Raw genomic sequence first — 72,089 nt, 5'->3', positions numbered from 1 at the left:
GCTGGCTGACGGCTCTGGCTGGTCATGGCTGGCTGACGGCTCTGGCTGGTCATGGCTGGCTGACGGCTCTGGCTGGTCATGGCTGGCTGACGGCTCTGGCTGGTCCTGGCTGGCTGACGGCTCTGGCTGGTCCTGGCTGGCTGACGGCTCTGGCTGGTCCTGGCTGGCTGACGGCTCTGGCTGGTCCTGGCTGGCTGACGGCTCTGGCTGGTCCTGGCTGGCTGACGGCTCTGGCTGGTCCTGGCTGGCTGACGGCTCTGGCTGGTCCTGGCTGGCTGACGGCTCTGGCTGGTCCTGGCTGGACGGCTCGGGACAGACGGGCAGCTCTGACGGCTCGGGACAGACGGGCACACCTGTAGGGAGGAGACAGAGAGACAGCCTGGTGCGTGGGGCTGCCACAGGACCCACCAGGCTGGAGAGACCTACAGGAGGCTTGATGTTAAGAGGCACCTGAAGGACCGGGCTGTGGGGGAGCACTGGAGCTCTGGTGCGCAGCCTTTGCACCACTCCCCCAGGCTGGAGTACTATTCCAGCCCGTACCCTCCAGAGTGCAGGCACAGGTTGAACCGGGCTGTGGATGAGCACTGGAGATCTAGTGCCTACTACATGCACCTCTCTCTTAGGCTCCACTCCCACATTTGCCCGGTACGAGCGAAGCGTAGGCATAGGACATACTGCACCCTCCCAACGCCCCGGAGACACAGCACGCAGAGCCGGCGCAGGATACCCTGGACCGAAACTGCGTACCGGAGACCAGACGCGCTGAGCAGGCACAACACGCCCCGGCTGGATGCCCACACTCACACGACACTTTCGGGGGGCTGCCCTATAGCGCACCGGGCTATGGGCACGCACTGGCGACACCGTGCGCTTAACCACATAACACGGTGCCTGACCAGTGACGCGTTGCTTATAATAAGCACGAGGAGTGCGCTCAGGTCTGCTACCTGGCTTAGCCACACTCCTTTCTAGCCCCCCCCCCAAAAAAAATTATGGGGCTGCCTCTCGTACCTGTCGCGCTGCCTTGCTGCCTCCTCATATCGCCGCCGCTCAGCTTTGGGGCAGCGATACTCCCCAGCCTGTGCCCAGGGTCCTTCTCCGTTCAAGATCTCCTCCCATGTCCATGAATCCTGGGATTCCTGTGGTTGCTGTCGCTGCCCTTTTCCCTGCTGCTTGATCCTAGTTGGGTGGGTGATTCTGTAACGATTGTCTATTTCTTCCTCCTCCTCAGACGAGGAGAGGAGAGAGGGATCGGAAGACCAATGTGCAGCAAGGTATGTAGACATAATGAATTTATTAGACACGAACTATACTTGAAATATTACAAAATAACAAACAACGTAGACTGACCTGAACATGCAAACTACATATAACGAAGCACGCAATGAACAGGAAAAACGAACGAGACGAGACAGTACCTTGTGGTGCAATAAACACAGACACAGCGACAATCACCCACAAACAAACAGTGAGAACAACCTACCTTAATATGACTCTCAATCAGAGGAAACGCCAAACACCTGCCTCTAATTGAGAGCCATACCAGGCAACCCATTAACCCAACATAGAAACACAACACATAGAAAATGCCCACCCAGCTCACGTCCTGACCAACAAAACAAAGGATTAACACAATAACTAGGGTCAGAACGTGACAAATATTACAATTTTGTAAACTTTCTCCCCAAGCATAAGACAAATGCTTACAAATGAATGTGTGTGAACGCTCAACAAAATGTGATGATGGCAAAGCTTTTTACATTCTTTTATTTATTTTATTCAAGTCAGCAGTCCTGAATATACTTTACCTATTACATGATTAATACACTGGAGTCATTTCAAAATTAAAGTAAGTTTATGTAAATTATTTATAAAATGTATTCGGAGTGATGTGTATCTTTTACCTGGAAATGTATTTTCTTACCATTGCACCAAATAAATACTGTATATGGAATAAAAAAAAAAATGCAACTGATCTTTTCCTAAGGTTCTAACAATGGGATCCTACGGTTCTAACAATGAACTTAAGATGTCTAAGGGAGACCGGGCCTTGGTCTCTTCTGGTCTTCATGTTTACACTGATCACAGCACAGACCATCCCCAGCAGATCACAGCGCAGCAGTGTAGAGTACACTGCATAGAAAGTTGAGTCAACGCCAAAAGGGTTCCTCCAGAAAGAGTCTTAGGGACTGACACACGCACACCTTGTCATAGAAGTCAGCACACCAGTACATAGCCGTGGGAAGTAGGGGTGTTGGGGGGAGGATGCAGCACTCCCTGAAAATGTTTAATAAAATAAAGTAAAGTTCTCACAAAACTAGTGCACTGGGCTTTTACTAGTCCTGTATTAGCGGACTGGATTTATAGCCGTCTGTAGCGTGGGCAAAATAAAAATCTCCCCACCCCCAAACATCTTCAAGCAGCTATGTACCAGTACGCCACACTGTCCAGTGAGGTTGGAGAGGACTAGAAAGGAGCGAGTTGTAATTGTTTGGCCATCCATGTCTTTGGGCATTGCTGAGCAGTCTGTCTGTACACCACACAACCCTGTCAAACTTGGTGAGATCATAGTTACAGCTGAGAACAACCTCATCTCCCGCTGAGAAGAACTTGGACCAGGTGAAAGCCAGCCTAATGAGCTTACACCATATTTTTCCAGTTAGTGCAGATGAAGGGCACCTACATTTATGTTCATAGAGTGAAGCTTGGAATTGGGTAGCCTACTCTGTTACTGGTTCAGTATTTAGGTGCCTTGGAATCAAAATTGATGTTTTTGCGAATCCCAAAGGCCCAAAATGGTGTAGAAAATGACAGGAGATAATGTCTTCTATTGATGGGTTGTGTTGCACCAACACTAGCCCAGCTTAATAACACTAGAAAGTTCAACTTTAATGTGAATAAAGCCATTGCGTGCGGTTTCTTGGCAAACAAGGGTTAGTCTATGTTGAATCCAGTCATGAAGCTTTGTTTCCAAGTCACCAGACTGATGAATTCAAGCCAGAAGCCGCGTTCAAAACAACTGGGGATTGGGAACTCGGAAATCTTCAACTTCCGACATCAGTGCTTTCAAGACAACTTTGAAATCATAAAAAAAACAAGCTCCGACTAGAAAAATATATTTTGAAAGGATATCCAACTCGGAACTCTAAGTCGGAAACTCGAGCATCTTTCTAAAGCTCAGACTTTCCGACCTGAATATCACTGATGTCATGATTTGACCTAGTTTTTTCCCCAGAATTCCTAGTTTTCTTGAAAGCACAAGGGCTGCATTCCAAACACTTAAAAGACACACCCTCTCCCCTCAACTTAAGTGGACACTTCTGATGTCGTATCATGACGTCTGACGAGCTTACACTTGCAGGGAAAGGGGCGAGGGAGGAAGGAATTTATTTTAAATGGACCACCCTTGCCCGGAAATTTGTCACTCGCTTGTCCCGAGACAATTGTGTTTTCAGCCACCTGTAGCTTGTGGGTGCTTTATATGCGCTACAGTCAATTATGATTGTATGTCTACTTATATTAACTATATAATTATTAATATACGTCTACTGTATGATAGCTAGCAAATTAATTTGCTAACTAACGTTAGCCTGCCTAGCTGGAACTTCTGAAGAAGGAAAATTAATTTATTTTTACAATTTCCAAAAAATAACCAAACAAAAACATTACTGTTACTAGACGTTTGTGTCGTCGTGCATTAGTAGTACAATTTCTAACTTATTTACATTCGTTTTTACATACACTTGTATGTTGACTTCTCCATATTGACGTTGAGGTTTTAAGTCTTAGCGTATGTACAATCATCACGAATTGAATTATGGGGCGTTTCAGGCCCCGAAGTGAACATAATTGTACACTCATAAACTCGTACAAAAACGAGGGCTTCGGGGCTTACGTTGCGAACTTCCCTTGCTTGGCTAATTATTTGGACCGACGACAAAGATGGCCATGGGAATTCCCTCAAGGGCATAAGGCGAGGGTAAGTGGAGGAGGGTGTGTCTTTTATGAGTTTGAAATGGGCCGGGTGCCTGCAGGCTGACCCCAGATGATATTTGAAAGGTGTTTCCTCCAACACATTGGCTGCATTCCAAATACTTAATACACCATATCCCCTTAGCCCTCAAATTAAGTGGATACTTCTGATGATGTATCATGACGTCTGACGAGTATACACTTGCAGGGCGAGGGAGGAAGGAATGATTTTTAAATGGGCCGCCTTTACCCGGATATTCTTCACTCGTTCATCCTGCGATGATTGTGTTTTCAGCCACCGGTAGCTTGTGGGTGCTTTATATGCGCTACAGTCAGTTATGATTGCATGTTAACTTATATTAACTACATAATTATTAATTATTATTATATATTTTTTTTAAACATAATTATTCATATATGCCTACTGTATGATAGCTAGAAAAGTAATTTCTTTTACGAGATGTTTGTGCATTAGTAGCACCATTTCTAACGTATTTACATTAATTTTTACTTACACTTGTATGTTGACTCTGTCACAATGATGACGCTGGAGAGACGAAGCAGGTACGGGGAGTAACATTTAATAAATAACGGACATGGAACGAGACATAAACAGCGTTAGCAAACAGAAAACAATCAATGCAGAAGCGGGGAACAGAGCTGGGGAACTGACACATATAGGGGAGAAAATGAACAGGTGATAAGAGAGTCCAGGTGAGTCCAATAACGCTGATGCGCGTGACGAGGAAAGGCAGGTGTACGTGATGGATGGCAGGAGTGAGTGATGCAAGGCATTCTGGCGCCCTCAAGCGCCAGGGGGGGGGGGGGGAAGAGCGGGAGCAGACGTGACAGTACCCCCCCTCTAGGGGCGCCACCCGGCGTCCCACCTGGGCGAACCGGCCGAGACATGGGCGCTGGGCAAGCCGGTTGAGGCGTGGAAGCCCGACGAACCGGCAGGAGCGTGAGAGCCTGGCGAGCCGGCTGAGGCATGGGAGCCTGACGATCCGGCTGAGTCAAGACGCCTGTCGATCCCGCTGAGGAAACCCGATGATCCGGTGAAGTGTGACGTGGGATGGGAAGCCACCGAGCCAACCGAGGCAATGAAACCTCTCGAGCCAGCCAGGGCATGAAAGCTCGACGGGCTGGCTTAGGCACCCCCGGTTCCATCGGCGGCAGAATCCACCCCCGACGTCACCGACAAAACAAAAAACAAACAAACAAAAAAAACTCCTGGACCGGCTGGGCAGACAAGAACTGACGATCCAGCTGAGGCCCGACGTGGGATGGGCGCCATCCGAGCCAACCGGGGCAAGGAAACCTCTCGAGCCTGCTAGGGCGTGGAAGCCCGACGAGCAGGCTAGGCACCCCCGGTTCCATCGGTGGTGACCCAGAGCCGATGCCACTAAACCAACCAGAACGCCAGTACTCCCCGATGCTTCGTGTGATGGCTTCTGCATTCTGTCACAATGATGACGCTGGAGAGACGAAGCAGGTACGGGGAGTAACATTTAATAAATAACGGACATGGAACGAGACATAAACAGCGTTAGCAAACAGAAAACAATCAATGCAGAAGCGGGGAACAGAGCTGGGGAACTGACACATATAGGGGAGAAAATGAACAGGTGATAAGAGAGTCCAGGTGAGTCCAATAACGCTGATGCGCGTGACGAGGAAAGGCAGGTGTACGTGATGGATGGCAGGAGTGAGTGATGCAAGGCATTCTGGCGCCCTCAAGCGCCAGGGGGGGGGGGGAAGAGCGGGAGCAGACGTGACAGACTCCATATTGACGTTCACGTCAGAAAAGCTGAGTACAGGCTGAACCAATTAATAAGACATGCTCACTGCTTTCTCAGTGTGACCCACCACACTCAATCCATAGGCAGAACCAATGATTCGTGGGCAGACGATAGAATATAGGCCCACTATTCTGCCTCAGCAGAAAAATGATGCCTCAATATTTCCTCAACTTTAGTGACCGGTCTAATAGTCAAGTCACACTACTATTTCCCAGCACAATGACACACTGGTGGCAGTCTAGACATTCCCTGTTGTATTGACAGAGTCAAACAAACGTCATGTTACACGTGTCTACTCTCTCTCTTCTGTCAAAAAAGAGTGGATCAAATGGGAACACAACCCATTAGTCCTGCAACCTTTTCTTAGCTCAAGTTCTGCCCTGAGTACAGAACGAGCTAGAGAGTTAGACGCAGTGGCGTGCCGTGGGCCTGGTCCTTCAGTGAGGTACTACACAGTCCCACCCGAATTAATCCACCTCTTATTACCATCATTATGATGCCATGGCTCTAGACACTATACATTTAGACAGAAACGCAGTATAACCAGGTGTTGCGTCACCTTGAAATTGACAAATTGACATTTTTGGGTAAACAGTGTTTACCCAAAAACATGACACAATCAATGAGTCTTTTCAATATTTCCCTTCACCTTTTCATTGTGCAGCTGCGTTGCCCTGCGCGCTTGTTCGTTGAGCTGTAGATCCACTCCGGTGTCCCCAAAAGTTTTCAAAAGCATCATTGCTTGTAAGTGCCCAGCCGTACTTTGGTGTCTCGTTGCTGCCTTGGTTAGACAACTCAAGTTTGCAAAGCCAGTGTGGCTCCAAACACCAAATCGATCACTTGCAAATAATAGGCATTCCCAGCAGTACAGTTTGCAGTGCTTTTCGGAGCCATAGCGCTCGTAGTTGGAACTTTGAAAGTGGCGAGCGAACGAACCCCTTTCCCGCCTGTGACAGGCTTTGTAGCGTCGGCGTCGGGCGACCTCTCCTTACAATGTCTAACTTTTCTTGAAAAGTTCGTCTTGAGAATGGCGTTATAATTATATCCTCGACCAAATCGATATCTTCTCCTCCTTCCGCCATTGTGGGTTGAAAAAACAGCTTAGTAGTACGCGAATTAATTCGTTTATCAAATTCAGTTTCCTAGATCTGCATAGACCTGCCCATAGGACCTGCCTCTCAATATTGGTAATCCAATCAAAAGACGTGCACGCACTACGCCTGCTAGCTGGCTCCTGTGTAACACTGGAGCCAGCCAGCAGGCGTACAATAGCCAACTCCAAAGCTGATTGGTTGACACTAAATTTTCATTTCCATTCACTATAAGCTACAAGCGCCCGCACTGTTGATTCTGTAACCGGACGTTAGGACCTTAGGACGTAACATCGCTCTGCTCAAGTCGGCAAGGCAGTCGGGTCTCGTCGAAAGAGCACACACATCACTGACACGCTTGGCTGTAGTCAAGGCAAGCAACAGTGCCGTCTTCAGAGACAACATCTTGAGGGGAATTTGATTCAATGGTTCGAACGGCGTCTCACAGAGCGCCTCGAGTGCCAACGTTAAATCCCACTGTGATAGGGTGGCTCGCGTCCCCAATAGAAACTGTTTCACTAAAGGGTGACTGAAAACAGTGTCCCTGCCAAACCCCTCATGACAAGCTGAAATTGCTGCCGCAAACATCCTAATGGTGGCGGGTGAGAAGAAGCGCGGTCATGTTTCGGAGGATGCATGACTCGACCTACGCCTCCTGAGCCTGTTGGGGAGTGGCAGCAATGAGACCATATCGAAATTGGGGAGAAAAAGGGAGTAAAAAATATATGTTTTTACTATTACTGAATGTAGAAAACACCTGGGCACCTCATTCACAAATGCTGGTGAATGCAACCAAATTAGCTTGCCCTATAGCCATCAATTGACTATTAATCAATTATAGTTAACTACTATAAGGGACCTTATTTGATTGACATCAATCTCAGCAAGTGGCAACAACAATAGTCTACATCTCTCAAACTCAACTCTGGACCTCAAAGCCAGTTCCACTGTTTTTTTCCTCATTGGAGTCATTAAAACTCGTTTTTTAACCACCACAAATTTCTTGTTAACAAACTATAGTTTCTTTGTGCATGACACAAGTCATTTTTCCAACAATTGTTTACAGACAGATTATTTCCCTTATAATTCACTGTATCACAATTCCAGTGGTTCAGACATTTACATACACTAAGTTGACTGTGCCTTTAAACAGCTTGAAAATTCAAGAAAATTATGTCATGGCTTTAGAAGCTTCTGATAGGCTAATTGACATAATTTGAGTCAATTGGAGGTGCACCTGTGGATGTATTTCAAGGCCTACCTTCAAACTCAGTGCCTCTTTGCTTGACATCATGGGAAAATCAAAAGAAATCAGCCAAGACAACAAGCCAAATGCTTTGTAATTTTCTTTTGCAATATTACTTTAGTGAATGTTTTTAAAATATTTTTATTCTGTATAGGCTTCCTTTTCACTCTGTCAATTAGGTTAGTATTGTGGAGTAACTACCACGTTGTTGCTCCATCCTCAGTTTTCTATCACAGCCATTAAACTTTATGGACACATTCAATCTCTCCCTATCCCAGTCTGCAGTCCCCACTTGCTTCAAGATGTCTACAATTGTTCCTGTACCCAAGAAAGGTAACTGAACTAAATGACTATTGCACTAACTTCTGTCATGAAGTGCTTTGAGTGTCTAGTTAAGGATCATATCACCTCTAACTTACCTGACACCTTAGACCCACTTCAATTTGCTTACCACCCCAATAGATCCACAGACGATGCAATTGCCTGCACACTGCTCTATCCTATCTGGACAAGAGGTATACCAATGTAAGAATGCTGTTCATTGACTATAGCTCAGCATTCAACACCATAGTACCCTCCAAGCTCATCATTAATCTCAGTGCCCTGGGTCTGAACCCCGCCCTGTGCAACTGGGTCCTGGACTTCCTGGCGGGCTGCCCCTAGGTGGTGATGGTTGGAAACAACACCTCCACTTTGCTGATCTTCAACACTGGAGCCTCACAAGGGTGCGTTCTGAGCCCTCTCCTGTACTCCCTGTTCACCCACGACTGCGTGGCCATGCACGCCTCCAACTCAATCATCAAGTTTGCGGACGACACTACAGTGGTAGGCTTGATTACCAACAACGACGAGACGGCCTACATGGAGGTGAGGGCCCTCGGAGTGTGGTGTCAGGAAAATAACCTCACACTCAACGTCAACAAAACAAAGGAGATGATTGTGGACTTCAGGAAACAGCAGAGGGAGCACCCCCCTATCCACATCGACGGGACAGTAGTGGAGAAGGTGGAAAGTTTTAAGTTCCTCGGTGTACACATCACGGACAAACTGAATTGGTCCACCCACACAGACAGCGTTGTGAAGAAGGCGCAGCAGCGCCTCTTCAACCTCAGGAGGCTGAAGAAATTCGGCTTGTCACCAAAAGCACTCACAAACTTCGACAGATGCACAATCGAGAGCATCCTGTTGGGCTGTATCACCGCCTGGTACGGCAACTGCTCCGCCCACAACCGTAAGGCTCTCCAGAGGGTAGTGAGGTCTGCACAACGCATCACCGGGGGCAAACTACCTGCCCTCCAGGACACCTACACCACCCGATGTCACAGGAAGGCCATAAAGATCATCAATGACAACAACCACCCGAGCCTGTTCACCCCACTATCATCCAGAAGGCGAGGTCAGTACAGGTGCATCAAAGCAGGGGCCGAGAGACTGAAAAACAGCTTCTATCTCAAGGCCATCAGACTGTTAAACAGCCACCACTAACATTTAGTGGCCGCTGCCAACATACTGACTCAACTCCAGCCACTTTAATAATGGGAATTGATGGAAATTATGTAAAAATGTATCACTAGCCACTTTAAACAATGCCACTTAATATAATGTTTACATACCCTACATTACTCATCTCATATGTATATGTATATACTGTACTCTATATCATCTACTGCATCTTGCCATCTTTATGTAATACATGTATCACTAGCCACTTTAAACTATGCCACTTTATGTTTATATACCCTACATTACTCACCTCATATGTATATACTGTACTCTATACCATCTACTGCATCTTGCCTATGCCATTGTGTACCATCACTCATTCATATATCTTTATGTACATATTCTTTATCCCTTTACACTTGTGTGTATAAGGTAGTAGTTGTGGAATTGTCAGGTTAGATTGCTTGTTGGTTATTACTGCATTGTCAGAACTAGAAGCACAAGCATTTCGCTACACTCGCATTAACATCTGCTAACCATGTGTATGTGACAAATCAAATTTGATTTGATTTTCGTACTTCTTGAGAAGAAAGAAGGAAGGAAGTGTCAATACAGAGCTATATGGAGCCCTCTGCATTGTCAATAATGGAAAAAATACCCAAATGTCATACTTGAGTAAAAGTATAGATACCTTAATATAAAGTCACTACTTGAGTAAAATTATTTGATTTTAAATATACTTATGTATCAAAAGTAAATTTGATGGATAAAATATATTTAAGTATCAAAAATTCCTTATATTAAGCAAACCAGATGGCACCATTTTCTTGTTTAACATACATCTTGTTAAAATGTATTTTATAGCCAGGGTCACATTCCAACACTCAGACAATATTTACAAAAGATGTGTTTAGTGAATTTGTGTTTTAGTGAATCCGCCAACACATAGGTAGTAGGGATGACCACGTGTTCTCTTGATAAGTGCGTGAATTTCAACATTTTCCTGGTCTGCTAAGCATTCAAAACCTAACGACTACTTTTGGGTGTCAGGGAAAATGTATGGAGTAAAAATTACAAGATTTTCTTTAGAAATGTAGTGAAGTAAAAGTAGTCAAAAATATAAATAGTACAGATACCGCCCAAAACGACTTAAGTAAAAATAATTTAAAGTACTAATTAAGTACTTTACACTACTGCGCATTGTTACAAAATTTGGGAGGTGCATAGCGATGTGATACAGAGCGCGATTTGGCCTCCGCACAGAACCTTTGGATTGCATTGCCAGAGCAATGATAAATTGGCTTTAATTAGGCCTATTTGAACGAGAAGCAGCCATTCTGGAACCAACAAATCCCGGACTCCCTCAACTGGTTAAGCGAAGCCGGAAATGTTAAACCCTCTTTCTGGAATACCCACCAGAGGGGTATCCTACGAAGCAAGCGAGATATACGCAGGGTTTTCTAACGTTAACCAGCTTCAGTTAGCTTCACATTCCAGCTCAGGCTTCATCCGTACCATTACGGTGGATATTGCTCGTCCACCTGCCGCTAATTCTAGCAGGCGTAAGAATAAGAAACAAAAAAAGGGCTGTAAACTGCTGTTACATGTGCTGACATGATTAAAAGGGAAGTAAACCGTACCTTCCATGTTGTAGTTTATATTATAAGCTCATAGAAAGGGTAACAAATTTGGAGGAACCGCTGAGATTTATTTTCATGTGAGCACCGGCCCATATTCCTGGAACGAACAACGAGCGAGAGACATTGGGAGAGTAGCTAGCTAGCTAACGTTAGCAGGCTAACCACCAAACAGATTATAGCTATCTTGCCATTGCCTGCATTGTCGCTGTTGCCACGTTAGTAGGACAATATGAGTCGAGAGAGGGAAACGTTGTTGGATGAAATCGAGCAGAGTTTAACTGAGGACAATTTATGGCACATGTATGTAACGTTACGTTGTGGAATAGGAGGTGTAGATGACTGAAGTAAAAGGAAAGAGCCATCGCGCTTTGCGGCGCAAGTTGATGGAAGATTACTGTGAGAAGGAGGATTTAATGGAATCAGAGGACGAGGGAATGTCTTGGCTGATTCAACTGAAAGACGAAATCAAAGGAATATCGGACTCTGAGGATAATGTGAAAAGTCTGCCTACAAGTCCCAGCCAGTCGGCGCCAATGATGCAAGTGGACAGCGGAGAGATGGGAGCTGCAGCAGAACGAAAAGAAGAGGGAGGGGCTCCTCAGCCCAGCAGAGAAGTGGTCTCAGCTCCAGAAAGGCATCCACCACAGAGAGAATGGAGTGAGTATGTCCAGTTATAAAGACTTTAAAATCCATGGACAGATAGGAGATCAGAATCAGAAAGATAAGCTCAGCTCAGCTTCAGCAGCCTAGAACATCAGATTGAAAATGGACAGAGAAAAGGGTACCATGAATTAGAAATCATACAAGCAGTAACCAGAGCTGTGAGCCCAGGGCTTAAAATGAGGAGTTATCTGGAGGGAAAAACAGACATGACACTACACACTAAGGCAAATCTTGAGGACACATTATGCAGAGAAGGATGCTACTGAACTGTATCGCAAGTTGACTAAAGCAACACAAGAGCCGGGAGAGTCTGCCTGGGACTTCCTAGTCCGAGTCTTTGACCTGAGACAGAAAGTGTTATCAGCCTCAGCTCGTGCCCAATCAGGACTGAAATATGGCACGGATTTAGTCAAGAGTCAATGCCTGCAGGCCATTGTTACAGGATTAACAAATGATAATGTCAGGGCAGAGATGAGAGTGCATCTCCAGAATATTAACACCAGTGATGAACTGTTGCTTGAGGAAATGCTAATTGCCCAGGGCAATGAAAGCGAACGCATGCAAAAGGCCAGGATTTCATGTAAGTTCACACCCACACGAGTGAACGCAGTACTGAGTGAGGATAACGGGGATAGCAGAGAGGAATGTGCACAGGCAGAGCCCTCATGGACCACAGTCCAAAAACAAAAGAAATACAATCCTCTACTGAGTAAAATTGATGCGACCAATGAAGCAATCAAAGAACTGACCTGTCAGGTAGCCTCATTAGTACAGTCAGTGCAGGGCCAGGGTGACGGTTCAGTTAGGAATCGCTCCAACAGAAAACCAAGTCCTACCAACAGGGAGAAAAGAAAATGCAAAAGTTGTTATGAGACTGATCAACAGACTTTCCATCATTGCTACAAATGTGGCAATGATAGCCATTGGGTAGTAGGATGTAGGATCAGGGGCAACGCATATCCCCGATCGGGAAACGCCTGGGGGTCACAACCATGGAACGGGGAATGACCTCAGATACATCTAGCTCCATCCAGTGTTGCAGCGGCTGCAGTGCAAAGGTAGAGAGAACCTCAGAGTAAGTTGTGTTCATTGTGTCATAAAGCTGCCTATTGTTCCAAAGTGTGCCAACAGGATCATTGGAAACAGCACCAACCTACAAGGTTTGTCCCCTTGTCCCATGACACAGAGAGAGTTGGGGCCAACTACCCAAGCTACCACAGGACATTGTAATATAGCACAGCTCATTGGTAAAAAATGTCAAGTGTGGTGTTATATGGAGGGTGTAAAGACACAGGGGCTCAGGTATCCATCATAAGTGAGGAATGGAGAAAACGTAATTTGCCACGCACACAAATTAGACCACCGGCAGAAATCATGGGCAATACAGAGAAACTGGATCTGAGGGCAGCCAATGGCACTGAAATTCCCTTTCTGGTTTGGATGGACATTTTGTTTTAGTTTGCTTGATCCCAAAGCTGAGGTCATTGTAGGAAAACAGTTGAGGGTTCTGATATTAGTCACAAATGAAAGACTGAAGAAACCAATCATTGGGTTTAATGTAATTGAAGAAATAGTTCAAACAAAAAGTAACAAGGAGCCCTCAGAGCTGATGTATACAGTAAATACACAGAGGAATGCTTGCTTACAGCAGGCAGACGTGATGTTGTCATTCCAGGTGAACAAACAAAATGGATTCATCCCTGTATCCCTAGAGAGGCCCCCTTCAATGATGGAATTGTGTTATTTGAACCGGACGTGAGAGGGATCTGTGGCCTGGACTTACAAAGTCAGGTCGTGAAAACATCAAAACGGCCATCTCGAAAAGTTGACATTGCAGTAGTGAATACTACCAAACATGACATTACCTTACCAAGACAAACAGTGATAGGGACATTACAGAGAGTAGTAGCGTGTCACCCGGTTCCTGTGCCCAGTGGAGAAAAGGTTACTGTAGCACAGGTTCAGGACAGATCCCCACCGGAGCCTGGCACTGACAACAGTCACACAGAGTGGTGGGAGCCACCTGTAGATGTTCAGCACTTGAGCCAAGAACAACAATAATTAATCAAACAGATGCTCAGAGAGAAATCAGCTGTTTTCACCAAAGATGACATGGACATAGGGTGTATTGAAAATCTCAGAATGGAGATAACATTGACTGATAACATACCAGTGGCAAAGAGATACAACGGTGTGCCACGCCCCTTGTATGCTGAGGTGAAAAGCCACCATCAGGAAGTCAACTTCATCATACGCATCACCTCTGGTCTGTGTACGGAAAAAGGATGGGAGTTTAAGACTTTGTGTTGATTACAGGGGATTGAACAAGAAGACTGTTCTGGACAGGCATCCCGTACCCCGTATACAGGAAATACTTTATGGTTTGGGAGGAAACTCATGGTTTACAGTTTTAGATCAAGGAAAGGCTTTGCGGGAGAGGAGTCCAGAGAATACACTGCCTTCAGCAGCCCTTGGGCCTTATATGAATGGAATAGAATTCCCTTTGGCTTATCAAACAGTCCCTCTGCCTTCCAACAAAGCATGGAGGAAAGTTTAGAGGGTATAAGAGATCTGTGTACCATATTTGGGTGATGTTCTTATTTTTAGTCATCATTTGAACAACATGTGGAAGATGTCCCTCAGGTACTCAGGCAGCAAAATAAATGGGGTATTAAACTCAGGGCTGATAAGTGTGACCTATTCAAGAATGAGGTCCGTTATTTAGGAAAAATAATTTCTGCTGAGGGTTACAGAATGGATGTTAAAGAAATTGTAGCAGTGCAAGAACTGGTAAACAGGCCACCAACAAACGTGAGAGCTGAGGAAACTACTGGGGTTTCTAGGGTACTATATGGGTTATGTACAGAACTTCTCACAACATGCATGATGTCTCCATGACTTACTAGCAGTGAAGTCAGAGACCCCAGCATCCGGGAAGCGAAGGACCAAGGTAGCTATGCAGTCAGGACAGGCTCTGCCCCACCAGAAAGTTATATAGGAGGATGCTCACCAGAGAGCATTATTTTATTTATTTTTATTTCACCTTTATTTAACCAGGTAGGCCAGAGTTACACAACACAGAGTTACACATAAACAAACGTACAGTCAATAACACAAAATAAAAGAAAAATATAAAAATCTATATACAGTGTGTGCAAATGTAGAAGAATAGGGGGGAAGGCAAAAAATAGGCTCTAGGGGCGAAAATATTTACAATTTAGCATTAACACTGGAGTGATAGATGTGCAGATGATGATGTGCAAAAGAGCAAGAGGGTAAGTAATAATATGGGGATGAGGAAGTCGGGTGTGCTATTTACAGATTGGCTGTGTACAGGTACAGTGATCGGTAAGCTGCTCAGACAGCTGATGCTTAAAGTTAGAGAGGGAGATATGACTCCAGCTTCAGAGATTTTGCAAATTCGTTCCAGTCATTGGCAGCAGAGAACTGGAAGGAAAGGCGGCCAAAGAAAATGTTGGCTTTGGGGATGACCAGTGCAATATACCTGCTGGAGCGTGTGCTACGGGTTGGTGTTGCTATGGTGACCAGATAAGACGGGGCTTTACCTAGCAAAAACGTATACAGTTGAAGTCGGAAGTTTACATACACCTCAGCCAAATACGTTTAAACTCAGTTTTTCAGAATTCCTGTTATTTAATTGGAGTATAAAAATTCCCTGTCTTAGGTCAGTTAGGATCACCACTTTATTTTAAGAATGTGAAATGTCAGAATAATAGTGGAGAGAATGATGTATTTCAGCTTTTATATCTTTCATCACATTCCCAGTGGGTTAGTAGTTTACATACACTCAATTAGTATTTGGTAGCATTGCCTTTCGGGTAGCCTTCCACAAGCTTCCCACAATAAGTTGGGTGAATTTTGGCCCATTTCTCCCGACAGAGCTGGTGTAATGGAGTCGGGTTTCTAGGCCTCCTTTCTTTTTTTTTCTTTTTTTTCTTAAAAAAAATTATTATTATTATTTACTACAAAAAACACAAGGGGTAACATTAAAGTATTAGAACATGATGGACAAACAATACAGCATCAAGACACTATCAAACATGTATCAGTCTTTCCGCAACAGAGCCATCGGTATGTGTGAGGGTGCGTGTGCATGATAGTGATATAAAATATGTCATAGTTTCCTTTTTCATGATCACAATCTTGTGAAGCCCGAACCCTCCAAGATCCCCCCACAGTTCCCCAATAGCTGTCCCTCAACCATTCGAGACCCCTCCCACAGTCCCCCCCCCCCCCCCCCCAGGGAAAAAAAAAAAATACAATGAATTAAATTCCATAGGATTGAGGTCAGGGCTTTGTGATTGGCCACTCCAATACCTTGACGTTGTTGTCCTTAAGCCATTTTGTCACAACTTTGGAAGTATGCTTGGGGTCATTGTCCATTTGGAAGACCCATTTGCGACCAAGCTTCAACTTCGTGACTGATGTCTTGAGATGTTGCTTCAATATATCCACATACTTTTCCTACCTGTAAACATCCGACTTCAACTGTAGATGACCTGGAGCCAGTGGGTTTTTCAACGGATATGTAGTGAGGGCCAGCCAACGAGAGCATACAGATCGCAGTGGTGGGTCGTACAGTTGAAGTCGGAAGTTTACATACAGTTAGGTTTGAGTCATTAAAACTCATTTTTCAACTACTCCACAAATTTCTTGTTAACAAACTATAGTTTTTGCAAGTACTAACTGACCCAAGACAGGGCATTTTTACTAGTACTAAATGTCAGGAATTGTGAAAAACTGAGTTTAAATATATTTTTTACTGGTCTTTTTATTTTATTTTATTGGTCTTCATCTCGTGGCTCAGTCATTTCATTCGCGATAAATGGAGTTAACCGTGAGTTATGCCGCGTTCAAAACAACTGGCACTGGGGAAAAAATGAAATCGGAATTCCAAGTCGGAAACTCAGGCATCTTTCTAGAGCTGACTTCCCGACCTGAAGTTCACTGACGTCATGATTTAAACTCGTTCCCAGTTGTCTTGAAAGTACCATTAGCATTCCCCGGAGCAGGTTAGATATGAATGCACCTGGCTAAAAGGTGAGCCACTTTCGTATGACCGGTTTTCCCAAGTTGAACTCAGTTGGCCAAAGTTACCTCGCTAACTCTTCAAACCTGCTTCGTACGTAAAAAAATATATAACATTGTTTTGCAAGATCCATGTAAAACACTGACTTTTCTCTGGGTTTTCAGTTGCTAGGTACCAGTAAGTAGGAACAGCTGAAGAGAGGGCTGCAGAAATAAAAAGACAATTGTTTAGAAGAGGTGGACATTGGAGGATGAGATGAGAACCTTCAGCAAGAAGAAAGCAGATACTGCTCTGTGGCCACTCCTTCAACACCACTGCCAACCACAAAATGGACAAACACTGCAAACGGTAAGAGACATTCATTATAAATGTAATCACATTAATCTGTCATCCCTTCAATCCTAATTCACTTTCCACACTCAACTTTATTTCTTCACCCTCAATTTCCATACCTGCTTAGAGATTGACAACCATACATGAGGATTATATATTGTGTCCTGTGAGTGTTTATAACCGAACGATGTATAGTTTCATCAAAGTAAAAATATTCTGAGTGCTGTCTATTAATTTGACAGTGGTTACAATTCCCTAGGACCGTTCCTAGCTCTATACCAAAACAATTGGTGGGGACCACATATTATTGTTTTCGTAACAGAATGGAGCTTTAATATGGCATCTAAGGATACTAACCAAAATCGAAACAGATGCTCCAGAAACCTCAAGTGAGAATTTTTTGGGACAAATATAAACTTTAGATTTCACTGTAAATAAATCAAAACTATTGATTAAAAAAAGCAGAGCTGATGAAATTAATTTATACATTACCAGCTTGTTTACTCATTTGACTCTTACTAATTTGGAACCAATATTAAGGTCTTTAGGCCATTTATTAAATAAATAAAATGTTTCCTTTTAATACTAGAAAAGCCTGGCCTCTTTGGGATCCCCATTCAGGCCAATGAGGGATAATTTTGAATCAACATTCAGTCTAATAAATACATTTTCAGTTTAATAAATACATTTTCAAAATACTACTTTGGTTGTGTTTATGAAGGTCTTGGGTAACATTATAATAAAAAAAAATATTATTTCCAAGAACACAAATACATTTTCATTAGTTTGTTACTGGAGGCTGTCTGTTGCTGGCATGCTCAAGTGTGGAGCGCATGGAACAGTGGTTATTCTTGGAAAAAGTACTATTTTGAGCTCATCGATTCAATTTTGAGACTGATTTGGCAATGGTAAGTGTTTTGGAAACCTAAGAATCTGCTGTTTCTGATACTGTATAGAAATGAAATCGAAACATCTTATCTGCATGTGACTCTGTAGGAGGATTTGAAAAAGTCCCTTTTTGGCGCTCAGAAAAAAATGACCTCTTAACTGCTTATAACACAAATTCTGTTAGTGATATTGAAATCCTAACAACTTATGACTAATTAAGGAAAAGTTAAGGATGGACGGGGGAATTACTTAAAAAATGTCAGAGATATTATCCCCTTGACCTTTGTGTTAAACACATTTGAGTCTGAAAAAAGTGATGTAACTGTGAACCCAGAATATCTACATTATTTTTGACTACCTATCATAAAAGTAATTTTGGAACATTAAAGTCAATGTCTTGAAGTACTCAACACACGATTTTACTTGTTTTAAACACACATTTATTTTCTCTAACCCAAATGATTGATACATTTTTTTCTACTTTACTCAGTCTCTTGAAAGGTTCATGAGAAGAAATGATGAATGGACAAAAGACCCATAGACATTAAAACCAGTAGATGGTGATAGCGCTGACGTCATCCACGTATTCCTATGGAAAACTCTCGATGGCTGTGCATCATCAGAGATACTTTTGAGGATATGAGAAACCAGAGACACTTTTGAGGAGATGGCAATCTCATATTAACTCCCATTGTTGCCCATGCGTCGTATTGGCTGAGCGGTACATTCAGGGCGATTCTAGGACAAGTAGAACTCTCCGTCAAGGAGTGAAATGGAGTCAATTGGGCGCTAGCTCAAAAACCCAACATTAGCATGAATTTTGTAAACAAGACATTGCAAATCTTTTCTGAGATGTAAGATAAATAACTTGTTCTCTGTAATATTGTACAGTTTTGGAATCGTAACATTACGTACTTTAACGGAAAATAGGCAGTTTTCTCGACTCACCCTGACTTTGAGAAGGGATTGGGTGATTAGTTTAGCAGCCACGTGATGCTGCATAACAATGAGAACGCGATTGGTCGACGGTGCTGTGTGGACGTTATATATTGAATTATTCATTGCCTAATGTGATTCCTTTCTCTACTATCTCAGGCGTCATGTTGCTAAATGGCACAAAAAAAAAAGCTAAGAATCATGGTGAAAGTGGCCGTAACAAGCAAGGGATCATGGTCGATGTAGTCATTTTCATCCTGCCTGAGAGTCAACCTTAATGGTTGTTTAGCAATACAACCGACGCCTAAGCAACTATGGGGAAAAACAGACTGGGTTGGCAGTTGGCTTAGATTGTTGAATATGGAAAGCCATTTGTCTCTTTGCGTGTCAAAAACCCCCCATGTCAAATAACACTATTTGATGAGTCAATTAAGGTTTTAATTTTACATGTCAAATAAAAAAGTTGTATTGTTGTGTGCCTAATTTGCAAGTGCAAAGCCAAGCGCCAACATTACGATCAGTAGCACTGTCAAAGCTGCTGTAAAAGATTGCAAACAAGCACACTCCTTGGCCACGATGTAGTTACAATACTGCGTTGGTAATAAGTCATTATTTTTTTGACTGAATAGGACAACGTCTGTGTTAGCATTTGAAATAAGATCAGGATCAAACGAGCAGGATCAAAAATGTTAGCAAATATATTTTGATGCAGATGTTATTAGCAACTTTTGGGGTAGTTAGCTTTAGCTTGGTACCTAGCGAGCACCAATGCAACCAGCCTGTAAACAATGACCAGATGAAACTGAAGCCATTTTCAATATTCTTAGTATTGATTTAGGAATCCATGTGACTAAATATTAGCTAGGCAACCACTTGTTGTTGTCCTATTGAAATCGAACTTCAGTTCAGTAAAATAACTAGCTAGCTAGATAACGAACTAAACAAGCTAGCCAGCTATTTAATCTTGTTGCCCCAAGTTAACGTTATAAGCAGCTAGCTGGCTTCATCTGGCTAGTGCCGCTTGACCGGACCGGGTTATGTGTTGTGGAATTTGCGGTTCGCTCTTTAAATAAAAGTCCCTCTGAAAGTGATGTAAATGGATACAAATAGTGGAATCATGCCATATTTAGACTAGATAATGCGAAACAAGGTTGGAGTGTTGGAATGTGGAGCAATGAAATGGGGTATCAGTCTACTCAGTACCGAAGTTCTCCTCAGAGTTTTCAGACTCCAAAACATCCATGTTGTATTGTTTTTCCTCTGGAATAGTGTTCAACAAACACATAATAGCTTGACAGGTACAATAAATGTGGATCATTTCACAGTTGTTTCAGAGTCCCGCAATATGAGCTACAATACAAATATTTGTGTAATCTCTTTGCAGTTGTTTTCTGTGGGTTTCCATTAGTAGACTGATATCCCATTTTATTGATCCACAATGTACAGTGCAATATGAATGTCAATACGCACAATAAGCTGACTTCCCACAGTCAAAGTCACGCAATAAGAGCTACAATGCTAATATTTGTTTATACTCTTCACAGTTGTGTTCTGTGGGTGTCACTGAGTAAATTGATACCCCATGTCATTGATCCACAATTCATAGGTAATGCTGTACAGTAGGGATGCACGATATATCGGTGAACATATCGGAATCGGACGTTATTAGCTAAAAATGCCAACATCGGTATCGGCCCGATGTGTAGTTTAACGCCTATGTGCAAAACCGATGTCAAAGCTGACACACATGCCTATATAACGTAAGCACATGATGTAATGATGCCATGTAAAATTTGGCGCTACACGTGCAACACAGCATTCCTATCCTAGCCCACAATGTCAGCTGTGTAGATCGAACAGTCAAAAAGTCGAGCAGTCATTTGAAAGAGTAAGAACATTTCAGGGAGACAACTCAAAGGTGAAATCCATTAACACCAAGTTAATTTAATTCATTGACCTTGACAATCAACCGTTCTCTGTCGTGGGTGATGTTGGCTTTCGCGACTGGTCGAACACCGGTACATACTACCAAGTGCTCTATTTTTCAGATGTTGCCCTACCGGAGTTACACAGTAACAGCGTCACTGCTATTAGCTTCACAACATAAACACCGTTTGGGTCTTTGCCTGTCAAAAAAGATACACGTCAAAAAACACAATTTGACAATAACACAATTTGGCTTTAAATAAGCTTTTAATTTGACACGTCAAATAACACAGTTCTATTATAGAATGTTGTGTGTTCTGAATTTGCACGTGCAAGCCAAGCGTCACCACTACTATCAGTAGCAATGTCAAAGCTGGCAAACAAGCAAATACTGGCCACGAACGATGTGTTTACAATACTGCATTGGTAATAAAGCAGTATTTTTTCGCCCGCTACTTCTGGGGTATCTAGCTAGCTTTAGCTTGGTACCTAGCTAGCACCAATACAACCAGCCTGAAAACAATGACCAGTATTTCTGCAGTCATTTTCTTTATTCTTAGCAATGATTCAGGAATCCTTGTGAGTAAGTATTAGCTAGGTAGCCAGTTGTTGTTCGCATAATGAAATTAAACTTCAGTTCATGAAAATAAATAGCTAGGCAGCTACTTAACACTGTTGCCCAAAGCTAGCGTCATCTGGCTAGTGATGCTCAACCGGACCTGGTTATATGCTGTGAAGCTAGCCACAATAAGGATTAGGCACAATAGTGTAATTTGAGGTTTACCTTCAAAATAAAAGTACCTCTTTGAAAGTGATGCAGAAGGTAACAATTGGTGGATTCTGCCATATTTAGATGAGATAATGTTAAACAAGGTTGGAATGTGAAGCAATGCAATGGGGTATCAGTTTTCTCGGTTACACCCACAGAACACAACTCTGAAGAGTTTATGCAAATACACTACCGGTCAAAAGTTTTAGAACACCTACTCATTCAAGGGTTTTTCTTTATTTTTAAAAATATTTTCTACATTGTAGAATAATAGTGAAGACATCACAACTATGAAATAACACACATGGAATAATGTAGTAACCATAAAATGTTAAACAAATCAAAATATATTTCTTTAAAAAGCCACTTATTGTGGCTTTGATGACAGCTTTGCACACTTGGCATTCTCTCAACCAGCTTCATGAAGTAGTCTCCTGGAATGCATTTCAATTAACAGGTGTGCTTTCTTAAAAGTAAATTTGTGGAATTTCTTTCTTTCCTTAATGCATTTGAGCCAATCAGTTGTGTTCTGACAAGGTAGGTGGGGTATACAGAAGATAGCCCTATTTGGTAAAAGACCAAGTACATATTATGGCAATAACAGCTCAAATAAGCAAAGAGAAACGACAGTCCATGATTTTTTAAAGACATGAAGGTCAGTCAATACTGAACATTTCAAGAAGTTTCTTCAAGTGCAGTTGCAAAAAGCATCAAGCGCTGGGGCGGCAGGTAGTACATGAAACTGGGGCGGCAGGTAGCCTAGTGGTTAGAGCGTTGGACTAACCGAAAGGTTGCAAGATCGAATCCCTGAGCTGACAAGGTAAAAATCTGTCGTTCTGCCCCTGAACAAGGCAGTTAACCCACTGTTCTTAGGCCGTCATTGAAAATAAGAATTTGTTCTTAACTGACTTGCCTAGTAAAATAAAAATGGGCTCTCATGAGGACTGCCACAGGAATGGAAGACCAAGAGTTACCTCTGCTGCAGAGGATATGTTCATTAGAGTTACCAGCCTCAGAAATTGCAGCCCAAATAAATGCTTCACAGAGTTCAAGTAACAGACACATCTCAACATTAACAGATGAGACTCTGTGAATCAGGCCTTCATGGTCAAATTGCTGCAATGAAACGACGGCTAAAGGACACCAATAAGGAGAAGAGACCTGCTTGGGCCAAGAAACATGAGCAGTGGACATTAGACTGGTGGAAATTTGTCCTTTGGTCTGGAGTCCAAATTGGAGATGTTTGGTTCCAACTGCCGTGTCTTTGTGAGACGCGGTGTGGGTGAACAGATTATCTGTGTGTATTTCCCACCGTAAAGCATGAATGAGGTGTTATGGTTACACTGTCTGTGATTTATTTAGAATTCAGGAAAACATCATTTCTAATTTGGGTCCAGGCTGAAAAAGTTTAAGAACCCCTATTATCAACGTTATTTTAAAAATTATTTTGTATGAATTAAACTAGGTAAAAAAGTAATGCACGTGTTAAATGAATATGTGACGTACAGTCATATCCAGGTCCTGATTGGGAAGAAAGCTTATTTGTTGCATTAAATAGTGTTGACTTGTATGTTTTTTGATACGCAAAGGTCGAAACGGCGTTCTATTTATCCAGGTCCTGGTTGGTCAACAAGCTTATTTGACGCATAAAATAGTGTGTGTATCTTTTTTGACACGCAAAGAACCAAACTGCATTCCATAGTTGACAATATGTGAACTCTTATTTATTCTCCAATGTTTATTTAAAACATAAATACGTTTGCACAATGAGCACTTGTCTCTCAAAACATCGTTACAGTTGTTTAGCTAGCTAGTCAATCGTAGACATATTAACGTTACATTGACATGACATCCGTTAAAACACCTGAAAACAAGACATGGTATCAATAACAAGCTGAAACAAGTCACGTACGATTCCCCACATGACAGTTTCTTGTCGTTGTTGGTACAATCACAACAATTTTGGCCGTTCAGGCGATTGTAATGGCACCGCTTGGTTGCTACGCAGTAGCGGATCAGCAGAGCTTGTGACTTCACGTTCCAGACCGGACACTGGGGGCCTGCAAAGACCACCTAGATCAGTCAGAATACTTGACTATTGTAGTCATATTTTATCTCTAACGCAAGAGGGCGCCAAATTATCAGGTTCTGGTTAGTTATTGTTCAACATATAGGCCCGGTCCAAATACTTTGAAAATGCAGTCTTATATTTCTGAATAGGTGAAAGCTAACATTACAAGTTTTCCAATAGCCATTATGTACCATTATGTGGAGTGTGGAGCTTGCAATGCCAGTGTCGGTTCCCTCTGGAGTCCTCCACACAAAAATCTATGCATGCTCTACTGTGGTTCGCTTTCAATAAAAGCATCTACAAAATTATAATATAAACTAAGCATGTACTGTTCAAATCAAATGTATTTATATAGCCCTTCTTACATCAGCTGATATCTCAAAGTGCTGTACAGAAACCCAGCCTAAAACCCCAAACAGCAAGCAATGCAGGTGTAGAAGCACGGTGGCTAGGGAAAAACTCCCTAGAAAGGCCAAAACCTAGGAAGAAACCTAGAGAGGAACCAGGCTATGAGGGGTGGCCAGTCCTCTTCTGGCTGTGCCGGGTGGAGATTATAACAGAACATGGTCAAGATGTTCAAATGTTCATAAATTACCAGCATGATCAAATAATAATAATCACAGTAGTTGTCGAGGGTGCAGCAAGTCAGCATCTTTCATGTCATACCATGGCATTTACACATAAAACAAGGAGGATGTTCCTTATCGTGGATGTAATGGCATGTTCAATAGAACATATTCAATGAAACTAGAACACCTTTCAGCGTCATAGTAGAAGTCAGGGAAATGTCAGGGAGTGAGTCAACTCTTAAATTAACTTGCCATCTTATATTATGAAATCTAATGACAAACCAAACCAGTTTTAAATCAACCAGTACTGTTTAGGGTGTGTCTAGTTATTTATTGGCGGTTGGCAATGCCTAAGACAACAATAAATAATCAAACTTGAAATCACATTTCACATATCCAAATAGTGTTGTGTAAGGGTAAGTTGTACAATTCACATCTGATAAATACAAGTTATGATTTGTTATGATTGGGTCACTGCAAATCGTTAGTTGGGATGTGTGCAAAAAAAAAATATATATCATTGGTGAAAACACTGACACACTGACTGGGGATGTTGCTCTTCGCAAGATGACAAGTTTTCTCTAAATGAATACATTTCTACCTGTACATGTGTTTTGTTTACTGTCGCAAGTAGCCATCCTATAAGCAGGAAGGAGTTCTATAGAAATAATCCACTTCACAGAGGTTTAACGGCATGCACCAGGCAAATTTTTATAGTACGATAGTATAAATAAAGGTTGTAAATACACCTGGCTGGCTAAGTTTTAGGAAATATCCTGTACATATCCAATATTTGTATTCATTCTGACTCTAATTCTGGTTAGGCTAAAGTTGTAAAAACAATAAAGGGCTTTTTACATTGCTGAGACAAACAGAGCCAAGCTCTACTGAGCTGTCATCCACTAGTTGCTGGAACCATGCTGGAAAGGACAATGTTACAAGAAAATATCCAAGCCAGCACTGTATGGTTCAATAGTGTGAAAGAGTATACGTTAACACAGCAACTTACCTCACCACCTTGATTAAGTGGTAGACAATTCTTATGAATCATCTTAAAGTGGCTTAGCAATGAATTGATCAATGAAACACTGCATTTTACAATGCCTCACCAGCCTGGAAAGCTTTCAACACTAATATGTTCTGGGTTTGTCATCAACATATTTCACACATTCTACGTCATATGCAGAGGTGTCTCTACATGTCTGGGTGTTATGTGTAATTAAGACAGTCAGACAGACGCACACCAGAATAGAAAGGGCGGTTATTTAGGAACATTCCAACTCAAGGTGTCTTTAAAAAAAGGCACTCCCTTCCCCAACGTCAAAATATCTTCACAAGACCCTCCCCTTGTATTGTAAAAAAAATTGCACACCCTCCGTCCTCATAGAATTAACTCAAAATAATTTTTAACGATAACTAGCTAGCGACCCTGTGTTTATCAACATGGATATCAACTTTGGCACTGATACCCCAGCATGTTTTTGTGGCACAGTAGATGCCATGCAGGGCTATGGGCCAGAAGGTTGAGGGTTCGCCGACCACCACGGACTCTACTAACTCATACAAATGAACATTTCTCATCCATAGTTACAGTCAAGTTCACTCAAAGAACACTTACACAATATTAGTGCCTTTATAGAAAGAGTAAACATACTGATCATCTGGTTTTACAAAACTTGCTTTCTAGGATAAAAAATTAAAAAAAAGAATTCAAAATATTCGAATGAACACCCTTATTTTAAATACCGGTACTGGGGTGGGGAGGTCATCCAAAATACGGGAGGGTTGTCCAACTTTTTTGTTTATTTTTGCTTTTGGGAGGGTTGTGTGTTTTTTTTATTGGGAAAAGGGGAGGGTAGTGCATTTGTCCCCCCCCTGGTTTACATTCGCTTTTTTGCAGGATTAACTATATAATGTCTTCTATCTTAGCCACATTTCCTCAGCTGCTTGCATACCCCTCCCCTATATCAAGGTGTTTTGGTACTTCCCTTAAGCACTACACTTTTCCTCATGCTAACTTTTACTATACCACTGGTCAGTATAGCCTACCAGTATATCCTGCCCTACATCCACATGAATCCACAATAAGAAATATGAATAGCTGATAGGCAGCAGAGAGGCCAGTTGCATCATTGCGCATGAAAGAACAGTGAAGACATGAAACACGCAGCTCAAAAAGTTCCCCTATTGATCATGTTTAGGGACAATATCCTACCTAGACTAGCCTACAACACCTCAATGCAATGAATAATTGCATTATTGTTTTCAACTGAGTACAAAATTCTACTCTAGGCTGCTTTGAAAATGTCATTTGAATAACGGCGCAAAAGCCCTGTTTCATTTAATTTGGATCAGTTGTAGGTCTACTCTCGACGGTGTAGAAGTTCTAGAAAAATAGAGTAGCAGGCCAGTCTGGCTTTTTATTTCTGATACTGAGATGTGGTCTGTTGCTGATCATCATTCTGCCAAGTCTTTGTACAATAATGTGGCCACATGCTCCCGGCAGGCCCAGTTATTCAGGAAAGCTTAACATGAGCTCTGCTTAGTCTTCAATCCGAGAGGCTATTCCTCGCACACCTAGAACCTAACGTATCAATATAGCCTAAATATTGGTCATTTAACTTTGAAAAGGTATTACCTTTATGTGCCATGAACACAACCAGTCACAGTGTTTTAATCTGATTAGGCTACTTCAAAAGTCTCCTGTAGGCATGTGCATGGTCGTCCAAAATATCATTCCAGCATTTTAAAATGGCTTCACATTAACCAGGTTTCCATCCAAATCAAATCTAATTGTATTTGTCACATGCGCCGAATAGTGAAATGCTTACTTACATGCCCTTAACCAACAATGCAGTTTTAAGAAAAATAAATGTTAAGTAAAAAATAGATAAAAATAACAAATAGTTCAAGAGCAGCAGTAAAATAACAGTAGCGAGGCTATATACAGGGGGTACCGCTACAGAGTCAATGTATGGGGGCACAGGTTAATTGAGGTAATATGTACATGTAGGTAGAGTTAAAGTGACTATGCACAGATAATAACCAGAGAGTAGCAGCAGTGTAAAACGGGGGGAGGGGGATATAGAGGTCTGGTATAGAGGTCCTGGATGGCAGGAAGCTTGGCCCTAGTGATGTACTGGGCCGTACACACTACCCTCTGTAATGATGCAACCAGTCAGGATGCTCTCGATGGCGCAGCTGTAGAACTTTTTGAGGATCTGTTGACCCATGGGGGAATAGTCTTTGTCGTGCCCTCTTCATGACTGTCTTGGTGTGTTTGGACAATGATAGATTGTTGGTGATGTGGACACCAAGGAAATTGAAGCGCTCAACCTGCTCCACTACAGCCCCGTTGATGAGAATGGGGGCGTGTTCGGTCCTCCTTTTCCTGTAGTCCACAGTCATCTCCTTTGTCTTGAACACTTTGATGGAGAGGTTGTTATCCTGGCACCACAGGAACAGGTCTCTGACCTCCTCCCTATAGGCTGTCTCATCATTGTCGGTGATCAGGCCTACAACTGTTGTGTCATCAGCAAAATTAATGATGGTGTTGGAGTCGTGCCTGGCTATGCAGTGATGACTGAACAGGGAGTCCAGGAGGGGACTGATCACACACCCCTGAGGGGCCCACATGTTGAGGATCAGCATGGCAGATGTATTGTTACCTACTCTTACCACCTGGGGGCCGCCCATCAGGAAGTCCAGGATCCAGTTGCAGAGGGAGGTGTTTAGTCCCAGGGTCCTATGGTATTGAACGCTGAGTTGTAGTCAATGAATAGCATTCTCACGTAGGTGTTCCTTTTGTCCAGGTGGGAAAGAGCAGTGGGGAATGCAATAGAGATTGCATCATCTGTGGATCTGTTGGGGCGGTATGCAAATTGGAGTGGGTCTAGGATTTCTGGGATAATGGTGTTGATGTGAGCCATGACCAGCCTTCCAAAGCACGTCATGGCTACAGACATGAGTGCTATGGGTCGGTAGTCATTTAGGAAGGTTATGTTAGTGTTCTTGGGCACAGGGACTATAGTTGTCTGCTTGAAACATGTTGGTATTAGAGACTCAGTCAGGAACCGTTTGAAAATGTCAGTAAAGACACTTGCCAGTAGGTCAGCGCATGCTCAGACTACACGTCCTGGTAATCCGTCTGGCCCTGCAGCCTTGTGATTGTTGACCTGTTTAAAGGTCTTACTCACATCGGCTACGGAGAGAGATCACACAGTCGTCCGGAACAGCTGAAGCTAATATGCATGCTTCAGTGGTGCTTGCCTCGAAGTGAGCATAGAAGTAATTTAGCTCGTCTGTTAGGCTCGTGTCACTGGGCAGCTCGCGGCTGTGCGAGCTGTGCTTCCCTTTTTATGAGAATAAAGTACGTTAAAAAAAATGTCAGGACAGGCCTGATGATAACTTACCAAATGTCGACAAAATAAAATAGGCTGGACAAGGTGGGATATTTTTGTGTCGGTCAAATTAATAATGCGAGAAATGTTGGTGGAAAATGCGAGTAAAGTAAACTTGGATTCATGTGATGATATGTTGTGTGGTTCTCCCAATACAACTCGGGAAAGCATGCAGTTTATTAGGCTACAAATTAAATAAGTTATGATGAACTTCAGTGTGGTGAAAGTGATGATTGATGCTGCAGTTGGACCTCGAAGCCAGCGCCACTGCATTTTTTCATTGTTCCCCTCTAATCAGGGACTGATTTAGGGACACCAGGTGTGTGCACTTAATTATCAGGTAGAACAGAAAACCAGCAGGCTCTGGACCTCGTAAAGTAAAAGTTGAATACACCTGATGTAGGCTATACCCACAATGTATCTGCTAGCTGTTAGCTAGAGCACACGTGCCAATACCAGAGTGGGCACATTCGCTACACAGTGCATTCGGAAAGTATTCAGACCCCTCGACTTTTTCCACATTTTGTTACGTTACAGACTTCTAAAATGTATTTAATTATTTTTTCCCCTCATCAATCTACACAATCTACCCATAATGACAAAGCAAAAACAGGTTTTTAGAACTTTTTGCTAATTTATAAAAAATAAAAAACACATTTACACAAGTATTCAGACCCTTTACTCAGTACTTTGTTAAAGCATCTTTGGCGATTACAGCCTCAAGTCTTCTTGAATATGGTTCTACAAGCTTGGCACATTTGTATTTGGGGAGTTTCTCCCATTCTTTTCTAAGTGCCCAGTTCCCAGTTGTTTTGAATGTGGAAATAGTGACGGCGTCAGCATCACTGGCTACTGACCTATTAAAAATGAGTGTGTTCTTCAAGCATGTCAGGAAACTGTCTTATATGGGACACCGAATGAAGGGATGACGACTAACGTCTACCACCAGAAATAAATGCTAATAGGTACTGTATCTGTATTGGTTTGAAAGACAATTATAATATTTGCACATTGTTGTATTAGCAGAACAATAAGGGTGGTTTATTCTACATGGAACCGTTGCACTTGAAAGTTATCAAAACACTTTGTTTAGAATATCTACATAAATTCAGCAATTTGCATTTTTCTCTTATTACTTTGTAGGCTACTGCTGGACCCATGGCTTGAGGGAAACTCTGTCATATCCAGTGTCATATCCAGGATGAAGTGTCATGCACTCCACCCCTCCTGCCACCTGACTGCACCTGTACGTACAAGACAGAACCTCACCCAGAGACCTGTGAATGTCGTTATGTGGTTAGACAGCCAAATCCTTAGAAAATACCATAGAAATAGAATTGAATGCCATGCTATTTCTGGGACAGCTGAAGAACAAGGAGCATACAAATCTATCTGTTGTTCTCCTCTACACACAACTTATTTGTATTGTTGCTAGGTAAAGTGTAGGCATACTGTCTTTATAAGCACATCAATATTACAGCAGAAAATGTTTTGTCTTTACATGAAATTACAAAACCTCAAGTTGCAAGCTACTTTCATAGCAAGGTGTTGTAGAACGAGTGTCTCATGAAACACATTGCAGACAATGGTAAAACATGTGTATACTTTAAATGCATACATTCAACAGCTGATGATACCAAAATGAACAAATGGCCTGGAAATCACGCATTAGATGCCTTCGCAGTATGAATAAACTTAGTATGTTGATATTCATTGCTTACTGCATATGTTTTACTAAACAGTATGTTCTAAATAATATGTAGTACGATTAGTACACAGAAGTATGTACTTTTAGTAAGTAGTAGGCAATACAGATATTGGACACGGATGCCTCGGGATTTAATGAATGTGAAATGTCAATGAATATAAATATATTCTTTCCCAGCACTGTCTCTAAGTAGGTTGGTATACAATGAGTCTTAAATCTGGTCACACCCTAAAAAGTCACACCCTCGAATATAAACGTACTCTCTAAAACTTGTTGTGTTTGCACCTAGCAAGTACAATGGAAATGCACAGACATTACATCCATATAAACAGTCCTTATTAGTCAAGAAGGCTCTGATAGTAACAATTAGACATGTTGAGTCAGGCATCACTCTCAGGGTTGTACAGGTTCAAAAGTGATACTCACATGTTGAAAGAAACTCGCCCAAATTGCTTATCTAAATATTTTGGGTAACACTTTGTGAATGTTAAAGGTGCCATAACAACCTAATATTTAAAAATAATTCAAACGATACCAGAATAAGTAATTTTTTTATTACAGTATTTAGTAGCAGTATTGTTGCTGGTGTTGCTGACAGGATTAGTCCTGTGCACCACAAGGCTGTATTAGACTCTGCTGAGCTAAAGCCAAGGCATAAGCTTCTGGCTCAATGGGTGTTAGGCCGGGTATCTGTAAAGCACCTCCTGATCACCTCTGATGTAAAAAGGGCTTTATAAAATAAACAATTGCTCTGACCTGAGTTCAAATAGTATTGAGTCTGTCTGGAGTGGAGTGCCAGAAAGATGTGGTTTGCTCTTTTGGGACTATTACAGTGGTCCCATTGTTCCAGGCAAGCTCAATCATCGACCACAGCTAGTTAGAGTATTTAGAATATACTATTTATCCAGGTCTGGTTCCAACCCCTTCTGCCACTGTGTCCTTGAGCAAGGCACATAAACCCCTGAACTGCTACCTGGGTACTGCTCTGAGGCTTACCTGATGCTCCCAGACTGTTGCGTGAATAGTATGTCAGAGGGTTGGGTACTGTGACAGATGGAATACACATTTTCGTTGTACTGATAAACAAGGCAACATTAAACATGTCCTCCAACTAATAAATGTAAGATATTGTGTGTGACCGCATTTTATACAATATATTGACCAGATACTCAAGTGGCCGCTTTAACAATGAAAATAAATGTGTTCAAAATAGACGGCAGTTAGCCTGGGTACCAGTCCAGGGCTTGACATTCAGGTAATTTCACTTGTGAGTGATTTTCATGTTTCATTTGCATAATAAAATCACATAATAAAATCATGTGATTTTTACAGTGTTTATAAATACAGGGTAATTGTGTGAATTTTACAGAGTAGAGGCCTAATGTTTATGTATTAAAATGGCCAACGTGCTTCCCTTGGTTACTTTTTTATTGTCATGCCAGATACTCAAGGTTGTGACCCGGTCCGTGTACATCTTAGACAATGGTGTTCTGATGTAAAACGGAAACGTCAGCAACGTGAAAAAGGCACGTTTTTCTTTCTTTTTCAATCTTTTCTTTTCTTTTTTACATAAAACACATTGGTTGTTGTTATCTCGCTTTTTGCAGATGAACAAAAAAGTTGAGATGCCGAGATGCAGCAGTGTGTATGAAGACTTTCCGGTGACAGTGTCCGAGGGGTTGGCTGAGAGAGGTTTTAAGGTGACTGTGGAGAGGGCCAGAGCGGAGAGCAACCCTTATACTGCATGCACACAGCCATGGAGCTATTGAGAACACTCCCTGTGGTACAGCCGTTACTGGTAAGACGGGGAGAAAGAAGGGATGAGGGAGGAGATGTGTGTAGGTGGTGAGGAGGCGGAACATGTCGTACTCTCTGTCCTGAAGAGGTTAGTGTGCGAGGGCGCTAACCTGCTACTCTCCCTCTGCTCCCTCTGAGGAAGAACATCCCGGAAAACATTACCTTCCTCTCCTTTTTGTGTGTTGTGTGTGTGTGTCCAGTTGTTTTAGTCTACTCATAAAAGTGTGTTTGTCTTTCAAGAAATTCCACAAATTAACTTTTAACAAGGCACACCTACCTCATGAAGCTGGTTGAGAGAATGCCAAGAGTGTGCAAAGCTGTCATCAAGGCAAAGGGCGGATACTTTGAAGAATCTCAAGTATAAAGTATATTTAGATTTGTTTAACACTTTTTTGGTTACTACGTGATTCCATATGTGTTTTTTCATAGTTTTGATGTCTTCACTATTATTCTACAATGTAAAACATTGTAAAAATAAAGTAAAACCCTTGAATGAGTAGGTGTCTCCAAACTTTAGACCGGTACTGAATGTGTATGTATGTACGTATGTACAATATATGTCTATATACAGTGCATTTGGAAGGTATTCAGACCCCTCAACTTTTTCTATATTTTGTTACGTTACAGCCTTATTCTAAAATTGATTAAATAGTTGTTTCCCTCATCAATCTACACACAATACCCCATAATGACAAAGCAAAAATACATTTTTAGAAATTTTATAAAACCCCCAAAATTGACACATTTACATAAGTATTCAGATCCTTCACTCGGTACTTTATTGAAGCACCTTTTGCAGTGATTCCAGCCTCGAGTCGTCTTGGGTATGATACTACAAACTTGGCACACCTGTATTTGGGGAGTTTCTCCCATTCTTCTCTGCAGATCCTCTCAAGCTCTGTTAGGTTGGATGGGGTGCGTTGCTGCACAGCTATTTTCAGGTCTCCAGAGATGTTTGATCGGGTTCAAGTCCGGGCTCTGGCTGGGCCACTCAAGGACATTCAGAGACTTGTCCCGAAGCCACTCCTGCGTTGTCTTGGCTGTGTGCTTAGGTGATCTTTTGCCCCAGTCTGAGGTCCTGTTTGATCTGGAGCAGGTTTTCATCAAGGATCTCTCTATAAGTCTCTCTATAAGTTCCTGTTGAACACATCTTATTGAACGCGGAATGAGGGAGAGCTTGGTTTGTTGTTTTGAAAGTGTATTGGAAAGTTTCTTAGTAGCTAGCTAACTTTTTAGTTTGTATCATTAGATATTGCTGTACTGCCGGAACTAGAAGCACAAGCATTTCGCTAAACTCGCAATAACATCTGCTAACCATGTGTATGTGACCAAGAACATTTGATTTGATTTGATTTTTTACTGTTAGAGTTCAGTGCAGCCTTTGATATTGTAACCTGTTGTTGAAAACATTTATCTGTGGCTTTTCAACCCTTGCCATATCATGGATTCAGAGCTATCTATCTAATAGATCTCAATGGGTTTTCTTTAATGTAAGCTTCTCTAATGTCAAACATGTGAAGTGTGGTGTACCGCAGGGCAGCTCTCTAGAACCTCTACTCTTTTCTATTTTTACCAATGACCTGCCACTGGCATTAAACAAAGCATGTGTGTCCATGTATGCTGATGATTCAACCATATACTATTCAGAAACCACAACTAATGAAGTCACTGAAACCCTTAGCAAAGAGTTGCAGTCTGTTTTGGAATGGGTGGCCAGTAATAAACTGGTGCTGAACATCTCTAAAAATATGAGCATTGTAATTGGTACAAATCATTCCTTAAGTTCTAGACTTCAGCTGAATCTAGTAATGAATGGGGTGGCAGTTGAACATGTTGAGGTGACTAAATTACTTGGTGTTACATTTAGATTGTAAACTGTCATGGTCAAAACATATAGATTCAATGGTTGTAAATATGGGGAGAGATCTGTCCATAATAAAGAGATGCTCTGCATTTTTGACACCACACTCCAAAAAGCAAGTTCTGCAGGCTAGTTTTGTCTTATCTTGATTATTGTCCAGTCGTGTGTTCGAGTGCTGCAAGGAAAGACCTAGTTAAGCTGCAGCCGGCCCAGAACAGAGCGACAAGTCTTGCTCTTCATTGTAATCAGAAAGTCTGATATAAATACTATGCATGCCAGTCTCTCTTGGCTAAGAGTTAAGGAGAGACAGACTACATCACTTCTTTTTATAAGAAATATTAGTCCCAAATTGTTTGCATAGTCAACTTGCACACAGCTCTGACACACACACTTACCCCACCAGACATGCCACCAGTGGTCTTTTCACAGTCCCCAAATAAAGAACAAATTCAAGAAAGTGTACAGTATTATAAAGAGCCATTATTGCATGGAACTTCATTCCATCTCATATTGCACAAGTGAACAGCAAACCAGGTTTAGAAAAACAGATAACGCAACACCTCACAGCACAACGCCTCTCCCCTATTTGACCTCGATAGTTAGTGTGTATGTATTGGTATTGATATGTAGGCTATGTGTGCCTTTTTACATTATAAAAAAATTAATGTAGTTCTGTCCTTGACCTGTTCTTGTCTATTAATGTTCTATATTATGTCATGTTTTGTGTGGACCCCAAGAAGAGTAGCTGCGGCTTTTGCAACAGCTAAAGGGAATCCTAATGAAATACCAAAATACTTTGCTCTGTTCATCTTTCCCTCGATCCTGACTAGTCTCTCAGTCCCTGCCGCTGAATAACATCCCCACAGCATGATGCTGCCACCACCATGCTACACCGTAGGGATGGTGCCAGGTTTCCTTGAGACGTGACACTTGGTATTCAGGCCAAATAGTTACAGTTTGGTTTCATCAGACCAGATAATCTTGTTTCCCATGGTCTGAGAGTCCTTTAGGTGTCTTTTGGCAAACTCCAAGCGGGCTGTCATGTGCCTTTTACTGAGGAGTGGCTTCCGTCTGGCCACTCTACAATAAAGGCCTGATTGGTGGAGTGCTGCAGAGATGATTGTCCTTCTGGAAGGTTCTCCCATCTCCACAGAGGAACTCTGGAGCTCTGGAACCATCGGGTTCCTGGTCACCTCCCTGATCAAGGCCCTTCTCCCCTTATTGCTCAGTTTGGCTGGGTGGCCAGCTCTAGGAAAAGTCTTAGTGGTTCCAAACTTCTTCCATTTAAGAAAGATGGAGGACACTGTGTTCTTGAGGACCTTCAATGCTGCAGAAATGTTTTGGTACCCTTCCTCAGATCTGTGCCTCGACTAAATCATGTCATGGAGCTCTACAAACAATTCATTTGAACTCATGGCTTGGTTTTTGCTCTGACATGCACTGTCAACTGTGGGACCTTATAGACAAGTGTGTGCCTTTCCAAATCATGTCCAATCAATTGAATTTATCAGAGGTGGACTCCAATCAAGTTGTAGAAACATCTCAAGGATGATCAAGTTCGAGTCTAATAGCAAAGGGTCTGAATACTTAAAAAACTGTTTTCGCCTTGTCATTATGGGGTATTGTGTGTAGATTGATGAGGATTTTTTTATTTAATCCATTTTAGAATAAAGCTTTAACATAACATAATGTGAAAAAAGTCAAGGGGTCTGACTACTTTCCTAATGCATTGTATACATTCTGAACAAAATGATAAATGCAACATGTAAAGTGTTGGTACCATGTTTAAATTGAATGAGCTGCAATTAAAGATCCCAGAAATGTTCTATACACACAAAGCTTATTTCACTCAAATTTTGTTCACAAATTTGTTTACTTACCTTTTAGTGAGCATTTCTCCTTCGCCAAGATAATCCATCCACCTGACAGGTGTGGCATATCAAGAAGCTGATTAAACAGACTGATCATTATCACAGGTGCACCTTGTGCTGGGGGAAATTAAAGGCCACTCTAAAATATGCAGTAGTGTCACACAACACAATGCCACAGATGTCAAGTTTTGAGGGAGCGTGCAATTGGCATGCTGACTGCAGGAACATCCACCAGAACTGTTTCCAGAGAATTTAATGTTCATTTCTCTACCTTAAGCCACCTCCACCATCGTTTTAGAGTTTGCATACTCACCAGACATGTTACCCATCGAGCTTGTTTGTGATGCTCTGGATCGTCGTGTACGACAGCGTCTTCCAGTTCCCGTCAGTATCCAGCTACTTCACACTGCCATTGAATAGAAGTGGGACAACATTCCACAGGCCACAAGCAACAGCCTGTTCAACTCTATGTGAAGGAGATGTATTGCGCAAATGGTGGTCACACCAGATACTGACTGGTTTTCTGATCCACACCGCTACCTTTTTTTAAGGTATCTGTGGCCAACAGATGCATATCTGTATTCACAGTCATGTGAAATCCATAGATTAGGGCCTAATGATTTTATTTCAATGAACTGATTTCCTTATATGAACTGTGTAACTCAGTAAAATATTTGAAATTGTTGCATGTTGCGTTTATATTTTTGTACAGTGTATATTATTCTATTAACACAAGTTCAACTCACTATAAAATTAGAAATCTGTTCTAGTTCACCATGTGGGGTCATTGTGACCCTCAATCATAGTTAGCAGCTGATTACAAAATACCTTGACATCTCTTTTGTTAGAGATTCATAAACTGAATCTACCTTCAAAAGAAACAGCTACATTATGTTAGTTCAAATATATTGGAATTTGCAGGTATGTGAGTGTAGGACTGTTAAATAAAACAGGCTGAGTGATCACATTCGGCCACTGACCAAATAAAATGAATGGCTCAAAAGTTAAGTAAATTAAGTGTAATTAAGCAAGTTTTGGGCTATAGAAAATCTTGAAAAATGTTTGTCACCTGACCAGTTTTCAATACAAGAAGGTCAGTAACTGGGGAACTAACTATTGTAATTATACTCTCAAAGAGATTCACCTACTCATCTTTTGTCGCTCCCTTTTCACATTATCTTTTGACCCTCCCACAAGTTTTCTTCAGAAAACCTAGCCAGTTTTCTTTCACCTGATCGGTGAAACGCCAGTATCTTTGGGAAAAAACAAAAGCAATATTATCTATATACTGTATATTATTATATAACAAAGCAGTCACCCCACCACTTTAGTAAAAAGCTGGGGAATGAGGCTGAATAAATGTAACCACTCTCAAATTCATGGATGCAAGGAATGACCAACGATGAGGTAAAAATGATGAGGACCAAGGCAGTCTTCAAAATATTGAAATGCCTTTATTGTAGTGTCGTTTCATGTTCAATAGAACAAATAAAAAAAATACTTGGAACACCATCATTATAGCATTTGTCAGGCAGAGATACAAGTCTTTAAATAAACATGCAATCTTCTGATATGTAATATTATAACAAACCAAACCAGTGTTCAATCAACCATGATTATAAAGGCTTTGGCTAGTCACAGAATTAGTAATCTGTGGACAGCAACACTGTTAAGAGAATTTTGTTCTCAATGTTCATAAACTGAACTTCAGTTTGCTGTGCATATACAAAAACGTTCCTTTTATAATATTCTCTTAACCTACGCACATACATACACACTAATATTCAAAGTTTATTACCACTCAGCTGACCGTTCCAGTCCCCCCCAGATACGGGAAATCTGGAGGGGCTCTCCCTGTCCTATCTTATCTCCCCAGAGTTATAGCCGGGTCGGTTCAAACATAGTTTAATGATCCACTTTGATTTCTTTAGGCACACACATACATTCCTCTCTTCTCATGTACATGCTACATAACCTCTTTATTATGAACTAACATTATTTATCAATATAGAAAAACAGGGTAAATTCAGTTAGTTATAGTTCTACGTTAAATGTATACATCATTTAGTCATTATTCATAAAAATCAGAACAAACACCTAAGACAACAGTAAATGATCAGAAACATGAAATCACAGTTCACATATCCAAATAGTGCTAGGAGTAAGTGGAAGAGTAGGTTGTACAATTCACATCTGATAAATATAAATTGTTGTGGATTGTTACAATTGGGGTTCCTGCAATATGTTTGGTTCGGAGTTCAACATAGGGTGGCGGTCTCAAAATGGTCTCTCAATAGCCATGTTGTAGGACTCACATGTCACGTTCCTGACCTTATTTCTTTTGTTCAGTCTTTGTTTAGTTGGTCAGGACGTGAGCTGGGTGGGCATTCTATGTTATGTGTTTCTATGTTTGGTTTAGGGTTGTCTGATTTGCCTGATATGGTTCTCAATCAGAGGCAGGTGTTTTACGTTGTCTCTGATTGGGAACCATATTTAGGTAGGCTGTGCTCACTGTTTGTTTGTGGGTGATTGTTCCTGTTCGTGCGTTCATTGTTTTTTCATTGTTCACTTGTTCAGGACTGTAGCGTCGTTGGTTTCGTTTTGTTTATTGTTTTGTTCGTCTAGAAAAGTATTCTAATAAATATGGATACATACCACGCTGCGTTTTGGTCCTCCTCTCCTTCAACCAACGACGAGAGTCGTTACATCACAACCCTAGGTTGTCCCCTGTCCTGGGGAAATGTAACCACTCAAATTCATAGACTGTTATGGATGCAATAATTTATATTTACCAATCCCGGATTGTCCATTTAAAGACTCTGCCCAATCACTTTTTTAATACATATTTTTATATTATACTCGCAAACAGATTTACCTGCCCATATTTTGTCCCTCCCAAATTCTTTTGTCAGAACACCTAACCAGTTTTCTTTCACCTGACCAGTTTTCAATACCACGTCAGTATCTTGGGAAAAAACAATAACAGTATTATCCACAAGACCTTTCACATGCATTCACCCGCCCATCCATTGTCCCTCCCTTTTTTCATAATCTTTATCTTATATTTTGTGCCTCCCAAAATATTTACGTCACTTGAAAGGTGAAGAATTTGTGGCATCATAACAGCCCGAGAGTAATATAAATAGAAACTAGAAATACATTGGCATGACAGTATACAAATGAACAGTTGAATTGTAAGCTTGAAATGGCAAACACAACTACACGCATAATAACATTTTAGAGCGGATAGAAGCTAGATATTGTGATTGTTTATTGTTATTGACCAATTCATTCCTCAATTGATATTTGGAGAAATTACAGAAATAAGGAGACTGGCAGTAAAGTGTTTTCTGTAGGTAAGTAATGACCTTTACTGTATAATGTAATCTATACATGGAAAAGCTTTGATTTGTTAACATATTTTATTTGCACACAGTAAAAAAAATTAATAGAAAATATAACACAAGGTATGTCACATGAGGAAGAGAAACCCAAAATGGGCTTTTAAGAAAGGATACAAGTCCTAAATGGATAATGTAAATAAAAAACATGGAAACTATGAAGATGATGGGTATTATGTATGTGTTATATATGAAAACCCATCCACTTTTGATGAACGACAACTATTACTGTCACAGAATATATATAGGATTCAGAATTTCTGGCAGACCGTTTGGAAACTTTTCCTCTTTTATGAAGTAACGGTTACATGATTTAAGTGATATACATTCATCAGTATAATGGATGGATGTGGATTCCTTTCAAAATAACGAAGTAAGCTTACAGTATTGTTATGTGTGAGAGGATATTAAGCATAATTATTTATCCTCCTGTCTTCTTTATACGAATACAATAACATGTAGCCAAGTCCTGTGCTGTCATAATGAATGACACAAACATGTCTCCCATCTAAATCTACCACCTTTCCTTTTGAAGAATATAGACATTGGATTTATGAGCTTCATGATAGCCAAGTTTAAATACATATGTTTTTTAAGCAGTAAAAGGCTGATTTCTCTTGACAAAATGCAACCCTAATGTAGATTTCACTGTATTATTTGATGTATTATGTGTTATATTTGGGAAAACACTCCACTTTTGATGAACTGCACCTATTACTGTATCAGAATATGTATTGGTTTCAGAGTGAATTGCTGGGTGCTGGTAGACTGTTTGAAAACTAGAAATGTATTTTCTTCTTTTATGAAGTAACATGATTGACGTGCTGCAGTAAAAGGCAGATTTCTCATAGAACAAATACAACACAAATTTAGATTTTCCTATAAAATTTCACTAGGGTGTATGAATCCATTTTTACAGCAGCCTACTATACAAAAATTATAGAAAACTTTTTGAGATCTTTATACCTCTTGATCTGGCACACCTAAATGAGTTCAAGTGCACACGTTTCCTTACCAAGTTACACATTAAGTTTAACTTGAATGGAGTCCACCATTGCACATTAATAGTGGTTTATAAGAACAGTCAATAAAATGTATATTTTTCTTTCTGTTCAGAAAACAACTGCATCAACTGGGTTCAAAATGAAGGCACAGAAAGTGACAGCTACTTTCACCATGGGTATGTAGTACACTGAATTTCATTCTGTAGTCATGTTTCCAACTAATGTTTTACTAAATGCTAACTTCATGTCAACTAGTGTATTAATCCGAAATCAAAATGTAAATTATCAAAAAGGCAGGATGGTGACATAAAATGTAATTATAATAATGAGCAAAGATGTATTTTTTTTTGCATATGATGTTACAATGCATATGATTTTTTTCAAAATATGTGTCTATTTTGACATTTAGTGTGGGAAATTTTAAATATTGTCTAATCTACTGTCAAATGTCACACCTCGATTTAAATACATGCATATTTAAAGGGAAAATTACTAAAGTGTAAGAGGTAAACATAATCACACTGCTACATATTACTTCAATTATATTAACACACTACTTACTGTAATGAAAAATGTGATATCTTGTCAACAAACAAAAAATACAACTCAAGTGTGTTAATCTCAGTAAGGTATTATACAGTGCCTTCAGAAAGTATTCACACCCTTTCACTTTTTCCATATGTTGTTGAATTCCACCCTGAATTTAGAATGGATTTTTATGTCACTGGCCTACACTCAATACCCGATAATGTCAAAGTGGAGTCATGTTTTTCAATTTTTTTAAACAAATTAATAAAAAATGAAAAACTGAAATGTCATGAGTTCATAAGTATTCAACGCCTTTCGCTATGGCAAGCCTAAATAAGTTCAGGAGTAAACATGTAATTTACAAGTCACATAATAAGTTGCAAGGACTCACTCTGTGTGCAATAATAGTGTTTAACATGATTTTTGAGTGACTAAGTCATCTCTGTACCCCACACATACAATTATCTGTAAGTTCTCAAGCAGTGAATTTCAAACACAGATTCAACCACAAAGACCAGGAAGGTTTTCAAATGCCTCACAAAAAAAGGCAGACATTGAATATCCCTTTGAGCATGGTGAAGTTATTAATTCAACATTAGAAGGTGTATCAATACACCCAGTCACTACAAAGACACAGGCATCCTTCCTAATTAAGTTGCCGGAGAGGAAGGAAAACTCAGGGATTTCACCATCAGGCCAATGGTAACTTTGAAACAGTTTAATGGCTGTGATAGGAGAAAACTGAGGATGGATCAACAATATTGTAATTAATCCACAATACTAACCTAATTGACAGAGTGAAAAGACAGAAACCTATACAGAATATGCAATTCACTTTTTGTTCTGAATACGAAGTGTTATGTTTGGAGCAAATCCAATACAACACATTACTGAGTACCACTCCTTATTTTCAATCATAGTGGTAGATGCATAATGTTATGGGTATGGTTATAATCTGGACTGGGGAGTTTATAAGGATAAAAAAGAACTGGAATGGAGCTAAGCGCAGGCGAAATCCTAGAGGAGGATCCTAGAGGAGTCTGCTTTCCACCAGACACTGGGAGATGAATTCACATTTCAGCAGGACAATAACCGAAAAAGGAAGGCCACATCTACACTGGAGTTCATAATCAAGAAGACAGTGTGAATGTTCCAGTTTTGACTTGAATCTACTTGAAAATCTATGTAAATGGTTGTCTAGCAATGATCAACAACCGATTTGACACAGCTTGAAGAATTTTGAAAAGAATAATGAGCAAATGTTGCACAATCCAGGTGTGGAAAGCTCTTAGACTGACAAAAGGTGTTTCTACAAAGTATTGACTCGGTTGTGAACACTTATGTAAATGAGATATTTTTGTGTTTTATTTTCAATACATTTGCAAAAATGTTCTTAACATGTTTTCACTTTGTCATTATGGCTTATTCTGTGTAGATGGGTAAGATATATTTGTAATACATTTTGAATTCAGGCTGTAACTCAACAAAATGTGGAATAAGTCAAGGGGTATGAATACTTTCTTAAGTTATTGTAGGTAATATCCTTAACAATCATTTACTCATTATTTTTACATTTTCACATCATTATTTATTTTCTGAAAAATATAAGGAGTGTGGCTACAAATTATAATTATTTATTCTATATGAAAATGAGCAGAATATTTAAAAACTGCACCTTCCAGATGAAGAGTAAACTTGGAAATATTGATATTGTGCGCAATAAACAATTTAACCTTTCATCTCACAAACCACAGTGTTCTTATGTTGGATTATCCATGGAGTTTCTTCCACAACCGCATCTTCCACAACTGCATCTCCTACAACTGCAGATCTTATTACGACAACAACAACTGCAGCTCCTACAACTGCAGATCTTATTACGACAACAACAACTGCAGCTCCTACGGCAACAACTGCAGCTCCTACGGCAACAACTGTAGCTCCAACGACAACTGCAGCTCCAACGACAACTGCAGCTCCAACGACAACTACAACTGCAGTACCTAATACAACAACCACAACTGCAGTTCCTAATACAACTGTAGCTCCTATGACCACTACAACAGTAGCACCTACAACGACAACTGTAGCTCCTACAGCAACAAATGTAGCTCCTACTACTACTACAACTACAGACCCTACTACGACTGTAGCTCCTGCGGACACTACAAAGGTAACACCTACAATTACCACTGTATCTCCCACGACACCTGCAGCTCCTACGACAACTGAAGCTCTAACGACAACAACTGCAGCTCCTATGACCACAACAACTCTAGAACCTACTACGACAGAACCTACTGCTACGACTGCAGAACCTACCACAACAACTGCAGCTCCTATGACCACAACAACTCCAGAACCTACTACGACAGAACCTACTGCTACGACTGCAGAACCAACTACAACAACTGCTGCTCCTACGACAACTACAACTCCAGAACCTACTACGACAACCGGTGCAGGTCCTTCTACAACAACTGCTGTTCTTACGACCACAACGACTGCAGCACCTTCTACAACAACTACAACTTCAGCTCCTACTACAACCACAACAGCAACACCTACAACAACTGTAGCTCCCACGACAACTGCAGCTCCTACAACAACTTTAGCATCTACTTCAACCACAGCAGCTGCCCCTACGACAACCACTGCAGCCCTAACTACAACAACTGCTGCTCCTACGACCACTACAACTCCAGAACCTACTACGACAACCAGTGCAGCTCCTACTCCAACAACTGCTGTTCTTACGACCACAACGACTGCAGCACCTTCTACAACAACTACAACTTCAGCTCCTACGACAACCACAACAGCAACACCTACAACAACTGTAGCTCCCACGACAACTGCAGCTCCTACAACAACTTTAGCATCTACTTCAACCACAGCAGCTACCCCTACGACAACCACTGCAGCCCTAACTACAACTGCTGCTCCTACGACCACTACAACTCCAGAACCTACTACGACAACCAGTGCTGCTCCTACTACAACAACTGCTGTTCTTACGACCACAACGACTGCAGCACCTTCTACAACAACTACAACTTCAGCTCCTACAACAACTTTAGCATCTACTTCAACCACAGCAGCTGCCCCTACGACAACCACAGCAGCTGCCCCTACGACAACCACTGCAGCCCTAACTACAACAACTTCTGCTCCTACGACCACTACAACTCCAGAACCTACTACGACAACCAGTGCAGCTCCTACTACAACAACTGCTGTTCTTACGACCACAACGACTGCAGCACCTTCTACAACAACTACAACTTCAGCTCCTACTACAACCACAACAGCAACACCTACAACAACTGTAGCTCCCACGACAACTGCAGCTCCTACAACAACTTTAGCATCTACTTCAACCACAGCAGCTACCCCTACGACAACCACTGCAGCCCTAACTACAACAACTGCTGCTCCTACGACCACTACAACTCCAGAACCTACTACGACAACCAATGCAGCTCCTACTACAACAACTGCTGTTCTTACGACCACAACGACTGCAGCACCTTCTACAACAACTACAACTTCAGCTCCTACTACAACCACAACAGCAACACCTACAACAACTGTAGCTCCCACGACAACTGCAGCTCCTACAACAACTTTAGCATCTACTTCAACCACAGCAGCTGCCCCTACGACAACCACTGCAGCCCTAACTACAACAACTGCTGCTCCTACGACCACTACAACTCCAGAACCTACTACGACAACCAGTGCAGCTCCTACTCCAACAACTGCTGTTCTTACGACCACAACGACTGCAGCACCTTCTACAACAACTACAACTTCAGCTCCTACGACAACCACAACAGCAACACCTACAACAACTGTAGCTCCCACGACAACTGCAGCTCCTACAACAACTTTAGCATCTACTTCAACCACAGCATCTTCCCCTACGACAACCACTGCAGCCCTAACTACAACTGCTGCTCCTACGACCACTACAACTCCAGAACCTACTACGACAACCAGTGCTGCTCCTACTACAACAACTGCTGTTCTTACGACCACAACGACTGCAGCACCTTCTACAACAACTACAACTTCAGCTCCTACGACAACCACAACAGCAACACCTACAACAACTGTAGCTCCCACGACAACTGCAGCTCCTACAACAACTTCAGCATCTACTTCAACCACAGCAGCTGCCCCTACGACAACCACAGCAGCTGCCCCTACGACAACCACTGCAGCCCTAACTACAACAACTTCTGCTCCTACGACCACTACAACTCCAGAACCTACTACGACAACCAGTGCAGCTCCTACTACAACAACTGCTGTTCTTACGACCACAACGACTGCAGCACCTTCTACAACAACTACAACTTCAGCTCCTACTACAACCACAACAGCAACACCTACAACAACTGTAGCTCCCACGACAACTGCAGCTCCTACAACAACTTTAGCATCTACTTCAACCACAGCAGCTACCCCTACGACAACCACTGCAGCCCTAACTACAACAACTGCTGCTCCTACGACCACTACAACTCCAGAACCTACTACGACAACCAATGCAGCTCCTACTACAACAACTGCTGTTCTTACGACCACAACGACTGCAGCACCTTCTACAACAACTACAACTTCAGCTCCTACGACAACCACAACACCTACAACAACTGTAGCTCCCACGACAACTGCAGCTCCTACAACAACTTAGCATCTACTTCAACCACAGCAGCTGCCCCTACGCCAACCACTGCAGCCCTACTACAACACTGCTGCTCCTACGACACCTACACTCCAGAACCTACTACGACAACCGTGCAGGTCCTTCCACAACTGCTGTTCTTACGACCACAACGACTGCAGCACCTTCTACAACAACTACAACTTCAGCTCCTACACAACCACAACAGCAACACCTACAACAACTGTAGCTCCCACGACAACTGCAGCTCCTACAACAACTTTAGCATCTACTTCAACCACAGCAGCTAGCCCCTACGACAACCACTGCAGCCCTAACTACAACACTGCTGCTCCTACGACCACTACAACTCCAGAACCTACTACGACAACCAGTGCGCTCCTACTCAACAACTGCTGTTCTTACGACCCACAACGACTGCAGCACCTTCTACAACAACTACAACTTCAGCTCCTACGACAACCACAACAGCAACACCTACAACAACTGTAGCTCCCACGACAACTGCAGCTCCTACAACAACTTTAGCATCTACTTCAACCACAGCAGCTCCCTACGACAACCACTGCACGCCTGCACCTAACTACAACCTGCTGCTCCTAACGACCACTACAACTCCAGAACCTACTACGACAACCAGTGCCTCTCCTACTACAACAACTGCTGTTCTTACGACCACAACGACTGCAGCACCTTCTACAACAACTACAACTTCAGCTCCTACTACAACACACACACAACCCTACAACACTGTAGCTCCACGACACTGCAGCTCCTACAACAACTTAGCATCTACTTCAACCACAGCACTACCCCTACGACAACCACTGCAGCCCTAACTACACAACTGACTCTGCTCCTACGACCACTACAACTCCAGAACCTACTACGACAACCATGCAGCTCCTACTACAACAACTGCTGTTCTTACGACCACACGCTGCAGCACCTTCTACAACAGCTACAACTTCAGCTCCTACGACAAGCACAACAGCAACACCTACAACTGTAGCTCCCACGACAACTGCAGCTCCTACAACAACTTTAGCATCTACTTCAACACAGCAGCTGCCCCCTACACAACCACTGCAGCCCTAACTACAACAACTGCTGCTCCTACGACCACTACAACTCCAGAACCTACTACGACAACCGTGCGCTCCTACTCCAACACACTGCTGTTCTTACGACCACAACGACTGCAGCACCTTCTAACAACAACTACAACTTCAGCTCCTACTACAACCACAACAGCAACACCTACAACAACTGTACTCCCACGACAACTGCAGCTCCTACAACACTTTAGCATCTACTTCAACCACAGCACTCCCCTACGACAACCATCAGCCCTAACTACAACTGCTGCTCACACAGACCACTACAACTCCAGAACCTACTAGACAACCACTGCAGCTCCTACTACAACAACTGCTGTTCCTACGACCACAACGACTGCAGCACCTTCTACACACTACAACTTCAGCTCCTACGACAACCACAACAGCAACACCTACAACAACTGTAGCCCCACGACAACTGCAGCTCCTACAACAACTTAGCATCTACTTCAACCACCAGCTCCCCTACGACAACCACTGCAGCCCTAACTAAACAACTCTGCTCCTACGACCACTACACTCCAGAACCTACTACGACAACCATGCAGCTCCTACTACAACAACTGCTGTTCTTACGACCACAACGACTGCAGCACCTTCTACAACAACTACAACTTCAGCTCCTACTACAACCACAACAGCCACACCTACAACAACTGTAGCTCCCACGACAACTGCAGCTCCTACAACAACTTTAGCATCTACTTCAACCACAGCAGCTGCCCCTACGACAACCACTGCAGCCCTAACTACAACACTGCTGCTCCTACGACCACTACAACTCCAGAACTACTACGACAACCAGTGCAGCTCCTACTACCAACAACTGCTGTTCTTACGACCACAACCACTGCAGCACCTTCTACAACAACTACAACTTCAGCTCCTACGACAACCACAACAGCAACACCTACAACAACTGTAGCTCCCACAACCTGCAGCTCCTACAACAATTAGCATCTACTTCAACCACAGCAGTCTACCCCTACAACACCACTGCAGCCCTAACTACAACAACTTCTGCTCCTACGACCACTACAACTCCAGAACCTACTACGACAACCATGCGCTCCTACTACAACAACTGCTGTTCTACGACCACACGACGAGCAGCACCTTCTACAACAACTACAACTTCAGCTCCTACTACAACCACAACAGCAACACCTACACAACTGTAGCTCCCACGACAACTGCAGCTCCTACACAACAACTTTAGCATCTACTTAACCACAGCAGCTGCCCTACGACAACCACTGCAGCCCTAACTACAACAACTGCTGCTCCTACGACCACTACAACTCCAGAACCTACTACGACAACCAGTGCAGCTCCTACTCACAAACTGCTGTTCTTACGACCACAACGACTGCAGCACCTTCTACAACAACTACAACTTCAGCTCCTACGACAACCACAACAGCAACACCTAAAACAACTGTAGCTCCCACGACAACTGCAGCTCCTACAACAACTTTAGCATCTACTTCCAACCACAGCAGCTCCCCTACGACAACCACTGCAGCCCTAACTCAACATGCTGCTCCTACGACCACTCAACTCCAGAACCTACTACGACACCAATGCTGCTCCTACTACAACAACTGCTGTTCTTACGACCACAACGACTGCAGCACCTTCTACAACAACTACAACTTCAGCTCCTACACAACCACAACAGCAACACCTACAACAACTGTAGCTCCCACGACAACTGCAGCTCTACACAACACTTTAGCATCTACTTCAACCACAGCAGCTGCCCCTACGACAACCACTGCAGCCCTAACTACAACAACTTCTGCTCCTACGACCACTACAACTCCAAGAACCTACTACGAAACCAAGTGCTGCTCCTACTAAACAACTGCTGTTCTTTACGACCACAACGACTGCAGCACCTTCTACAACAACTACAACTTCAGCTCCTACTACAACCACAACAGCAACACCTACAACAACTGTAGCTCCCACGACAACTGCAGCTCCTACAACAACTTTAGCATCTACTTCAACCACAGCCTGCCCCTACGACAACCCACTGCAGCCCTAACTACAACAACTGCTGCTCCTACGACCACTACAACTCCAGAACCTACTACGACAACCAGTGCAGCTCCTACCCAACAACTGCTGTTCTTACGACCACAACGACTGCAGCACCTTCTACAACAACTACAACTTCAGCTCCTACGACAACCACAACAGCAACACCTACAACAACTGTACTCCCCACGACAACTGCAGCTCCTACAACACCTTTAGCATCTACTTCAACCACAGCAGCTACCCCTACGACAACCACGTCAGCCCTAACTACAAACTGCTCTCCTACGACCACTACAACTCCAGAACCTACTACGACAACCAGTGCTGCTCCTACTACAACACTGCTGTTCTTACGACCACAACGACTGCAGCACCTTCTACAACAACTACAACTTCAGCTCCTACAACCACAACAGCAAACCTACAACAACTGTAGCTCCCACGACAACTGAGCTCCTACAACAACTTAGCATCTACTTCAACCACAGCAGCCTACCACACGCACTGCCCCTACGACAACCATGCAGCCCTAACTACAACAACTGCTGCTCCTACGACCACTACAACTCCAGAACCTACTACGACAACCAGTGCAGCTCCTACTACAACAACGGCTGTTCTTAACGACCACAACGACTGCAGCACCTTCTACAACAACTACAACTTCAGCTCCTACTACAACCAAACAGCAACACCTACAACAACTGTAGCTCCCACGACAACTGCAGCTCCTACAACAACTTTAGCATCTACTTCAACCACAGCAGCTACCCCTACGACAACCACTGCAGCCCTAACTGCAACAACTGCTGCTCCTACGACCACTACAACTCCAGAACCTACTACGACAACCACTGCAGCTCCTACTACAACAACTGCTGTTCTTACAACAACAATGGCTGCAGCACCTTCTACAACAACTACAACTTCAGCTCCTACGACAACCACAACAGCAACACCTACAACAACTGTAGCTCCCACGACAACTGCAACTCCTACACACAACTTTAGCATCTACTTTCAACCACAGCAGCTGCCCACTACGACAACCACTGCAGCCCTAACTACAACAACTGCTGCTCCTACGACCACTACAACTCCAGAACCTACTACGACAACCAGTGCAGCTCCTACTCAACAACTGCTGTTCTTTACGACCACAACGACTGCAGCACCTTCTACAACAACTACACTTCAGCTCCTACACAACCACAACAGCAACACCTACAACAACTGTAGCTCCCACGACAACTGCGCTCCTACAACAACTTTAGCATCTACTTCAACCACAGCAGCTGACCCCTACGACAACCACTGCAGCCCTAACTACAACTGCTGCTCCTACGACAACTCAACTCCAGAACCACTACGACAACCATGCAGCTCCTACTACAACAACTGCTGTTCTTACGACCACAACGACTGCAGCACCTTCTACAAAACTACAACTTCAGCTCCTACACAACCACAACAGCAACACCTACAACACTGTAGCTCCCACGACAACTGCAGCTCCTACAACAACTTCAGCATCTACTTCAACCACAGCAGCTTACCCCTACGACAACCACTGCAGCCCTAACTACACAACTTGCTGCTCCTACGACCACTACAACTCCAGAACCTACTACGACAACCAGTGCGCTCCTACTACAACAACTGCTGTTCTTACGACCACAACGACTGCAGCACCTTCTACAACAACTACACTCAGCTCCTACTACAACCACAACAGCAACACCTACAACAACTGTAGCTCCCACGACAACTGCAGCTCCTACAACAACTTTAGCATCTACTTCAACCACAGCAGCTACCCCTACGACAACCACTGCAGCCCTAACTACAACAACTGCTGCTCCTACAACTCCAGAACCTACTACTACAACCAATGCAGCTCCTACTACAACAACTGCTGTTCTTACGACCACAACGACTGCAGCACCACCTTCTACCACAACTACAACTTCAGCTCCTACACAACCACAACAGCAACACCTACAACAACTGTAGCTCCCACGACAACTGCAGCTCCTACAACAACTTTAGCATCTACTTCAACACAGCGTACCCCTACGACAACCACTGCAGCCCTAACTAAACAACTCTGCTCCTACGACCACTACAACTCCAGAACCTACTACGACAACCATGCAGCTCCTACTACAACAACTGCTGTTCTTACGACCACAACGACTGCAGCACCTTCTACAACACTACACCTTCAGCTCCTACTACAACCACAACAGCAACACCTACACAAATGTAGCTCCCACGAAACTGCAGCTCCTACAACAATTTTAGCATCTACTTAACCACAGCAGCTTGCCCTACGAATCAACCTCACCCTGCAGCCCTAACTACAACAACTGCTGCTCTTTACGACCACTACAACTCCAGACACCTACTACGACACACCAGTGCAGCTCCTACAACAACAACTGCTGTTCTTACGACCACAACGACTGCAGCACCTTCTACAACAACTACAAACTTCAGCTCCTACGAGCAACCACAACAGCAACACCTACAACAACTGTAGCTCCCACCGACAACTGCAGCTCCTACAACAACTTAGCATCTACTTCAACCACAGCACTGCCTACCCCCACACTCTACAACCACTGCAGCCCTAACTACAACAACTCTGCTCCTACGACCACTACAACTCCAGAACCTACTACGACACCACATGCGCTCTACTACAACAACTGCTGTTCTTCACACACCACAACGACTGCAGCACCTTCTACAACACTACAACTTCAGCTCCTACTACAACCACAACAGCAACACTACAACAACTGTACTCCCACGACAACTGCAGCCTCCTACAACAACTTTAGCATCTACTTACCACAGCAGCTGCCCCTACGACAACCACTGCAGCCCTAACTACAACAACTGCTGCTCCTACGACCACTACAACTCCAGAACCTACTACGACAACCATGCGCTCCTACTACAACAACTGCTGTTCTTACGACCACAACGACTGCAGCACCTTCTACAACAACTACAACTTCACTCACTCCTACAACAACCACAACAGCCTACCTAGTCACACACACAACTGCAGCTCCTACAACAACAACTTAGCATCTACTTCAACCACAGCAGCTGCCCTACGACAACCACTGCAGCCCTCTAACTCCACAAAGCTGCTCCTACGACACACTGACAACTCCAGCTCACCTACTGACGACAACCATCAGCTGCTCTCGACTACAACAGCCTGCTAGCTCGTATCGACACCACAACGACTGCAGCACCTTCTACAACAACTACAACTTCAGCTCCTCACAACCACACAGCAACACCTACAACAACTGAGCTCCCACACACTGCAGCTCCTACAACAACTAGCTCTTTAGTGCATAACTTTGCTAACCAACTGCTGGCCCTGCTAACAACCTGATACAAGTCGTCTACCTACTACACCAAGACCCTCTTACGACATGACATCCAACCGCCTGCCTACGCACACCCTTCTAATCGCAAACAACCGAGAACACAACGTCAGCTCCACTACACATACCAGTCCGCCCACACATACAACTAGCTCCACGCGCGCTCCTACCGAACACTATACGAACATCTATCTTACACTGAGAAGCACCACACCACAACTCTTACTCCTGTCTGTCCCAGATGTGTACCAGCAGCTCCAGCGACAACCACACTACACACCGTTGCTGCTGCTTCCTGTGCGTACTAGCTGCACCTTACAACTCGACCGGTTCAACAACGACACCTTTAACAACTACAACGTCAGCGCCTAACGACAACCCAACAGCAACACCTACAACAACGTAGCCCCACGACAACCAGCGCCTACAACAACTTAGCACTACTTCAACCACAGCAGCTGCCCCTACGCAACCACGACTACGACACACTGCAGCCTAACACAACAACTTCTGCTCCTACGACCACTACAACTCCAGAACCTACTACGACAACCATGCTGCTCTACTACAACAACTGCGTGTTCTACGACCACAACGACTGCAGCACCTTCACAACAACTACAACTTCAGCTCCTACTACAACCACAAACAGCAACACCTACAACAACTGTAGCTCCCACGACACTGCAGCTCCTACAACAACTTTAGCATACTTTAACCACAGCAGCTGCCCTACGACAACCACTGCAGCCCTAACTACAACAACTGCTGCTCCTACGACCACTACAACTCCAGAACCTACTACGACAACCAGTGCCGCTCCTACTACAACAACTGCTGTTCTTACGACCACAACGACTGCAGCACCTTCTACAACAACTACAACTTCAGCTCACTACACCCACACAGCAACACTATAACAACTGTAGCTCCCACGACAACTGCAGCTCCTACAACAACTCAGCATCTACTTCAACCACAGCAGCTGCCCCTACGACAACCACTGCAGCCCTAACTCACAACTTGCTGCTCCTACGACCACTCAACTCCAGAACCTACTACGACAACCAGTGCGCTCCTACTACAACAACTGCTGTTCTTACGACCACAACGACTGCAGCACCTTCTACAACAACTACAACTTCAGCTCCTACTAACACCACAACAGCAACACCTACAACAACTGTAGCTCCCACCAACTGCAGCTCCTACAACAACTTTAGCATTATTTTAACCAAGCACTGCCCTACGACAACCACTGCAGCCCTACTACAACACTGCTGCTACTACGACACTACAACTCCAGAACCTACTACACAACCAGTGCAGCTCCTACTCAACACTGCTGTTCTTACGACCACAACGACTGCAGCAGCACTTCTACAACAACTACAACTTCAGTCCTACGACAACCACAACAGCAACACCTACAACAACTGTAGCTCCACGACAACTGCAGCTCCTACAACAACTTAGCATCTACTTCAACCACAGCAGCTCCCTACGACAACCACTGCAGCCCTAACTACAACAACTTGTCTCCTACGACCACACACTCCAGAACCTACTACGACAACCATGCTGCTCCTACTACAACAACTGCTGTTCTTACGACCACAACGACTGCAGCACACCTTCTACAACAACTACAACTTCAGCTCCTACTACACCACAACAGCAACACCTCACAACAACTGTAGCTCCACACAACTGCAGCTCCTACAAACACTTTAGCATCTACTTCAACCACGCAGCTACCCCTACGACAACCACTGCATCCCTAACTACAACAACTGCTGCTCCTACGACCAACTACAACTCCAGAACCTACTACAGACAACCAATGCAGCTCCACTACAACAACTGCTGTTCTTACGACCACAACGACTGCAGCACCTTCTACAACAACTACAACTTCAGCTCCTACGACAACCACAACAGCAACACCTCCAACAACTGTAGCTCCCACGACAACTGCAGCTCCTAAAACAACTTTAGCATCTACTTCAACCACAGCAGCTGCCCCTACGACAACCACTGCAGCCCTAACTACAACAACTGCTCCTACAACACTACAACTCCAGAACCTACTACGACACCAGTGCAGGCTCCTACTACAACAACTGCTGTTCTTACGACCACAACGACTGCAGCACCTTCTACAACAACTACAACTTCGCTCCTACTACACAACCACACAGCAACACCTACAACAACTGTAGCTCCCACGACAACTGCAGCTCCTACAACAACTTTAGCATCTACTTCAACCACAGCAGCTGCCCCTACGACAACCACTGCGCCCTAACTACAACAACTGCTGCTCCTACGACCACTACACTCCCAGAACCTACTACGACAACACATGCACTCTACTACAACAACTGCTGTTCTTACACCACAACGACTGCAGCACCTTCTACAACAACTACAACTTCAGCTCCTACGACAACACAACAGCAACACCTACAACTGTAGCTCCCACGACAACTGCAGCTCCTACAACAACTTTGCATCTACTTCAACCACAGCAGCGCCCCTACGCAAACCACTGCAGCCCTAACTACAACAACTGCTGCTCCTACGACCACTACAACTCCAGAACCTACTACACAACAATGCAGCTCCTACTCAACAAACTGCTGTTCTTACGACCACAACGACTGCAGCACCTTCTACAACAACTACAACTTCAGCTCCTACGACAACCACAACAGCAACACCTACACAACAACTGTAGCTCCCAGACAACTGCAGCTCTTACAACAACTTTAGCATCTACTTCAACCACAGCAGCTGCCCCTACGACAACCACTGCAGCCCTAACTACAACAACTGCTGCTCCTACGACCACTACAACTCCAAACCTACAACTACAACCATGCAGCTCCTACTACACAACTGCTGTTCTTCACCACAAGACTGCAGCACCTTCTACAACAACTACACTTCAGCTCCTACGACAACCACAACAGCAACAACTACAACAACTGTAGCTCCCACGACCTGCAGCTCCTACAACAACTTCAGCATCTCTTAACCACGTTACACAACCACAGCATGCTGCCCCTACGACAACCACTGCAGCCTAACTACAACAACTTCTGCTCCTACGACCACTACAACTCCAGAACCTACTACGACAACCAGTGCTGCTCCTACTACAACAACTGCTGTTCTTACGACCACAACGACTGCAGCACCTTCTACAACAACTACAACTTCAGCTCCTACACAACCACAACAGCAACACCTACCACAACTTAGCTCCCACGACAACTGCGCTCCTACAACAACTTTAGCATCTACTTCAACCACAGCAGCTGCCCCTACGACAACCACTGCAGCCCTAACTACACACAACTGTGCTAACTAACTACACGAACTCTATGCAGTGTTAACTGTTCTTTCTACTAACACATGTGCTTGACAACTTAAACATGTTTACTCTTCACTTACGACTACCCTAAACTGTTACTAACTAATAAACTGTAACTGTTACAGACACTGCGTACTAACAACTGATCAACTGCTACAACTGAAAAAACTTCCAACTTCTTCTTTACCACTGCTTCCTACGGACTACTACCAACTGAACAGACTTCTCTAAACTAACAACTTGTGATTACAAACTGTGTTCAACACAACTGACTTGTCTAAAACTGTAACCATGTTCTAACTAACTGCTGCACTAACACTGCAACTGTTAACTGAACTAACTGCGTTTACACTATATGCTGCTTAAAAACTCTGACTGTAGACAACGAACTGACTAAACTTGTTAACCAACAAACATGGAACTTGCAACATTCTTACTGCTGCTGCTCCTACGACCACTACAACTCCAGAACCTACTACGACAACCAGTGCAGCTCCTACTACAACAACTGCTGTTCTTACGACCACAACGACTGCAGCACCTTCTACAACAACTACAACTTCAGCTCCTACGACAACCACAACACCTACAACAACTGTAGCTCCCACGACAACTGCAGCTCCTACAACAACTTTAGCATCTACTTCAACCACAGCAGCTGCCCCTACGACAACCACTGCAGCCCTAACTACAACAATTGCTGCTCTTACGACCACTACAACTCCAGAACCTACTACGACACCAGTGCAGCCTACTCAAACAACTCTGTTCTTACGACCACAACGACTGCAGCACCTTCTACAACAACTACAACTTCAGCTCCTACGACAACCACAACAGCAACACCTATAACACTGTAGCCCCACGACAACTGCAGCTCCTAAAACACTTTAGCATCTACTTCAACCACCAGCAATCCCTACGACAACCACTGCAGCCCTAACTACAACAACTGCTGCTCCTACGACCACTACAACTCCAGAACCTACTACGACAAACCTGCGCTCCTACTACAACAACTGCTGTTCTTACGACCACAACGACTGCAGCACCTTCTACAACAACTACACTTCAGCTCCTACGACAACCACAACAGCAACACCTAAACAACTGTAGCTCCCACGACAACATGCAGCTCCTAAACAACTTTAGCATCTACTTCAACCACAGCAGCTGCCCCTACGACAACCACTGCAGCCCTAACTACAAACTGCTCTCCTACGACCACTACAACTCCAACCTACTACGACAACCAGTGCAGCTCCTACTACAACAACTGCTGTTCTTACGACCACAACGATGCAGCACCTCTACAACAACTACAACTTCAGCTCCTACGACAACCACAACAGCAACACCTATAACAACTGTAGCTCCACGACACTGCAGCTCCTACAAACCTTTTGACATCTACTTCAACCACAGCAGCGCTCCTACGACAACAACTGCAGCTCTAACTACAACACTGCTGCTCCTACGACCACTACAACTCCAGAACCTACTACGACAACCAGTGCAGCTCCTACTACAACAACTGTTGTTCTTACGACCACAACGACTGCAGCACCTTCTACAACAACTACACTTCAGCTCCTACGACAACCACAACAGCAACACCTAAACAACTGTAGCTCCCCGACAACTGCAGCTCCTAAACAACTTTAGAATCTACTTCAACCACAGCAGCTGCCCCTACGACAACCACTGCAGCCCTAACTGCAACACGCTGCTCCTACGACCACTACAACTCCAGAACCTACTACGACAACCAGTGCAGCTCCTACTACAACAACTGCTGTTCTTCACACCACACGACTGCAGCACCTTCTACAACAACTACAACTTCAGCTCCTACGACAACCACAACAGCAACACCTACAACAACTGTAGCTCCCACGACAACTGCAGCTCCTACAACAACTTTAGCATCTACTTCAACACAGAGCAGCTGCCCCTACGACAACCACTGCAGCCCTACTACACTACACAACGCTACTCCAACGACCACTCACAACTCCAGAACCTACTACGACAACCAGTGCAGCTCCTACTACAACAACTGCTGTTCTTACGACCAAACGACTGCAGCACCTTCTACAACAACTACAACTTCACTCCTACGACAACCACAACAGCAACACCTACAACAACTGTAGCTCCCACGAACAAGCGCTCCCAACAACTTTAGCATCTACTTCAACCACAGCAGCTGCCCTACGACAACCACTGCAGCTCTAACTACAACAACTGCTGCTCCAACGACCACTACAACTCCAGAACCTATTACGACAACCACTGCAGCTCCTGCTACAACAACTGCTATTCTTACAACCACTGAGACTGCAGCACCTTCTACAACAACTACAACTTCAGCTCCTACGACAAGCACAACAGCAACACCTACAACTGTAGCTCCCACGACAACTGCAGCTCCTACAACAACTTTAGCATCTACTTCAACCACAGCAGCTTCCCCTACGACAACCACTGCAGCTCTAACTACAACAACTGCTGCTCCTACACCACTACAACTCCAGAACCTCTACGACAACCGTGCAGCTCCACCTACACAACTGCTGTTCTTACACACCACACGACTGCAGCACCTTCTACAACAACTACACTTCAGCTCCTACGACAACACAACAGCAACACCTACTAACAACTGTATCTCCCAACGACAACTGCAGCTCCTATAACAACTTTAGCATCTACTTCAACCACAGCAGCTGCCCTACGACAACCACTGCAGCCTAACTACAACAACTGCTGCTCCTACGACCACTACAACTCCAGAACCTATACGACAACCACGTGCAGCTCCTACTAAAACAACTGATGTCTTACGAACCACAACGACTGCAGCACCTTCTACAACAACTACAACTTCAGCTCCTACGACAACCACAACACCTACAACAACTGTAGCTCCCACGACAACTGCAGCTCCTACAACAACTTTAGCATCTACTTCAACACAGCAGCTTCCCCTACGACACACGGCAGCCCTAACTACAACACTGCTGCTCCTACGACAACTACAACTCCAGAACCTACTACACAACCAGTGCAGCTCCTACTACAACAACTGCTGTTCTTACGACCACACACTGCAGCACTTACAACAACTCAACTTCACTCCTACGACAACCAAACAACAGACTATCAACACTGCACAACTGTCTCCCACACCCTCACCTGCTGTACTTTCTACAACAATCAAAACTACACTCCTGCTACAACAACTGTAGCTTCTACAACAACCACTTCATGCATCCTGCTACAACAACTGCTTTCAACAATCACTGCACTGCAGCCCTCTACAACAACTTCACTCAGCTCATACGACACCAACACAGCTCTAACACACTCAGTTCTACAACTGTCGCTCACAACTTCACCTGCACTTTCACAACAATCATAACTACAGCTCCTGCTACAACAACTTTAGCATCTACTTCAACCACAGCAGCTGCCCCTACGACAACCACTGCAGCCCTAACTACAACAACTGCTGCTCCTACGAACTACACTCCAAACCTGTACGACAACCAATGATCTCTACTACAACAACTGCTTGTTCTTACTACCACACGACTGCAGCACCTTCTACAACAACTACAACTTCCTCCTACGACACACACAACCAGCAACACCTACAACAACTTAGCTCCCACGACAACTGCAGCTTTCCTACAACAGACTTTAGCATCTACTTACCACAGCAGCTGCCTCTACGACAACCACTGCAGCTCCTGCTACAACAACTGCTATTCCAACAACCACTGCGACTGCAGTACCTTCTACAACAACTTCAGCTCCTACGACAACCACAACAGCAACACCTACAACAACTGTAGCTCCCACGACAACTGCACATTCTACAACAACTTCAACTTCAGCTCCTACTAACCCCACAACAACAGCACCTACTACAACACCTGCAGTTCCATCAACTGTAGCTCCCACGACCACTCCACCTGCTGCACTTATGACAACGATCACAAATACAGCTCCTGATACAACAACTGTAGCTCCTACGTCATCCGCAGCAGCTGCCTCTACGACAACCACTGCTGCTCTAACTACAACAACTGCTGCTCCAACGACCACTACAACTCCAGAACCTATTACGACAACCACTGCAGCTTCTGCTACAACAACTGCTATTCTTACGACCACAACGACTGCAGCACCTTCTACAACAACTACAACTTCAGCTCTACGACAACCACACAACAACACTAAACAACTGTAGCTCCCACGACAACTGCAGCTCCTACAACAACTTTAGCATCTACTTCAACCACAGCAGCTACCCCTACGACAACCACTGCAGCCCTAACTACAACAGCTGCTGCTCCTACGACAACCACAACAACAGCACCTACTACAACACCTGCAGTTCCTACAACTGTAGCTCCCACGACCACTACACCTGCTGTACTTACTACAACAATCACAACTACAGCTCCTGCTACAACAACTGTAGCTTCTACGTCAACCACAGCAGCTGCCTCTACGACAACCACTGCAGCTCTAACTACAACAACTGCTGCTCCAACGACCACTACAACTCCAGAACCTATTACGACAACCACTGCAGCTCCTGCTACAACAACTGCTATTCTTACAACCACTGCGACTGCAGCACCTTCTACTGGTAGTTCTCATCCTACAACAACAACTACAACTTCAGCACCTACAAATACAACCGCAATTGTACTTCCTACCTCGACAACCAGAACTGCAACTTATAACACAACTTCTATGACATCAATTACTAGGTATGCAAGATAATTTAGTGTAATTATTTTATACAATTCAATTAATACTTTGTCAATCAAGGAACCTTTGCAACAATGAACTGTGTAAATCCATGTATATCCATGCTTTTGTCATTATATGAGTAAATTAGCATATAATAACCAACCCAAAATAATATTAACTCTTGAACCGTTCAAGCTAGAGAGACCGAACCAACTGTCATATGTTCAGGCTATCCTATCCTATCCTTATCCATCAATCAATCTTTCCATCTACCTACTTTTTCCAATTATAACCAGTCACTACCATTACTACTGCGGTGACTGCCTACTATAACTTATTTTACAACCATGAATACTTTAAGACAAGCTAGCAAGACACACATTTTCTTTAGGAAATGTAATTTTCCATGTATTATTATTTTCTCTTAGATTGGCACAGTGGGGGTTTTTTGTAAAACTGATATTCAAGGTCAAAACCCAGTCCCCACGAGATGATGTCCTTGGTGCCGTCGAAAGCAATTGTCTCCTCAATTCACGACCACTCAAACCACCTTCCAGAATGCAATTTATATCAGTGAGTTCACAAATTAGGCTTCATGAAGACATTTATTTCCACTCTTAAAATATTTCTTAATAAGTAAACATTAAACTGCTCCTGCTACTAAATTCTTCTTGAATGTTTTTTAATGTTGTTGAAACTCCTAAATTGTAGCAGTTCATTTGATCTGTTGCTATGTGACCATTTTTTTTGTGTCTCACAGAACTTACAGATACTTCATTTGCCATCGACCTTGGTTTCAAAATAACCAATGTAACCCAGGAGTCTCTAGTAATAGACTCACACTCACCAATGAGACCAAATCCAGATACAGGATTCAATTACAAACTAGTAAGATACTGTACTTACACATAAGATACATCCATGTCATGTTCAGGTCATATAGTAATTGACAACTTGATGTTTGTCCCCTTTTAGCTCCTAAGGTTCTCAGTGCCAGACGGCAAACAGTTCAATTTCCCATCGCCATTCATGTAAGTACAAGTCATATCCTTGAACCAACCCATCTTTCTCAACTGCACTCTTTAGAATTTCTGCATATTTCATTTAGCTGCTGCTTGTACAGCTAAACAGGATGAAGGAACATGTTTAACTCTCACACAAAACCCATTTTCACGTCCACAGTGATGATGGCACTGAAATCACGGCAAACGTGACGTATGTATACAAAGAGGAAGATGTCAACCACCCTAGTAGTTTTCTACAGGAAGTCTTAAAAGTCTCAGGTATGTTGCTTTTGTTACCATACGGTTGTCATTTATATGTTTTTTTTATGACAGTGAGTTATCACCACCATGTAACGTGTATAATACTCAATCTCGAAAACACTTGTATATGTATATACATATTAAGTTTATAATCCCTCTAAAATGTATTTTCATTTATTTTCTAGGTCTCCTGACCACCACTGTTGCCCCAACACAACTACCACACCACACCACTTCCTACCCTTTTGACTTCAGTGACATCAACAACTAGGTAAGCAACATCATTTTATAATTATTTCATACAATTCAATAACACTTTGTCAATCAAGGAACCTTTGCACAATGAACCATGTATATCCATGCTGTGTCGTTAACTACTGATGTTTTATAAAGCATCCAAAATGTAACCTTTCTTTAGAAAAGTCTTGAGTACATCAATCGGTCAAAAGGCGCAATATAAATCTCACCATTATATTAATGTGCTTGCTGAAGGCAAGACCACTAGATTTCTTAGATACTTTTTCTAATTATTTTAACATTTTCTAAACTTTCTAAAAACAAACATTTTAATTGAGTATAAATTAGCATATAATAACCACCAAAAATAATATTACTCGAACCGTTCAAGCTAGAGAGACCAAACCAACTTTCAAATGTTCAGGCTATCCTATCCTATCCTATCTTATCCATCAATCAATCTTTCCATCTACCTACTTTTTCCAATTATAACCAGTCACTACTATTACTCTGCGGTGACTGCCTACTATAACTTATTTTACAACCATGAAATACTTTAAGACAAGCTAGCAAGCACACAGATTTTCTTTAGGATATGTAATTTTCCATGTATTATTATTTTCTCTTAGATTCGGCACAGTGGGGGTTTTTGTTAAACTGATATTCAAGGTCAAAACACCAGTCCCCACTGAGGATGATGTCCTTGGTGCCGTCAAGAAGCAACTGTCTCCTCAATTCACGACCACTCAAACCACCTTCCAGAATGCAACTTATATCAGTGAGTTCAACAAATTAGGCTTCATGAAGACATTTATTTCCACTCTATAAAATAATTTCTTAATAAGTAAACATTCAACTGCTCCTGCTATCTAAATTCTTCTTGAATGTTTTTTAATGTTGTTGAAACTCCTAAATTGTAGCAGTTCATTTGATCTGTTGCTATTGTGACCATTTTTTTGTGTGCTCACAGAACTTACAGATACTTCATTTGCCATCGACCTTGGTTTCAAAATAACCAATGTAACCCAGGAGTCTCTAAGTAATAGACTCACACTCACCAATGAGACCAAAATCCAGATACAGGATTCAATTAACAGACTAGTAAGATACTGTACTTCTACACATAAGATACATCCATGGTCATGTTCAGGTCATGATAGTAATTGACAACTTGATGTTTTGTCCCCTTTTAGCTCCATAAGGTTCTCAGTGAACCAGACGGCAAACAGTTTCAATTTCCCATCGCCGACTTCATGTAAGTACAATGTCATATCCTTGAACCAACCCATCTTTCTCAACTGCACTCTTTAGAATTTCTGCATATTTCATTTAGCTGCTGCTTGTACAGCTAAACAGGATGAAGGGAGCATGTTTAACTCTCACACAAAACCCATTTTTACGTCCACAGTGCTGATGGCACTGAAATCACGGCAAACGTGACGTATGTATACAAAGAGGAAGATGTCAACCACCCTAGTAGTTTTCTACAGGAAGTCTTAAAAGTCTCAGGTATGCTGCTTTTGTTACCATACGGTTGTCATTTCTATCTTTTTTTATGACAGTGAATTATCAAACACCATGTAACGTGTATAATACTCAATCTCGAAAACACTATGTTATATGACATATTACAAGTTTATAATCCCTCTAAAATGTATTTTCCTTTATTTTCAAGGTCTCCTGACCACCACTGTTGCCCCAACAACAACTACCAGCACCACACCACTTCCTACCCTTTTGACTTCAGTGACATCAACAACTAGGTAAGCAACATCATTTATTATAATTATTTCATACAATTCAATTAACACTTTGTCAATCAAGGAACCTTTGCAGCAATGAACCATGTATATCCATGCTTGTGTCGTTAACTACTGATGTTTTAATAAAAGCATCCAAAATGTCAACCTTTCTTTAGAAAAGCTCTTTGAGTACATCAATCGGTCAAAAGGCGCAATATAAATCCAATCAATTATTATGAATGTGCTTGCTGAAGGCAAGACCACTAGATTTCTTACATTCTTCTTCTAATTATTTTAACATTTTCTAAACTTTCTAAACTAAAACAATTTAAATAAGTATAAATTAGCACATAATAACCCACCCCCAAAAATAGTAACTCTTGAACCGTTCAAGCTAGAGAGACCGAACCAACTTTCATATGTTCAGGCTATCCTATCCGATCCTATCCTATGCTATCCATCAATCAATCTTTCCATCTACCTACTTTTTCCAATTATAACCAGTCACTACTATTACTCTTGCAGTGACTGCCTCTACTATAACTTACTTTACAACCATGAATACTTTAAGACAAGCTAGCAAGCACACAGATTTTCTTTAGGATATGTAATTTTCCATGTATTATTATTTTCTCTTAGATTCGGCACAGTGGGGTTTTTGTTAAACTGATATTCAAGGTCAAAACACCAGTCCCCACTGAGGATGATGTCCTTGGTGCCGTCAAGAAGCAATTGTCTCCTCAATTCACGACCACTCAAACCACCTTCCAGAATGCAACTTATATCAGTGAGTTCAACAAATTAGGCTTCATGAAGACATTTATTTCCACTCTATAAAATAATTTCTTAATAAGTAAACATTCAACTGCTCCTGCTATCTAAATTCTTCTTGAATGTTTTTTAATGTTGTTGAAACTCCTAAATTGTAGCAGTTCATTTGATCTGTTGCTATTGTGACCATTTTTTTGTGTGCTCACAGAACTTACAGATACTTCATTTGCCATCGACCTTGGTTTCAAAATAACCAATGTAACCCAGGAGTCTCTAAGTAATAGACTCACACTCACCAATGAGACCGAAATCCAGATACAGGATTCAATTAACAGACTAGTAAGATACTGTACTTCTACACATAAGATACATCCATGGTCATGTTCAGGTCATGATAGTAATTGACAACTTGATGTTTTGTCCCCTTTTAGCTCCATAAGGTTCTCAGTGAACCAGACGGCAAACAGTTTCAATTTCCCATCGCCAAAGTCATGTAAGTACAACGTCATATCCTTGAACCAACCCATCTTTCTCAACTGCACTCTTTAGAATTTCTGCAGATTTCATTTAGCTGCTGCTTGTACAGCTAAACAGGATGAAGGGAGCATGTTTAACTCTCACACAAAACCCATTTTCACGTCCACAGTGATGATGGCACTGAAATCACGGCAAACGTGACGTATGTATACAAAGAGGAAGATGTCAACCACCCTAGTAGTTTTCTACAGGAAGTCTTAAAAGTCTCAGGTATGCTGCTTTTGTTACCATACGGTTGTCATTTATATGTTTTTTTTATGACAGTGAGTTATCAAACACCATGTAACGTGTATAATACTCAATCTCGAAAACACTTATGTTATATGACATATTACAAGTTTATAATCCCTCTAAAATGTATTTTCATTTATTTTCTAGGTCTCCTGACCACCACTGTTGCCCCAACAACAACTACCAGCACCACACCACTTCCTACCCTTTTGACTTCAGTGACATCAACAACTAGGTAAGCAACATCATTTATTATAATTATTTCATACAATTCAATTAACACTGTCAATCAAGGAACCTTTGCAGCAATGAACCATGTATATCCATGCTTGTGTCGTTAACTACTGATGTTTTAATAAAAGCATCCAAAATGTCAACCTTTCTTTAGAAAAGCTCTTTGAGTACATCAATCGGTCAAAAGGCGCAATGTAAATCCAATCCATTATTATTAATGTGCTTGCTGAAGGCAAGACCACTAGATTTCTTAGATACTTTTTCTAATTATTTTAACATTTTCTAAACTTTCTAAACTAAAACAATTTAAATGAGTATGAATTAGCATATAATAACCCACCCAAAATAATAGTAACTCGAACCGTTCAAGCTAGAGAGACCGAACCAACTTTCATATGTTCAGGCTATCCTATCCGATCCTATCCTTATCCATCAATCAATCTTTCCATCTACCTACTTTTTCCAATTATAACCAGTCACTACCTATTACTACTTGCAGTGACTGCCTCTACTATAACTTACTTTACAACCATGAATACTTTAAGACAAGCTAGCAAGCACACAGATTTTCTTTAGGATATGTAATTTTCCATGTATTATTATTTTCTCTTAGATTCGGCACAGTGGGGTTTTTTGTTAAACTGATATTCAAGGTCAAAACACCAGTCCCCACTGAGGATGATGTCCTTGGTGCCGTCAAGAAGCAATTGTCTCCTCAATTCACGACCACTCAAACCACCTTCCAGAATGCAACTTATATCAGTGAGTTCAACAAATTAGGCTTCATGAAGACATTTATTTCCACTCTATAAAATAATTTCTTAATAAGTAAACATTCAACTGCTCCTGCTATCTAAATTCTTCTTGAATGTTTTTTAATGTTGTTGAAACTCCTAAATTGTAGCAGTTCATTTGATCTGTTGCTATTGTGACCATTTTTTTGTGTGCTCACAGAACTTACAGATACTTCATTTGCCATCGACCTTGGTTTCAAAATAACCAATGTAACCCAGGAGTCTCTAAGTAATAGACTCACACTCACCAATGAGACCAAAATCCAGATACAGGATTCAATTAACAGACTAGTAAGATACTGTACTTCTACACATAAGATACATCCATGGTCATGTTCAGGTCATGATAGTAATTGACAACTTGATGTTTTGTCCCCTTTTAGCTCCATAAGGTTCTCAGTGAACCAGACGGCAAACAGTTTCAATTTCCCATCGCCAAAGTCATGTAAGTACAACGTCATATCCTTGAACCAACCCATCTTTCTCAACTGCACTCTTTAGAATTTCTGCATATTTCATTTAGCTGCTGCTTGTACAGCTAAACAGGATGAAGGGAACATGTTTAACTCTCACACAAAACCCATTTTTACGTCCACAGTGCTGATGGCACTGAAATCACGGCAAACGTGACGTATGTATACAAAGAGGAAGATGTCAACCACCCTAGTAGTTTTCTACAGGAAGTCTTAAAAGTCTCAGGTATGCCGCTTTTGTTACCATACGGTTGTCATTTCTATCTTGTTTATGACAGTGAATTATCAAACACCATGTAACGTGTATAATACTCAATCTCGAAAACACTATGTTATATGACATATTACAAGTTTATAATCCCTCTAAAATGTATTTTCCTTTATTTTCAAGGTCTCCTGACCACCACTGTTGCCCCAACAACAACTACCAGCACCACACCACTTCCTACCCTTTTGACTTCAGTGACATCAACAACTAGGTAAGCAACATCATTTATTATAATTATTTCATACAATTCAATTAACACTTTGTCAATCAAGGAACCTTTGCAGCAATGAACCATGTATATCCATGCTTGTGTCGTTAACTACTGATGTTTTAATAAAAGCATCCAAAATGTCAACCTTTCTTTAGAAAAGCTCTTTGAGTACATCAATCGGTCAAAAGGCGCAATATAAATCCAATCCATTATTATTAATGTGCTTGCTGAAGGCAAGACCACTAGATTTCTTAGATACTTTTTCTAATTATTTTAACATTTTCTAAACTTTCTAAACTAAAACAATTTAAATGAGTATGAATTAGCATATAATAACCCACCCAAAATAATAGTAACTCGAACCGTTCAAGATAGAGAGACCGAACCAACTTTCATATGTTCAGACTAACCTATCCTATCCTATCCTATGCTATCCATCAATCAATCTTTCCATCTACCTACTTTTTCCAATTATAACCAGTCACTACTATTACTCTTGCAGTGACTGCCTCTACTATAACTTACTTTACAACCATGAATACTTTAAGACAAGCTAGCAAGCACACAGATTTTCTTTAGGATATGTAATTTTCCATGTATTATTATTTTCTCTTAGATTCGGCACAGTGGGGGTTTTTGTTAAACTGATATTCAAGGTCAAAACACCAGTCCCCACTGAGGATGATGTCCTTGGTGCCGTCAAGAAGCAATTGTCTCCTCAATTCACGACCACTCAAACCACCTTCCAGAATGCAACTTATATCAGTGAGTTCAACAAATTAGGCTTCATGAAGACATTTATTTCCACTCTATAAAATAATTTCTTAATAAGTAAACATTCAACTGCTCCTGCTATCTAAATTCTTCTTGAATGTTTTTTAATGTTGTTGAAACTCCTAAATTGTAGCAGTTCATTTGATCTGTTGCTATTGTGACCATTTTTTTGTGTGCTCACAGAACTTACAGATACTTCATTTGCCATCGACCTTGGTTTCAAAATAACCAATGTAACCCAGGAGTCTCTAAGTAATAGACTCACACTCACCAATGAGACCGAAATCCAGATACAGGATTCAATTAACAGACTAGTAAGATACTGTACTTCTACACATAAGATACATCCATGGTCATGTTCAGGTCATGATAGTAATTGACAACTTGATGTTTTGTCCCCTTTTAGCTCCATAAGGTTCTCAGTGAACCAGACGGCAAACAGTTTCAATTTCCCATCGCCAAAGTCATGTAAGTACAACGTCATATCCTTGAACCAACCCATCTTTCTCAACTGCACTCTTTAGAATTTCTGCAGATTTCATTTAGCTGCTGCTTGTACAGCTAAACAGGATGAAGGGAGCATGTTTAACTCTCACACAAAACCCATTTTCACGTCCACAGTGCTGATGGCACTGAAATCACGGCAAACGTGACGTATGTATACAAAGAGGAAGATGTCAAAAACCCTAGTGGTTTTCTTCAGGAAGTCTTAAAAGTCTCAGGTATGCTGCTTTTGTTACCATACGGTTGTCATTTCTATGTTTTTTTATGACAGTGAGTTATCAAACACCATGTAACGTGTATAATACTCAATCTCGAAAACACTATGTTATATGACATATTACAAGTTTATAATCCCTCTAAAATGTATTTTCATTTATTTTCTAGGTCTCCTGACCACCACTGTTGCCCCAACAACAACTACCAGCACCACACCACTTCCTACCCTTTTGACTTCAGTGACATCAACAACTAGGTAAGCAACATCATTTATTATAATTATTTCATACAATTCAATTAACACTTGGTCAATCAAGGAACCTTTGCAGCAATGAACCATGTATATCCATGCTTGTGTCGTTAACTACTGATGTTTTAATAAAAGCATCCAAAATGTCAACCTTTCTTTAGAAAAGCTCTTTGAGTACATCAATCGGTCAAAAGGCGCAATATAAATACAATCCATTATTATGAATGTGCTTGCTGAAGGCAAGGCAACTAGATTTCTTACATTCTTTTTCTAATTATTTTAACATTTTCTAAACTTTCTAAACTAAAACAATTTAAATGAGTATGAATTAGCATATAATAACCCACCCAAAATAATAGTAACTCGAACCGTTCAAGCTAGAGAGACCGAACCAACTTTCATATGTTCAGGCTATCCTATCCGATCCTATCCTTATCCATCAATCAATCTTTCCATCTACCTACTTTTTCCAATTATAACCAGTCACTACTATTACTCTTGCAGTGACTGCCTCTACTAAAACTTACTTTACAACCATGAATACTTTAAGACAAGCTAGCAAGCACACAGATTTTCTTTAGGATATGTAATTTTCCATGTATTATTATTTTCTCTTAGATTCGGCACAGTGGGGGTTTTTGTTAAACTGATATTCAAGGTCAAAACACCAGTCCCCACTGAGGATGATGTCCTTGGTGCCGTCAAGAAGCAATTGTCTCCTCAATTCACGACCACTCAAACCACCTTCCAGAATGCAACTTATATCAGTGAGTTCAACAAATTAGGCTTCATGAAGACATTTATTTCCACTCTATAAAATAATTTCTTAATAAGTAAACATTCAACTGCTCCTGCTATCTAAATTCTTCTTGAATGTTTTTTAATGTTGTTGAAACTCCTAAATTGTAGCAGTTCATTTGATCTGTTGCTATTGTGACCATTTTTTTGTGTGCTCACAGAACTTACAGATACTTCATTTGCCATCGACCTTGGTTTCAAAATAACCAATGTAACCCAGGAGTCTCTAAGTAATAGACTCACACTCACCAATGAGACCGAAATCCAGATACAGGATTCAATTAACAGACTAGTAAGATACTGTTCTACACATAAGATACATCCATGGTCATGTTCACGTCATGATAGTAATTGACAACTTGATGTTTTGTCCCCTTTTAGCTCCATAAGGTTGTCAGTGAACCAGACGGCAAACAGTTTCAATTTCCCAACGCCAAAGTCATGTAAGTACAACGTCATAACCTTGAACCAACCCATCTTTCTCAACTGCACTCTTTAGAATTTCTGCAGATTTCATTTAGCTGCTGCTTGTACAGCTAAACAGGATGAAGGGAACATGTTTAACTCTCACACAAAACCCATTTTCACGTCCACAGTGCTGATGGCACTGAAATCACGGCAAACGTGACGTATGTATACAAAGAGGAAGATGTCAACCACCCTAGTAGTTTTCTACAGGAAGTCTTAAAAGTCTCAGGTATGCTGCTTTTGTTACCATACGGTTGTCATTTCTATGTTTTTCTTTATGACAGTGAGTTATCAAACACCATGTAACGTGTATAATACTCAATCTCGAAAACACTATGTTATATGACATATTACAAGTTTATAATCCCTCTAAAATGTATTTTCATTTATTTTCTAGGTCTCCTGACCACCACTGTTGCCCCAACAACAACTACCAGCACCACACCACTTCCTACCCTTTTGACTTCAGTGACATCAACAACTAGGTAAGCAAGATCATTTATTATAATTATTTCATACAATTCAATTAACACCTTGTCAATCAAGGAACCTTTGCAGCAATGAACCATGTATATCCATGCTTGTGTCGTTAACTACTGATGTTTTAATAAAAGCATCCAAAATGTCAACCTTTCTTTAGAAAAGCTCTTTGAGTACATCAATCGGTCAAAAGGCGCAATATAAATCCAATCCATTATTATTAATGTGCTTGCTGAAGGCAAGACCACTAGATTTCTTACATTCTTTTTCTAATTATTTTAACATTTTCTAAACTTTCTAAACTAAAACAATTTAAATGAGTATGAATTAGCATATAATAACCCACCCAAAATAATAGTAACTCGAACCGTTCAAGCTAGAGAGACCGAACCAACTTTCATATGTTCAGGCTATCCTATCCGATCCTATCCTATGCTATCCATCAATCAATCTTTCCATCTACCTACTTTTTCCAATTATAACCAGTCACTACTATTACTCTTGCAGTGACTGCCAATACTATAACTTATTTTACAACCATGAATACTTTAAGACAAGCTAGCAAGTACACACATTTTCTTTAGGAAATGTAATTTTCCATGTATTATTATTTTCTCTTAGATTCGGCACAGTGGGGGTTTTTGTTAAACTGATATTCAAGGTCAAAACACCAGTCCCCACTGAGGATGATGTCCTTGGTGCCGTCAAGAAGCAATTGTCTCCTCAATTCACGACCACTCAAACCACCTTCCAGAATGCAACTTATATCAGTGAGTTCAACAAATTAGGCTTCATGAAGACATTTATTTCCACTCTATAATATCATTTCTTAATAAGTAAACATTCAACTGCTCCTGCTATCTAAATTCTTCTTGAATGTTTTTTAATGTTGTTGAAACTCCTAAATTGTAGCAGTTCTTTTGATCTGTTGCTATAGTGACCATTTTTTTGTGTGCTCACAGAACTTACAGATACTTCATTTGCCATCGACCTTGGTTTCAAAATAACCAATGTAACCCAGGAGTCTCTAAGTAATAGACCCACACTCACCAATGAGACCGAACTCCAGATACAGGATTCAATTAACAAACTAGTAAGATACTGTACTTCTACACATAAGATACATCCATGGTCATGTTCAGGTCATGATAGTAATTGACAACTTGATGTTTTGTCCCCTTTTAGCTCCATAAGGTTCTCAGTGAACCAGACGGCAAACAGTTTCAATTTCCCATCGCCGACTTCATGTAAGTACAACGTCATATCCTTGAACCAACCCATCTTTCTCAACTGCACTCTTTAGAATTTCTGCAGATTTCATTTAGCTGCTGCTTGTACAGCTAAACAGGATGAAGGGAGCATGTTTAACTCTCACACAAAACCCATTTTTACGTCCACAGTGCTGATGGCACTGAAATCACGGCAAACGTGACGTATGTATACAAAGA

Source organism: Salvelinus namaycush, chromosome 32 (genome assembly GCF_016432855.1).
Source record: "Salvelinus namaycush isolate Seneca chromosome 32, SaNama_1.0, whole genome shotgun sequence".
Classification (NCBI taxonomy): Eukaryota; Metazoa; Chordata; class Actinopteri; order Salmoniformes; family Salmonidae; genus Salvelinus; species Salvelinus namaycush.
The sequence above is the reverse complement of the archived record's forward strand: the minus strand, read 5'-3'. Positions refer to the sequence as shown.